Source organism: Perca flavescens, chromosome 4 (assembly GCF_004354835.1).
Source record: "Perca flavescens isolate YP-PL-M2 chromosome 4, PFLA_1.0, whole genome shotgun sequence".
Taxonomy (NCBI): Eukaryota; Metazoa; Chordata; class Actinopteri; order Perciformes; family Percidae; genus Perca; species Perca flavescens.
The window spans coordinates 18,054,506-18,126,594 of NC_041334.1; the positions used below are offsets into that span (position 1 = coordinate 18,054,506).

A 72,089-nucleotide genomic window follows, 5' to 3' on the forward strand; every position below is an offset into this window, starting at 1 on the left:
TCAGTCTTGATGTAGATGTATTCCCTTGTGCAACATCTGGCGGTCTCTAGGCAGTGTCTGCATTCCTCTATTCACTCCCTGCTCATAAGCTGGTGTAAAATTGCCCCTTTAAATCTTCTCCACCGTTGATTCTTCATTCAGTAAGGCAGCCGTTCCCTGATCGCAGTCAGAATCTTTCCTTATTTTGTGTAATATGCTAAACACAGCCAAATAAGTTCTCTCTGTCTGTTTCTTTTTACTGATGAATGTGGCAGAACGGCTCTGAATTCCCCAGCTCCCAACGCTATAATGTGTGCCAGTCTCCTGGATTATGAGACATATGGAGGACTCTTGTACACACACACAGTTACAGATACAGCATACACAGTGTATAAAAACACTGATGGGAGAAACCAATATAGATGAACACACTCGCACGCAGGCATACTGTTAATATTAACACAGGTTTTTATTAAAGCTTGCAGATTACAAATTTTACTAAACTGTGAGAATTTTAGATTTGGAAAAGCCTCTAAAAACCCTCCAACTCAGACTTAACAGTCATACTTTCATTTGAAGTTAATCCAAATCTTTGCGTGTTAAAGCTCTGAGGCTAGAGCAACATACTTTAAAAAGCATTTCCCATCTCACATCTTTCCACTGCCCCAAAGCAAAACTGTTCCTAAGGGCTAAATTTGAATATGAACATATTGCTTAATTTTAACAGTACGGCCGATTGAAAATAGAAAGGTTGAATGTAAAACAAACAATAATTTTACAGTAGTCCAAGAGCTGAATAATTGTACACAAGAACACTGCACCTACCTGCCTTGTTTGTTAGTGCATCATTGATAATACTGCAGTTGTTACAAAAATAAAAAACTAAGACTGTGTGATAAAAGAGAGGGACTGCAGTACAACATCACCCCCGGCCACATGGTATGATCTACAGCTGACATCTGGCCTGTGAACTGGATCATAAAGGTCACAGTTGTTGGTTAGGGTTATTGTCAAAGAATGTGTGTGTGTGTGTGCGTGCGTGTGTGTGTGTGTGTGTGTGTGTGTGTGTGTGTGTGTGTGTGTGTGTGTGTGTGTGTGTGTGTGTGTGTGTGTGTGTGTGTGTGTGTGTGTGTGTGTGTGTGTGTGTGTGTGTGTGTGTCGGATGTACCAGTTTCTGTGTGTGTGCAGTAAGTCTGGTTTTGATCAGTGCTGAAGGATTTAAAGCTCATAATACTTTATCCTGGCGTGGTACCAGTGACATACTTTTCACTAGTCTACCTCTTTGAACTCCACATTCTCTATGGGGTGGGGAAAAACAACATGTAACATCTTCTCCTTGTATTTTTCTGGATACAGCTTTAAAGTCTGCCTTAGCTGTTGTTTTTATGATGACAAATGCTGTTGCTGAACCATGTATAAACACATGAAATGTACTTTTCTCCTTTAAATTTCACATCACTGATAGGTACTAATTTTAGGTTTCAAAAGTGTTGTTAGCATATGCATGAATAATAGCATGATTAAATGGTACATTTTTGGTGAAATAGTTCAACATTTTGGCAAATATGCTTATTGATACTGCAGGGGGGAGATGCTAGCTTAATTTAGCATAAAGACTGAAAGCAGTGACGAACAAAGAAAAGGAATCTCCCTAAAGCTCACTAATTAAGTCATTGTATCTCATTTGTTTAATCCGTACAGAACCGTACTGTATAAACAACAAGTTGTTGCGCTGGTTGCCTGGCAACCTAACTGTGACAACAAGACTCCAGGAAGATACTGCAACCGGACAAGAAATCCAGCCAATGTTACTCGCTGCAAAACTACAACTTGCAACTTTTACACTTTGGATTTTGTAGCTTTAGAGGTGCTGGTAGGTGGACTTTTTTTTTTACCTTTGGAGAGAGGGAGGCTAGCTGTTTCTCTCTGCTTCCGGTCCTGACGATTAGTCTAGCTAACTATCACCTGGCTATAGCTTCATATTTAACAGACAGATATGCGAGTGATATAGATATCTCACTATGCCTGGGCAAGACAGTGAATAGACATATTTGCCAAAAATGTAGAATTATTACAAGATATACAACACCTTACTTATTTTTTATCATTGTAGAAACTGTTTTTGTAGTTTACATACAGTTTATAAAACAGTTGCTACTTACTTTCTCATTGTATAAAAGACAGTTAAAGACACCTGGATGTAATAGGAGCGATTGAATCACCTCAAGAGGCTGTGTCCCAGCAGCAGCCTTGTGCCCTGTCGAAGTGTCCTTGAGCCTGACACTGAACCCTTACTGCACCTGCTCAGTCATCACTCTGCATGGCAGCATCAGATTAAAATGTTAATGTGTATGTCAAGTGGAAGTATCAAATGCTTCAGGTTGTGGTAAATGAGGACTGTTGTGTTAAATGTTCCCAGCAATAACCTATTGCTACATAAAGAAGCCTGAATCAAACTTAAAACGATCATAACAAACATGAGTAAAGTTAAATAGAATTTGTTTTTCTAAAAGAACAATACCCATTTAGAAGTACGCATAATGAAAAGGTCGGTTTGAAAATCAGGTCTCTGAGAAAACAACAATTTTGTCAATATAGTCACCTATTTACACCAATAAATACAAACAGTTATATTCATTATGATTTGTGGCAACTTTCATCAAATGAAGAAGAAGATATTACCTTTATCAGTTAAGACTTTAGCTTGGAAAGCATGATTCGCTATGAGGCTGGGACTCATTCCTGCAGGACATATACAGGCTATTTTAGATTCCCACAGGGCATCTACAGTATGGGCTATGGAACACTGCACACACACACACACACACACACACACACACACACACACACACACACACACACACACACACACACACACACACACATATATATATACACACACACACACACACACACACACATACACATACACACACACAGAAAGCAAAACACCCACCCCGGATGTATCAGATTATACCATGCAGTACATTCAATTACATCTGGTGGCAGATGGTGTTAACAAAATCAAACACACATAATCTCGAAGATTGGATCCTTCAGTTAGATATTAACCCTGGTATCCAAAGACCTGACACAGGTCTAGACATATTAAGACAAGGAGCGGCCTATGAGGGCTCTAAAATGACTGACTCAGCAGTTTTGGGATTTGGGGGTAATCCAGAGCATTTATAATACATATACTGTAGTGAAACACAAATGAGGACAGAATATTGAGTGAATCACACATGGATTGGAAACAGCATCTCTCTCTCTCTCTCTCTCTCTCTCTCTCTCTCTCTCTCTCTCTCTCTCTCTATCTATCTATCTCCCTCTCTATTTAATCAACTAAGCTTTAACTAACTGATTTATTTTATTATGATAATCATGTGTTGATTTTACCAAATGTGATGCAGCTGTTGTGTTGTACATACGAATAGGTTGTGAATGTAATAGATTGATTAGTAATAATGGATCACATTAATGTATTTATTCAGCAGAGATTTTGTTGTGATCATATGCTACTCAGACTTGCCTAATGCCTAATACTACCTCTTATGTGCTTTACGGGGGAAATTATTTCTTTATTGGGCCTAACTTTCTCAGTTCAGACCTGTGATTTTATGGCATGTCAACCAATTACTAAGTTCTGGCTGTATTAACATTAATCAAACAGCTTGACAAAAAATTATACAGCTTGTAGTTTTCTCTTTTTATACACATGAACAAAGTGTAGGGTTATATTATCTAGGCCAGCACATGCATGAAAGTAGATAATAGCTAGGCAAATTAAAGAATCTGCTGGTCCGTTTACTAATGGTTGTTTTCGCACTTTTTTTAAATGATTAAAGTGGAGAACTTAAACAGACCTATTACCTTGTAGCCCACGGCATATGCAAATAAAAGACTCACCATCCCTTTGCCAGATGACCTTGCTGCCACTCTGTGGGAATGATGGCTCTCAGGTCCTTCAGGTTGTCTTTACTGTGCTATCCAACATTAGTCTCTCTCCAGAAATGTGGCTCCGCTCCGAATTCTGAAAAATAAAACAGACCCTGGAGTGAACTTCATTGTTTTTTCCAGTTTAAATGAATAAATTCCCCAGTTAGATTTCTAATGGGAGGGTTACGGGGGGAGGTGGAAACAAGGACAGAGAGTAAGAGGGGGAGGCAATTTGCTAATGGAACATAGAGAAAAATGGTGTGGACCTATCTCAGTAAAGGATGAAAGAAGAGGCGGAAAAAAAATAACCTTGGTCTGTCTGGAGAGAGCGAGAGTGAGCTATAGGGCACAAGGTAAAGTGGTTTTAAAAAACACCATCATTAACTGTCATCTTCATCTCAGGTGCAAGGCTAGAAATAGGGAGGGAGAAGAAGAGGTACTGTATTTGCCCAGGAGATCATTCAATAGCCTACAATCTTCATTTAATTACCTGCTTTACATCCCCAAACCACCTCCTCCCCAACTACCCTTCTTCTCCCTTACCTCGAGTGTTACATGCAGAAGTCCATGGAGACTGCGGTGCAGCTATTTAACTATGTATAATTAAAGTCTAACTTGAGTGTAATCAGACAAACTTTGCCCTGATGATGGCATTTTCAAAAAAGCTATCTACGGAAACCCATTTGGCCTGTAACTGTGCGTCCAGATTACAAGCCACAGGCTCTGTCAGCAAGATGAAGCTCCAGGATTTAGGCCTTTTAATTCACTGGAACATTATTTACAATCTCTCTCGACTGGCTGCAATGGAGGTCATTTGAACTGGGTAGATGTTTGGCTGACTGAAATACGAACACAAACATCATTTTAAGACCTCAGAACATTCATTCTGTGCAGCCAATGTTGCAAATATAACACACTGCAGTACTGTAACACATACTTGGTAGACTGATATTTTCAGATAATAGTAGTAGTAGTAGGTAGCTCTGTGTATTTTGGCCGTCTCTATATGTTTGCAGCTGCGACCTGGAATGCGACGACATTGAGATAGTGAGTTTTAGTTTGTATGATTGATTATCACGATATATTTATAGTATTAGTGTTACACAGCGTCATCCTTGAATTATGCATTATGCAATAACTTTAATAGTAGTCGCAGCATAAGGTTAATTAATAGTGGTCCTGACCAGTGCTGTAGTCGAGACCACCTAAACCAAGACCAAGTTATCACCAAGACCAGAGTGTACCGAGACCGAGACAAGACCAAGACTTTTTAGGGTTGGAGACCGAGTCAAGACCAAGACCAAGGCAAGGCGAAACCAAGACAAGACCAAGACCAGATTTATGTTAGACAGCCAGAGGTTCTTCTCCTGTCTCCCACATTCACTTTCTTGGGAGTGTGTGTGAAGGGAGCAGGGAGAGGGGGGTTTACGGTAACAAATTTCAAATTAGATATGTGGTTTTGACCGGTCTTGAGATAAAATCCAGAGTCCTCTTTATCTGAGACCGGGACAAAACCGAGTAAAAATGCGGTTGATTCCGAGACAAGACGGAGACCTTCAAAAAATTGTCTTATGATCGGTCTTGAGACTAAGACCGATCTCGACTACTATGACACTGGTCCTGCCTGCTGGTTGTAATAGTTTTGGAAATATATCTAGACATTATATAGCGGTTGCGGTTGCAGATTTTTATATCATAAAAGACTGGACCATTGGCCTTGGAGGAGGTCTGCACTCTCTGAGTGCCTTTCTAGTTCCCAATGTTTGTGTTTCTCCATTAAACGATTATTTAAGTTTAAGAGAGCTGTAAGGTTTCTGTGCAACAGAACCCAAAAGACTCAGAGCATGTACCACAAAGCAGTGACCCAGTAAGACTGCTGTTCACACCATCATTAAAGACTCCAGTACGCAACATAAAACGCCTGGATAACCACGTCTTTCTAATAGCCTGTCATGTTATCTGAGAATACAGGTTATGTTGATCAGGTGGATAAGTGGCCCTGGTCGATGAGAAACAACGTTCAATCTAACAGGCACCAACAGATCACATTAATTAATGTCGTGATCAAGTGAGTATTAGTGGAAATATGTAGTGTGTAGAGTATATGACAAAGGATATTTTTCCTGCTGTAACTGTTTTTTTTCATTTAAGACTAAAAGAGAAGAAAAGAAAAGCAATATTTAAATAAGAGAGGATAACATAGGAATAGGTATCATCTTTTCAAAGTCAATATACAAGTTAAGATAACGTGAACAATCAAAACTAAACTACTTATAAGTTACTTGGATCGCCCAAGAGTATCCTTTTTTCTTTTCTCTTAATGTTCTGGGCTCACATTCATGATAAAAAAAAACTAAAAATAATGCTTGATACACTAAATGTTTAAACTTGTAAGCGGGGCTTGCGTCGGACATGGAGTTTTAACATTCAAGCATGATGAAAAAGCAAACTGTAGTGAAAAACAAAAGGAAGCTTCTGGAGATTATTGCTGGATGGTTGCCGAGAGCCTTGAGGAGGCACTGAAGCTCTGAGTGTATCTTGATCAAACACAAACATAGTGCAGATTTCTCACTGGGCCTGCATGGATTCATTTTTTTTTTTTTTTAATGTTCTTGTACTTCCCCTCAATCTTTTTTTTCTCTCATTGCTTTTGCTGATTGCTATGATGCTGAAGTGCCTTTCATCATCTCAGAGCATTTTAAGGTATCATTTACCTGTCCCCACAGTGGCAATTTGCGATAGTTTTGTCCCCGACTTCAAACAAATGCCAAAGCTGTCACTACGTCAATGTGATATCTTCAAATAGTCTTTTATACTGATGGTGATATTTGTCTTTGATTCACTTGGTTGTCTTGTCATTTTAAAACACTTTACAATTCAGGAAATTACATACATTGAGCATAATTTGATCCTTAACCAAAAGCAATTATCAATATGTATTGATTTACCTTGTAGGGACTAGCTTTTTGTCCCTGATGGGAAGTGACTCCCCCCAATGCGACTGTGTGCAGAGATTTTAGTCCCCACCACGGGAATAATACTAATACACACACATACACACACACACACACATATACACACACACACACACACACACACACACACTAACAGCACATTGGTGTAGTGTCTTTCCCTCCCCACAATACGACTGTGTGCAGAGATTTTAGTCCCCACCACGGGAATAATACAAATACACACATACCACACACACACACACACACACACACACACACACACACACACACACACACACACACACACACACACACACACACACACTGTAACAGCACATTGGTGTAGTGTCTTTCCCTGTCCAGTTGTTTATCATCCACTGCTGAGCAGCCAAAATAAATTACCCGGTTGAATTGTCAAGTAAAAGAACCTCAACTACACTCAGAGCAAACCATTGTTAGCTAGATCCAATGAATAATAACATGTGCTTTGCTAAAAATACATTCACCAAGGAGTTAGAGGGGACAGGAAAAAGTATGTGTCTGTCTAGTCAAAGAAAGAGTTTTATTGCAGTTTTTCCTTAAATACATTTGAAAACAAGAAATTGCTCTATGTTCCACGGCGATATATGCGTATAGTGATTTCACATCCTCCGTAAAACCTTGCTTAAAAAATATGAGGCCCTTAGGTCTTTTGCATTCGTTGAATTAATCATGTAGGTGCCCCCCGAGGGCACGGGACATGGTCCTCTGTGAATCAGCCAATACAAATTCCATGCAGCCTCTCCACCTCCCAGTGTGTACATTCTTTGCTGCATACTGTGGCTCTGAGAGAGTTTTACAACAATTCCCAGGAGGAAGGAGTCTATTTATACAAGATCCAAAAACAGGGTAGTCATAACTCCCCCCCCCACGACAGCAGCTTTAGGTGACAATGCTGACACACCGCCACATGATAGTCCGATCTAATCTTTTAATCGCTTCGGTAACTTCATGTCTCCGGGTGAGTTGGAGCAAGCTAGCGGTGGGGTTGGGATAGTGTCTGCAGAGATATGATATGATCCTTGGACACATAACAAAAATACACACAAACTCACATGCAGACTGATACACACTGTCCCGCTCCACCCCACCCCCAGAGTACTATAGCGAAGCCTCGTGTATCTGTGGGTATTAACAGATCAGCGCAGAGCAGCAGCCACCCTGCTTTAAAGTCTTTTCCTGAGGTAGTGCTTCAGAAGCCTGCTGCAGAGGAGGATAAACGCGTAGCAATCCCTCAGGCCCAGCGCCTCCTCAACTCCACTCAGCTCTCTCTTCACTGCCCCCTCCTTCTCCTCCATTCCTCGCTTATCCCCACTTTCCTTACATCCCTCATTATTCCTATCCCCCTTCATTTCCTCAGCATCTCATGCTTTCTGTCCTACTATCTGTCCCCTACTTCCCTCTGGCCCTTCATATAATTCTCCTTTCTCTGCCTCCTTATCCTCCTCCCCTCCCATTTTGTGTCCATCCCTTTCTCCATCTTTCACCCTCATCTTGCTGTCTTTTTCCAGACTTCAGTTATGAATGAGCCTTGCAACCCATCTTTGCCAGTTAGAGAGTAAAGAACCGATGGTTACGCGTAGAAACCTTTGTTCTATGAACGAAGGCTGAGCTCTGTAATAGGACTCTTAAGCCTTGGCCACTCATCTTATTGTCTTTATGTCCCAAAAGGACATGCTCTCCTGATTCCTTGTCTCCCAAGTCTTAAGTGACTCATTGATCATCAGGGAAACTTGTTCATGGGCAATGTGCTTACAATGCTCACTCTATTACAAACTTAAACCTCATGAACATTTCCTCATTAGTTAAGTGACGCAAGTAGTGGCATTTTAATAATTAATGACAAATTAAGCATCCCTAGAGCTGTTGAACTTAGGTTGAATAACTAGTTCAAAGTTGTCTTTTAAAGATGTAAAACAAATCCAGTTAAGTACCTGGCAAGTGGTTGAATGAACCACCCATCTATCAAACTTTTCCCAAAACGAGTCTGGAGAGGTTCATTTTCATTTCTTTCAATGAAGAAATACTTTCCATTTCTAATATATCTGATGCTATTGCTGCATCAATATGCTAACCTCTTTAGGAGCTGTCATTATTGTTTTTAACAGTTGCCCAGCACACACACTTAAACCATGCCCGTCGCTGCCTGTAGCTCCACACAGGAAACTGATTGGCCGACCGATTCTGTTTCGGACACAAACACATTGCTTGTTAATGAGAAAATATTAAATATTATTTGATTTTACTAAATTCCTGAGGTGACTTTCTGATCGGGCTGTAAAGTTACTTTGAATGGAGCAATTGCTGTACATCAAGGGTTATTGAATTGAATAAAAATAGTAAACTATAAACTATAACAACAATGCTTTTATTATTGGTGTATGCAAATAATACATAAGTACCACCATGTATTGTGAATTGTCAGAAAAGGATGTGACTTGAAAAATGCATCAGATTTTCTCTTTGTAGAAATGTTGACTTTTTGGATTCAGGAAATTGATGGTTTCTACATTCTCATTGTCAGTCCCTGGGGGCATCCTGGAGACACTGAGAGACTACTGCAGTCAATATATCGCAGTGACACCCTGCAGACAGAATGAATTCATTACATATAGTTTAAAGAACTAAAAAAGAAAAGAATAGAATACAAAATAAAGATAAGCTACCTGAAGCAAGTATCCTTTTTTCCAGAATAAAAAAAAACCTATACTATATTCATCTCTTCATTATCAGTGTAAAATATTTGATAAGCTAAAAATGGGTGGGGATGTAACTTGCTAGTGGTAATCCTTGTTAAAGACTAGACAGAGAGAGATTGCTTAAATAAAGTGACACGCAGACATACAAGCAAACATCTTGCCATTCAAGTAGACAGAATGACAGATGAGCACGCAGACAGACTGATAGGTAGACCAGGGAGGGGTAAGTAGGCTGAATTCAAATTAAGCTGATCAGAGCTCACTGTGAGTTAATCTAGTTATGTGGATAAAGGACTTCCCTATGGCAAAAAACACAGCAAGTTATGACTCAATGAGTCAGTGTGTGTGTGTGTTTGTGTGTGTGTGTAAATGTGTCTGTTTCCCAGTTTGCACTATTTGTATGTGTGTATCCATATTTAAATATACACACAGACTCATCACCTCAAAAGCTTTCTTAACAACTAACAGTTGCAACTTTTATTCTATTCAGTTTTTTCCTTATATATGTGTGTGTGTGTGTGTGTGTGTGTGTGTGTGTGTGTGTGTGTGTATGTTTGTTGTATGAAGCTTCTGTTTTATAGTTTACTCATTCACACTTTCAAACAGAAGCCAACTTCAACGAGTTTCTCAAAAGGCCAACGATGTATTGATCTGTTAGGCGAAGCTATGCTAATGACAAACAAGCTGTCAAATCTGACAAGCCTGACAGAGCCTTCACTGAGGTATTTTGTTTCTAGCTTTAAGTCTGAACATTTTATGTGTGTGTGTGTGTGTGTGTGTGTGTGTGTGTGTGTGTGTGTGTGTGTGAGAGCATTACTTGTCTGTGACTTTTTGTGTGTTTATGTGAAAAATGTGAGAGTGACTTTCTGTTAGAAAAACACTACTGTATGTGTCGGAAAAGGGGGGGGTGCAAAAGTGAGTGTGGTTGGGTGAGTGGAATATTTGAAGAGCACATTGCGCTAAATGAATCAACACTGGAAGCTTTAGAGAATCACAAGGGTTCATAAGCACTGTCCTCTCATGTGTATACACCACTTCAAACAGCTGTTAGAAAGCAAAACAAACATCCAAGTCAAACAGCCACCTTTTCTTCATCTCTCGTCCAGCAATCTTTGCCGAAAGACATCGAGGGTAAATTAATGCAGGGATGGCTACCAACCACCAGAAATTCAGTCATACCAATGCATTAGATGGAAGTATGTCTCAAAGAAGAAAAAGACTGAGAAAAACTGAATACAAATTCAATCAGCTCTGTGTACACGGCCTGCATATCAAAGAGAATGAGGAAATGGGAGGGGCTACAGTAGAAGGCCAAGAGATTTAAGTTTGAAATAAGCTTCAACTTCAAACAGCTCCTGATTTTCATAAAATGCTTTCAACACACTGTTTAGCCAAAGTATGTATGCAATGAAAAAGCATTATTTACCACTGAGAAAAGAAATTGGAGACCTCTACAGTGAGTCAAAAAAGACAGAGATACAGAAGGGGCAAATTCACTTGCCTTTCTCGTTTGGCACAAGGCTTTCTTGTGCATAGCAGAGAAATAAAACATGGGCTGAGAAACATGACAGTATTCGGTGAAAGTGAGAGAATATGCCTTTAAGATAACATGATCAAGGGAAGGAAAAGGTTCTCTTAGCTGCTCTGGGTTATTCTTATCTGTGTATGGAGACAGACTGCAGTGAAGCCAGTGAGGCTGATGGGTTGATATTTGGGTCTAACAAAATAGGTAAGGGAGATGCAGCTACATAACAACTACAAAGATACTGTATGCTTGGGGTTTCACAGAATAGACGACTATTCAAATATTCAACATCAAAACTACTACTCGACGCAGCGCATTATGGTCTAACATTCGTTGTTCTGTGTGACTTAAGACGCTGCAGTGCAAAGCGGTAAAGCAGCAGACATTTTCTTGAATGCTAACCAGCAGTGCTAAATGAGGTTCATTAATGAGGACTGTAGTGACAGCGAGTAACCGTCAGATCATCAGGGACACACAGATGTTGGATATTTTCTATTTTTGCACTTTTATTATGACGTTTCATTGTGGTGAGTAGGCTAAGTTTGGGATTTCTGTATGCAGTGTGAAGGGCGTATTTTCTGTTTACACTTGCCATCTGAGGAAAATGTGTTAATAATCTGTGTCCTTCTGCTCATTCCGCTGTTTTTCAGCTATACTAAAGTACACTATTTGTTAATGCCCTGCGGTGTGCTACATTTTCACATATTCCAAGGCCAATGCATTCAGATATAGACAATAACTGGATGTTACAGCTGAGAGTTGAGGGAATGCTACATTGCTGCACTTTGTAAATTTCCCTGCCTCCTTATGCCTGACTTTTGACTTTCAGAGTATCAATGTTTTCCGTACAGAAGCTAAGTTCACCTCCACCAGGCTTAAGTTCACCTCCACCAGGCTTACGTTCACCTCCACCAGGCATCTGCTCCAAAACACCTTTGCATTTATTATTTCTTTTTTAAAGCACAAGTATTACCCTGTTGCTCCCACAGAAGACCTTATTAAGTTTCAGGCTGAAGATGCCTAAGAAAATGGCAGCCAGGATGAGAGAAACAGAAGAATGATAATCCTGTGTCTTCATCTGTAATGGTTATCTTCTTAACAAATGAAAGCTAAAACTTATTAAGAATTGTATTGATGTAGAATGACATATCTGATAGTCTCTCTCTCTCTCTCTCTCTCTCTCTCTCTCTCTCTCTCTCTACAGACTTTTTTTTTCTCTCAGGCTTTCTGCTGGGACAGTTCCCAACAGGCAATTGTCTAGAAAATGTGACTCTCAGCATGAGCACAAACAATCTTAATGTGCCATTGGTTTCCTTGTCTTGCCAGAGTACAGAATAGGTGTTCAAATCAAAAAGGAAAATAAATGAAGATGTATTCAAAATAGAAGCATTCATCCTCTCTGTATATTGAGGTATAACTGTTTGTTTAATAATTGTAGAATCAATAATGTATTTTAAAACCTTTGATGAAAAGTTAAGACAGAATTCCTTTTATGGTAGTTGCACGGATACAATATCATAAAGGTATACAGTCTGAAAGGTATACGATTGCACCTTAGCCCTCATTGGAATGTCACAATGGTTAGCTCCCCCTAATTAAACAATTATAAATCATGGGGAAGCATTTGCTCCACTTGTTCTATCGCTCAGGCGTCTATGACTGTACCTGTGTATCTGCCTGTGAGTAAACCTTTTACATTCTCCACCAACGTAAGATGATAAAAGCACTTCTCCTTTAAACATAATGGAATCTCACATTCAATGAACAACATTATATATGTAGAACAAAAGGAACTGAAATGTTGAGCCATCATTAGGAAGTTGATCTTTAAAAGACATATTGTGCATTCATTAAAAGAAATTATGAGTGACAAAGAACCCATTTTCTCCAGGACAAATAATTAACCACGCTTTTGCCCGTAATAATATTCCACACTTACGTTACGATGGGAAAATAAGATTGCTGAATTAAATTTTTTAAGTTAAACAATTGTGCAAAGCCATACTAAGCACAGCAGCATTTATACAAACCATGAAAATGAGTGATTACATCAAGATTTAAATTAGCAATTACATTAACCTCTCTGTATGAGAAAGATTTGGTCTGAAGAAATGTCACAACAAAACAGGATGATCTGTGTGGTGCATTTAAAGGTCCAGTGTGTGATGTGTTTAGTTGTTCATTATCAAAATCTGTGTTGCCCGTTCACAAACTTGTCCTTTTTCATGAATATTTATTATTTAGCTTCCCGGCCCCGGCAAGTTTGAAGAAGGAAACATGGAGGACCACACATATTCAAAATCCAAATTTCAGGAACAGGATTGTTCTTCTTCGCCCAGAAAAAGGATATTGAAAAGAGCAAGAGACGGGCTTTTTGAAGCGTGAAGGCTACTGTAGCTGTAATACCTACTTTGAACTGCGTGGTGCGAGAGAGTTGATTGCGATATATGATCTCCACGCTAGATGGGAGAAATTCCTACGCACTGGACCTTTAAATATGAGGCTAAATGACAGGAAACCAGAAAGAAGAGCTTTTAGCTCATGCTGAAGATAATGTGGATCCAAATGAAACAAACAAAGAAACAAACACCTCAAAGTGATGCTTTTATGAGAACTGTAGCTTTTTGGGAAATGACAGTCAGTGTAACGGCATAACAGTTCAGTTTGACAGAAGTATGGCTTGTTGATGTCAACAATTTTTTTGCTCTAGAGTTGTGAAATAATTTGACTGCCTGCGAGCATAACATCTCTCTCAACATGGTACAGCACTTTCATTCAACACAACCCATTTCCTTTTACTTTAAAATGTGTTATTTTTACACTTTAGACCTGTGCCTTGTTCTCCTTATGTAGCTAACTGAATTAGCTTGATTTGATTATTAAGAATTTAATAAATAAGAATTTTGTATTTTTCAATTCTTCAAAACTGGATTAAAATGTATCTGAAGCTGTTGTCAGAGCAACAAATTCAGATTTATTAATAATTGACTAAGATGTTTTAGGGTGAACCCCAAACGTCAAGTCATTTCTTAGAGGGATGGAAATATGCAGAGGGAAATAGGCAACAAAGAAAAGAAACAAAACAATCCTTTAAGAAAGAAAGAAATGAACTCAGTTCAAACTTTTGGTAACACTTTACTTGAAGGTATCTACATAAGAGTGACATGACACTGTCATGAACACATGACACAGTCATGACACATGAACCCTAACCCTAACTTGTCATGACAAAAACCAAATGACACTTACTAAAAGAAGCGTTATGTCATAAACGTTTATGACTTGTTAATAATGTTTATGACACGTTCATGACAGTGTCATGTCACTCTTATGTACATACCTTCAAGTAAAGTGTAACCAAACTCTCTGACTGTCAAAAGACTATTCTAATTTTATTTACTTATTTATCTATGATGATAGGGTTTTGTTATTTTAACTGTAAAAGATGATTTGTACCTCCATCTTCAGTACATGAGTAAATTTAAACAAGTTTATTAATTATAGGTAAATTAGGTAGTGTGCCAACCAATATTTGCAGATTATTAGAATTAAATCTGCTTCATCTTAACATAACTCACGGTCTAACTGCATTCACTCATAACAACTTATTATAAAACATCTATTGAAGTGTGGAAACAGTGGATGTAAAATGAGACTTGTGTCCATGAATCTAATGTCCCAGTGCATGCTGGGAGTTCTCCAAACACACACACCTCATGTAACTGCAATCACATGATCAGCCAGTCATACAGTATGAATGCTGTTCATGCTTTCAAAACAAAAAGATAGTCAGGATCAGCAAATGAATAACTGCTTTTAAAGGAACACGCCGACTTATTGGGACTTTATCTTATTCACAGTAACCCACAGAGTAAGACAAGTCGATACATACCCTTCTCATCTCAGTGCGTGCTGTAATGCTGTCTGACGGCTCCAGCGGCATCAGGCCAGCACAGAACCTGCAGGTGAATGGTTCCAGCAATCCTACTGCTCCGAATAAGTGACAAAATAACGCCAACATGTTCCTATTTCCATGTTGTGATTTATAGAGTCACAGTGTGTACAAAAAACAACGTAACATGAGACACAGCCGTCTTCTAACTGTAAACAAACCGGGAACTATATTCTCAGGCGGAAGAATATAGTACTATATAGGGCAGAGTGATATGCTCGCAGCAAGCCTGTCTTAGAATATAGTTCCTGGCTTGTTTACGGTTAGAAGATGGCTGTGTCTCATGTTACGTTGTTTTTTGTACACGCTGTGACTCTACAAATCACAACATGGAAATAGGAACATGTTGGCGTTATTTTGTCACTTTTGTCATAATTCGGAGCAGTAGGCTAGTTGGAACCAGTTTCCTGCAGTATCTGTGCTAGGCTAAGCTAATGCTGGAACCGTCAGACAGCGTTACAGCACGCATGGAGATGAGACGGGTATGTATCGACTTGTCTTGCTCTGGGGGATACGGTGAATAAGATAAATTCCCAATAAGTCGTTGGTTCCTTTAAAGAACCAAATGACTTGGATGAGAATAAACAGGATTATTTTAGCCTAATAACAGCATGTTAACTTGAATTATTTAAGCAACAGAAAGAAAGATGGTCTTGCCTGGTCTGTATTATTAGCTTTTATTACTGCCTCCCACATTCAGAGACAGGATGATTTTTTAGATAGTTAGGCACAATTTCTTGTCTGAAACTGAAAGTACTCTAGCACAAAACACACACAACCATTCAGTTATTTTTTTTTGCAACTGGTGCAGATTATTCACAACAATATACAGCATAGCAGCCATCATAGAAGGACATGTGTAAGGATTCATACACTGAATGAGTTTTTAAATAAGGTTAAAACATTACAGAAAAATGATGATATTCCTTTTCTTTACTTTTTAACCAATTTTGCACAGGACGAGTTTTTCTCATGTGACATTTGACTGAAAAGGGCATACCGGACAAGCCGTTTGATATAAGAAAAAAACTGTTGACATTTTGTACAACGTACTATTAGCATTACCTGCTTATAAAGCACAGCCTCCTTGGTGAAGGGCAAGTTGTGCGCACTGTTCAGTGTTGATGAGAAAACAACTATGGTTCAATTCAGGGGCTGATGGTCTGGAAAAAACTCACATCTTGAAAGCTTCTGTGAATGGCTGTCGAACAGAAGACGTGTGTCAGAAATGTGCTTCCAGTGATTGTCTGAGGACTTCCTCTTTATGCCTGTCTCCTTTTGTATTTGTCTCTCTGCCTCTGTATCTGTCTGTCTTCCTCAGCCTTCTGAAAATTGAAGTGTAGAAAGAATGGTCCACAAACTGCTTTACAAAAATGCTGGAATGACAATGGGGCTGTTAAAACAACTTGGCCATCCTAATGCTCATCCTATCGACGTTATTGATTTCCCATTCTGCTAGCAAACCTCATAGCCCTGTGGAGGGAAGAGGAATCTGCCCCTCCCCACGGTGATGGTCAGCAAAGTCAGTTTAAATAGATACATGGAGCAGCACTAACCCTGCCGCATACAGACACACACACACACACGCCCCATCCAGGACTGAAACAGCTCCATGTTGAAAAGCAGCAGTGACCAAAGTCTTCAAACTTCAAACTCCTCTCACATCAAACCCTGCCAGTCAGAGAGGAGAGAAGCTTTCAGACAGCACAGCAAGTATTGGCCTGTCTGCTCGGCCTCTTTTTTTACTTCACTTATTCTCCCATGGTAGCCATAGGCTCTGACCTTGTGTAATGCCCTCCAACTAACTGGCCTTTCAGACAAATCTTCCCACTGAATGAAAGAATGTCACTTGTTAGCGAGTACCATTAGCTCCAGCCCGCTTCTAAAGCTACCTGAGAGAGCATGTTGCCCCCTAATGCATACAGCGTTACACTGACAACTAAGAAAAAGAGAAAAATCACAATCAGTAGTCAGGTTTCCATCCAAATGTAACGCAAAGTTTAACGAAATTTTCAGAAAATCAGCAATAGAAAATGCAAAAAATGTATGCGTTTTTCCATCCACTTCTGTTAAGCAAATATTGGATTTTGGTTCATCAATATAAGCAATAGGTGGCGCTAATTCTCCAGTCAGGTGCCACAGCAGAGGAAGAGGGCGCAATGAGATGACGTAATTAACCAGTCAAACCTTAAACAAAGGAAAACATTGGATGCATATTAATGGAGAGCACACTGGACAATGGATATAGAGACTTTTGAACAACTAATATTACAGCTATGTGCTCTCGGAAGAGTTCCAGTAACAGCCCTGTGTTCTTCCATCCAGAGATGAGGAAGAGAGCTTGCAGTGGCCAGTGGCCTATGCTATGACGGTACGTCATCATTTATTCACTGAATCTGTTTCCATTGCACAGATTTACCTTTAATGGTTACACCAACTTTTCCACCTCCCCCAAATATAAAAACCTGTTTCTTTTTTTATTTGTGGCTTTTCCACAATTTCCAATCAAATTGATAATGTGCATAAAAACAGGTGGATTGAAACACACCTAGACACACAAAAATATTATTTACAGTACATGTAGTATTTTTTTATATTTATATAAACTATACATATTATTTATATATATTCTATATACAGTCTTAACTGTAAAACCTAGAAAAGGGGATGATTGGGAGGAAAATAAATGGGCTTGATTGAAGAATTTGCAGATTACAAGACAAGTGATATGTAGGCCTGATAAAAGGGAACAAACTAAAAACAGTGGCAAGGGCTTTTTCAAGTTTTCACACAATTTACAAGAGTGTCTACAAAAAGGCAAACAACAGCACACCAAAAATAAAAATAATAATAAAAGAAAGAACAAGAAAGCGTTGTTGCCATGTCTCGGGTGGATTTTGAGGCTGAGATTAAAAGGCAATTTTTATTATGAGCTCAAGCCCTATTTTTTTTCAGATTTGTTTGTTGCATTGGCGTTTAAATTAATATTGCACACCATGCCTAATGTTAGATATTAGTTTCATTGGCACTGCAATACAATTCATTGACTGCTTAGGTCTAATTTAATGCAGTGTACTGTAAAGAAAATTATGAATTATATCTGCTGCAAATAAGTAGATAAAACACTTTAAAAAGTTGTCAACAGGACGAGAAAAGATTAGCGTTAATGTTGTTGGTTCTTATCCCATGTTGTACCAGTTGGTCAAACTGCTTTAATTAGATTGAGTGATTATTAGAAAAACTCACAATTGATGGCATGAAAATATGATTTTGCTTTGGAAGGATATTGTTCCTTCTAAAATGAAAAAGCCAAATACAAACACCTCTGCTTACTGTTATCATTGCGTTCCATTACCACATTACTTTTGTCAGAACTGGCAGAAGGAAAAACTTAAAAGGACAATAAACAGCATGCTGAGCACAGTCCTGACTTATCAGAGCCTGCCAACATCTGAAAGTTGTCTCTAGTCAGACTTCACCAGACTGGAAGCAAAGCAGCAGAAAGGAGACGCAGATGCTGCTTAAGTGTCAAGGTGTCGACTCTGCAGGAAAATTCATCTCACCTTATTCATAAGGCTTTTATCCTCACAGTATGTTGAAGACAGACCTGGGACCCTTGTCTTTGACTTATTATTATTATACATATTTTTTAAATCTGAAACTAAAATTCTCCAGCCTTTCAATAGAAAAAAAAACAATGCTCTTAATGACCCTGCCTGAACCACTATTCATCGACCTGTCCAAATGGAACCATTGTTTGCCGGGAAAACTCCACAAATGGTTCCTGTGGCTGCCACACTGTGAAGAAAATGACAGATGTATTGTAAGAGGTCTTTCAAAATTCCCTGCCTGTTCGACCATGTACTAGCCGAGTGGTGCCCATTAATGCAAACGGTCTTGACTAGAGAATCTATAAAACAAGGGAGTCAAACATGTTCAGAGTGTTGAGAGTGCACTTGCGCACAGCAGACACACTGCAAGCATTCTGACTTTCTGAGAAAAGACAAATGGTAAATGGACTGCATTTATTTTCTAGTGTTAGCGACCACTCAAAGATCTCTACAATACAGCCACCATTCACCCCATTCACACACACGCATACATTGGTGGCCGAGGCTACCATACAAGTTGCCACCTGCTCATCAGATAAACATTCACGCACATTCACACAGCACAGCAATTTGGGGTTCAGTATCTTGACCAAGGACACCAAGACATGTACACTGCAGAGGCCAGGGATCAAACCAATGCTTTACCGCCTGAGACAAACATGCCCCTATGATGTAATAATGAAATAACATTCAATATAGGACAAATAGATGTAGGTTTTTGTCATTATCATTGACATTCTGAGTAAAGTCAGAATGTCAATGATCTATCAACACAGTCCATGTATGGAGGTTCTCAAACACCACCTTACAATTGGATTTAATTAATGGCAGATGTTGGCATTTTATTATCATTCACAGAATCATATTTAGAAATCTAAAGTTATCAAGTCTAAATTAAAAATATATACATATATTGTATGTTTGTGCACTGCTGTAGTAGAATGTTCCACTATTTTAAATTACATTTTCAAAACATTCAGTTTTTAGCATTCTTACAGCAGGTGATTCATCGCTACGATCTCTTGCTGCTTGGTAAGAGGTGGTTTGGTCTAACTCCTAATTTCCACCGGTTGCGGAACGGCTCCGCTGTGGAGCAGCTCCGTGCTCCGCCGTCCATCAATATCTACCAGGTCTGGATTTGTTGCGGAACGGCTGCGGCCATGACTGACAGCTGAAGTCACGAGGACCCACGAGATCTCTCAAATTCATGTAGAATAGAACCACAAAACCAACAACAGTTTGTTTCTATCCAGAGGAGTAGAGGGGAAACAACTCTGTGCTGTGTTTTCAAGGTGGAGTGCAGGGAAATATGATCCGCCGTGAGCACAGTGTATTTTATTTTGAAAATTAACCAGATGTTTTATTTTATTTCTATGCTTGACTTCCTGTCCCGCACTATCTGAATTGTGCTGAATTGCGTCTGGCAAAAATAGAACCTCTGCGTATCTGCTCCGGAGGGCTGTGGATCGCCGGAGCTGGGACGCAGTTGGAACGCAGCCGTTCTTTAGTCGGTCAGTGGAAAAGCACACATTGGCCCTCATTTATCAACCTAACGTAGAAACTAGCGCAAATATGAGCGCAGAAATCATCTTATGACAGGCTTCACATGTGATTCATGAAACGTTCATATCACACCAATCAGAGCGTAAGAATGGTCGTACATTGATAAATGCAGCGGCTGGAAACGATCGTCATTTAAATATCACGCCCCAATGTATTCTGGGTTTTGAGGCCTCGCCCTTACAATTTACGACGTGGTGAGACGTAATACGGCTTAGCAGCGGCACTTTTCAGAGGTGGAGATTGAAACCCTGATATCTCAGGTTCATTTGCACTAACGTGTGTACTTTTTGGCAGCCTGAAAACTGGTATTAAAGGCTGTAGAAAGAATGCGGAATGGAAAGAGATCAGTAATGCGCTCAACAGTGTTGCCGTAGTCAGGCATCGGGTCATCTGGCTCCATCACTACATTTATGGCACTGTGTTTTCCTGCGCGATGTTGTGCAAAACCCCACAGGCTAAAACAATGTTGCAGACCGGCGCATAGAGGTCTTCTAAAAGAGACAGATCTGCCATTGCTGATAAGTGATCAACTGATGACTTCTTTTTCTCCTGTTAAACTTTTTTATATACTGCACCGCAAGTCCAAACTAACTCGAAAACTTGCGTACACGAGTTCAGACCAGACGTGAGATTTTTCCGCAGCCTACGCTCACGTTCAAATTGATAAATGCCGAGCTTTGCGTAGGAATCGGCGTACGCCCGTCCTACGTCTGTTTTAGGTCGTACGCACGTTTCATAAATGAGGGCCATTGACTTTAATGGAAACCTATTGACTCCACCGCCGTTCTGGAGCCGGTGGAAATTGGCAGTAATAATTCTAAAAGTACACGGACTGTATGGGCCCTATCTTGCACCCGGTGCAGCGCAAAGCCCGTCGCAAGTGTCTTTGCTATTAAGACCAACGCAGTTGTCAATTTCCCGTCCAGCGCCCGCCTTGTTTAAATAGCAAATGCACCTGCCCCCATCTGTGCGCCCATGGGCGTGATGGTCTTACAGGGAGGTGTGTTCAGGTGAATTCTTGGCATATTGCTATCTTTAGGCAGCGGGAAGATATCGCGCCATTGACCAACAATTCATTGTTATTGTAACAGCAAATTAGTAAAATGCGTCTAGGCTCAGCACAGCACGCGCACACTATGCTTGTTACACACACAGGGGAGGGCATCAGCACACAAACATGCAAAAGAATAAAAATAAAAATATTACGGTGCAAATCCAGCATCATAATAGCAATGCGCCAAGGTACAAACGCTCCTGGCTTTTAAAGGGAATGGGAGATGACATGGTTTACTGCATGGTATGCTCAAAACACACCTATGAATTAATGAAGACACTAAGTACAACCCTTTTGAACTATGCACCCGGTGCACAGACCCTTTTTTCCGCCGTCAAACTAGCAAAAGTGGATTTGGACACGCGCTAAACGCACATGCGCTTTACGCCGTGCGCTTAGATCGTTAAAATAGGGCCCAAAATGTTTTTCTCCCCCTTCTCTCCCCTCTCTCTCTTTCACACAGAGAACACAGTGCACACTGGTAAACAGACTGTCACACATGCCCTCTTTCTCCCACATTTACAGACACACACACACACACACACACACACACACACACACACACACACACACAAAAAAAGGTTAAGGTCAAGATACTCAAGATCATAGTGGACCGAGCTCTGCAAACCCAAAGAAATGTTCAAAAATTTGCATGGGTAAAGTGTTAAAAAGGAAAGGTCATAGAACTTACTCCAGTTATATAATGCACTCAATTATTCACATGCCATTTTTCTCAAGGCTGCCAGAATTTCTTGAAGTGGAGAATTGGACTTCATGAAGAAGCCACTTGTGAGAAACTAAAGACAGAGGGGAGACGGGGACAAAACGTCAACCCAAAGATCACCAGGGTGTACCCATTCATTGTGCTGCATTGTTTGTTTTTTTTGCAGTGCAACACTGGAGAGAAAATTGCTGTGTCCCAGGAGAGGTAACCTGCTTATGTAGTGTGCTTCCCCTTTAACCTAGCTGTAAGCCATTCTCACCTGTCAGATCACTGCCTGGATGCATGCTTATGTGTGTGTGTGAATGTGCGTCTAGTTGAGTGTTTGCTCAAGTTCACGTGTGTGTGTGTGTGTGTGTGTGTGTGTGTGTGTCAGGGTTTGTGTGTGCATGTGGGATTTTCTTTTTCTTTCTTTTTTCAAGAGGAAAAGCATTTTTCTCAACCCTTGTCAACAGCCTAAAGCCATTCAAATTAAGCTTCAAGTTTTTATCTTCCTATGCTTTACTCTCTCTCTCTCTCTCTCTCTCTCTCTCTCTCTCTCTCTCTCTCTCTCTCTCTCTCTCTCTCTCTCTCTCACGCATACACACACACCACTCTCATAGTAGAGAGTTTAAGAGCACAATTTTGTCTATAGTTACTGCAGTGGTCTTGTGTTCAGCGAGTGCCCTCAGAAATGTTAGTCACTAAGCTGAGGTGTACTCCATATATTTGCTTGAGCATGGATGTGTGTGTGTGTTCTTACACCCAGCACAATGTTATTTACACTGTCTAGCTCTCAAACATTCAATCAGGGGCAGAAAATTGAATGTTCTTTATCTTCCACAGCCTAGCTCAGGTGCAGTTTATATTGGGAAACGCCACTAACCTTCCATCTCTTCTCTATTTATCTACCTTTCCTTTATCCTTCTGTCCTGCTGTTTAGCTCAGTGTAATCATAACTTTAATTTATATTTATAATATTGGGACATTACAGTGGGGGAAATAAGTATTTGACCCCTTGCTGATTTTGCAGGTTTGCCCACTTACAAAGAATGCAAAAATCTACAATTTTAATCATATGTACATTCTAACAGTGAAAGACAGAATCCCAAAGAAAATTCCAGAAAATCACATCATATGAATTTATTAAAATTGATAACCATCTGATGAGGAAAAACAAGTATTTGACCCCCTGGACAAACAGCATGTTAATATTTTGTAGAAAAGCCATTATTGGCCAGCACAGATGTCAAACGGTTTTTATAGTTGGTGACAAGGTTTGTGCACATTTCGGCAGGGATGTTGGCCCACTCCTCCCTGCAGACAGCCTCCAAATCATTCAGGTTCCGAAGTTGTCGCCTGGCAACTCGAATTTTAAGCTCCCTCCAAAGATTTTCAATCGGATTCAGGTCTGGAGACTGGCTAGGCCACTCCAGAACCTTGATGTGCTTCTTCTTCAGCCACTCTTTTGTTGCTTTGGCGGTGTGCTTAGGGTCGTTGTCGTGCTGAAACACCCATCCTCGACCCATCTTCAGCTCTCTCACTGAGGGAAGGAGATGTCGGTCCAGAATTCCACGATACATGGCCCCGTCCATCCTCCCCTCAATACGATGGAGTTGTCCCGTCCCCTTGGCTGAAAAGCACCCCCAAAGCATGATGTTGCCACCACCATGCTTGACGGCGGGGATGGTTTGGGTTGTACTCGGTGTTCTTTGCCCTCCAAACACGACGAGTTGAGTTGAGGCCAAAAAGTTCTATTTTGGTCTCATCTGACCACATCACCTTCTTCCAGGCCTCTTCTTAGTCGTCCAGGTGGTGAATGGCGAACTTCATGCGGGCCTGTACATGTTTCTTCTTGAGCAGGGGGACCTTGCGTGCGCTGCAGGATTTCAATCCATGACGGCGTAGTGTGTTACCAACCGTTTCTTTTGTAACTGTGGTCCCAGCTGCCTTCAGTTGATTCATCAGTTCCCCCCTTGTGGTTTTGGGATGATTCCTCACCGTTCGCATGATCAGGGACACCCCACGAGGCAAGATCTTGTGTGGAGGCCCAGACCGAGGGAGGTTGGCGGTGGTGTGGTGCTTCTTCCATTTCCTGATAACTGCACCGACAGTTGATCTTTTGTCTCCAAGTTGCTTTCCGATTCTCTTGTAGACCATCCCAGCCTTGTGCAGATCAACAATCTTGTCCCTGATGTCCGTAGAAAGCTCTTTGGTCTTGCCCATGGTGGTGATGTTGGATGCTGGTTGTTTGGGTGTTGACAGGTGTCTTTTATACAGGTAACGAGGTGAGGCAGGTGTATTTGATGTAGATAATTGGTTCGGATTGGGGCTGTGTCTTAAAGAAAGACTAACTGGCTTGTAGGAGCCAGAATACTTGCTGTTTGTCCAGGGGGTCAATACTTGTTTTTCCTCATCAGATGGTTATCAATTTTAATAAATTCATATGATGTGATTTTCTGGAATTTTCTTTGGGATTCGGTCTTTCCCTGTTAGAATGTACATATGATTACAATTGTAGATTTTTGCATTCTTTGTAAGTGGGCAAACCTGCAAAATCAGCAAGGGGTCAAATACTTATTTCCCCCACTGTATATATATATATATATATATATATATATATATATAAAAAAGTTTGGGGTCACTTAGAAATTTCCATTACAGACAGAATACCAGCTGAGATCAGTTGCATTGTTTTTTTAACCAGGGCAACAGTTTTCAGATTACATTATGTTCTTACATAATTGCAAAAGGATTCTCCAGTGTTTTCTCAGTTAGCCTTTTAAAATGATATCAGATTAGTAAACAGAATGTGCCTTTGGAACATTGGATGAATGGTTGCTGATGATGGGCAATGTAGATATTGCATTAAAGCTCAGCCACTTCTTTCTACAACAGTCGAGAACCCTTTTGCAATTATGTAAGCACATAATGTAATCTGAAAACTGTTGCTGTTGTTAAAAAAACAATGCAACTGATCTCAGCTGGTACTCTGTCTGTAATGGAGTGGAATGGAAATTTCTAAGTGACCCCAAACTTTTTACTGGTAGTGTATATATATAATAAAGTCCAATGAATAGATCAGGCATGATAAAAGGATGTTCAATATACAGGTATCGATAACATGTCTGAAATTCCAGCAACTCCAGTCCACATTGCTACACTCTCATTATGGGCTCTCCATCAGTCTCACTTGGCAGTGCTGTAGTGGTGAAATTTGGTATACTGGTCTGGTCCAGTGTTTTGCTTGACATCAAACCGGTTAGAATTTTTTTACACTGGCCCAAGCCTATCTGCAGCATTAGCAAAGTTTTATAATATTGAGCATTAGCAGCTGGGACACAATCTGTTATTTAAGGGCTTTTATTAATGTTCAATGCCAATGTCCTACCATGAATGTGCATGGTATCTACAGTATGATTAAGTAGCTAAAAACACTTGGTTAATGTTAGGGACAAACCGTGGTTAGGGTTAAAAAAGCCATCATTAAGTGTTGGTCTGAGATGAAATGTGATCTTCCGTTACTAGGATGAAACTCTGACAGGCTGAAGGCTCATTCACTACACCAACCTTCACACCTTTTTTCACTTTTCACTTGGCTGCCTAAAGGGCACACTGATTCCTGCGTTGGCAGGAAGCATTGGCGTTGGTCATAAATTGTGTGCTTCAGAATCTAAATGGACTGCTTAATTCCTGTTGGTAATGAGAAATGTATCCATTTTTGTGTTCAATATCAATATCTATATAGAACCTTCACACGTTTACTTATTTGAAAGTACAAGCAGTTACACAAAGAAGAATAAGGTAGATTTTCATTTCTTCTTCTTTCTTATTTTTTGGTGTTGGTAGCTTAAAATACCGACAGCATCACTAACACAGGTAGATGCATTGACAATGCATTGATTATTGTTCATGACTAATGAACAAATAGCATCAGATGGGATTGTGCCACTAAATCTAATGGAAAGAAACTGAGTAAATATCCAATAATTGCACTTGTGAGCAATCCTTTGCTGCAAAGATTTGCATAAAAACAAGCAAAGCTGTACCTACAATACTCACTAGATATACATAGACATAGCCTTTAAGAAAACCTGACAACTTGCATCGATAAACAAGATCACTGCATATTTGTTTTCCTAAGTAAAAACGCAATAATTTTGAGAATGAGAAACTCACAAACCTGTTCCAAATTACAGGGGGTAGGAAGGGGGACAGCGTTTTGTTTTGCCTAGTTCCTATTTTGAAAGCTAATTAGCTAAATGTATTCACACCATTCTCTTGAATGTGTCATGCATTTGGAAATAGTTTTTTTCAACCATTTTGATCATTATTTTTGTTCAAAGACTGGAACTAAATGTGTGTTCTTTTCACCTCGACTCTTTAGTGTCTTTATGCCGCTCAAAACCACCAGAGGACAACGTGCTGAAGGTCATACAGTTGTCAAAACAGACTATGTATTCAGAAACCAGTAAACACTGCAGCCTTTTTGTGGTCATTTGTCAAGAGTAATTGTGGAGACTAACATCAAACAGCAAAAACACTCTCAAGTTTATGCAAATTAACCACATGAGAATTAGGAAAGTGTTTATATTTTGAATCCAGCTAGATGCATAAATAAATTAACACAAGCGTGAACACACGGACACACACACACACACACACACACACACACACACACACACACACACACACACACACACACACACACACACACACACACACACACATACACACACACAAACGGTGTGTGTATGCACATTGTTTGAGACACATTGTGTATTTGAAGGAATGGAACACACTTTCATTGTCAGTCTGCCACTGTAAGCTGGATCATCATGTCATTTGGTGATTAGGCTTTTGTGGGCTAACTGTTTCAGAAGCAGAGGCCTTTACCCATGCACCCAGGGAACAGACCACACCACCCCTCCTCCCCTTCCCCTAGCCTTGCCTTGTCTTGCCAGTTAAAGTCTCTCCCGCCTGAGAGTGTTTAGAAAACAGTGTGCAGAAGTGTTGAAGATGCGTCATTTTCTCACAACAAGGGTTCCCATGATATCTCTCTGCTTTGAGTAGCTATTAATGCCCTTTCTTGCTCAGTGGTTTGTCAAATGCATTAATCAGCAATGGATGGAAAGCAGGAGAGGAGAGGAGAGGAGAGGAGAGGAGAGGAGAGGAGAGGATAAACATGTCCATATTCTTTTATGTTTTTATGACTGATAATCCTTGGCCAAATCAGATATTTGAGCACCTGGCTACCACCACTGTAATCCGTTATGCCTTGTTCTAAACACTGACCTCTCAACGACGACAAAATTGCTTGAAAATGACTTTCCCTGGTTCTATGTAAGACAATTTCTCCCTCATCATTATCTAAATCTGCTTGAAAAAGAGGCACACTCCTTTCAACTTTGATTGGTACACTGATTGCTTTTCATCTTCTTTTCTTTTTCTCTCAGCCTTTTGTGTTACAGTTGCGGCTGCATATCTGCATAGAGTATGAGAGCCTTTCAACACTTAGAAGAAAGTTTAAATTAAAGGCACTTTTCTTGGCTGTGCCTTGTCAAAACTCTTTAGACTGCTGCATGCATATTATTGCATATTTATTCGGAGCAACATAGCTAGTGACAAGCTCAATGAAGTGACACTTCGGATTTGATGAAACATTGAGTGCAGTAGCGCCGGCGGGATTCTATTTTATAGTATGCACAAGAACCACCAACCCGCTAGTAGGTAGGTTCCCAGGCGTGCATATACACAGTCTACTAAGCCAGCGAACGAGAGAGTGAATCATGTGTTTTTTTTGTACTAGCGTTACCGATAGAGGGATGGACTGGGACCAAAAATTGGACCTGGCATTTTGGCCCAGACTGGCCCATCACATAAGATCACAAATACCACCCATCCTTGCGCTCCCCTGAATATGTATACCAACTCCTACTCATTAAAACTACTAACGCCATGTAATGAGTAAGCAAGAATCAGTGAGAGTTGACACATTAAATACTTCAAAAAAGTAATAATATAATATAGTATATTTATATAGTAAATCATATATAAAATGGTATACTCCTCATGAATCATAAAATAAGCTATATATATATATATATATATATATATATAAATATATATTTTTATTTTCGTTTATCATTTCACGACTGAAGAGGCCCGTGCTTTAATTTGAAGAGGTCTATCATGAGTTTCTGTCTGCCAATGCAGATGGAAAAGCTACAATTCTCGTTAAGAAAGTTTGCATGATGTGCAACGTTTATCTAGGCTACTTTAAAGACACAAATGTAAAGTAAAAAGTACAAGCTTTAGGTTCGATAAACCTTAAGGTGGTGTTTTGCTTATTATTAAGATGTAGGCTACTTTGTTGAATGAAAGGTAGGCTAATATAGCCTAATAATAATAAAATGGTGAGAACATCATCAGTCAAGACTCAGATACCCGTGCACTTAGCCAAACTAATGCAATCATACACTATAGCATGCCTACTTCTTTTATTGCTGTAGTGTTATCATCAACAGTTTGTCCAGCACTTGTTTTTGGCTCAGTTTAAGTAAGGGGCAATTGTGTTTTAAGGGGAGTTCTGCTTACCGCAGGTTCTACCCTCACTCCCTCATCTCTGTCCATATCCTCCTGAGTCCTCCTCCACTATCATCAGCCACGGGAGCTGATGAAGGTCCTGCTGCTGCCGAAAACATGTCTGTCAATTTGACACAGTTGGCAGCGTCTGCCTGAAGGGTCTGTTTCTTTTTCTCACGCAGCTACTCTGCACCTCCTTTGCGTTTCTTCTCCATGATCTCTATCACTATTCTAGCCTGGCAGATGCACACCCAAAACTGCATGCAGGCAAAGAGGGTGCTGTTTAAAGATATGATGTCCTCATCATTGTCTTGGTTAACATTATCCTCACCTAGCACCACTTCACAGCTAGCTGCTGCTGCTGTAGCGGCATGTGCAACGCTTTTGACGTTGTTGTTCCTGTCTGTCTGTATCCCCAACAGTAGCCGTAAAAAAGTTTGTCATCTTTGGCAGCGTTGCCATTGGATAGATATAATAATAAAGTGTTTAGATGATATTAGAGATAATAATAAAGTGTTTATATAGATGATATTAGGTAATAATAAAGTGTTTATATAGATATTAAAGATATCATAAAGTGTTTATAGAGATGATATTAGGTAATAATAAAGTGTGTATATTGATTATATTAGGTAATAATAAAGTGTTTATATAGATGATATTAGAGATAATAATAGTGTTTATATAGATGATATTAGGTAATAATAAAGTGTTTATGTAGATATTAGAGATATAATAAAGTGTTTATATAGATGATATTAAGTAATAATAAAGTGTGTATATAGATTATATCAGGTAATAATAAAGTGTGTTTATAGATTATATTAGGTAATAATAAAGTGTTTATATAGATGATATTAGATATGAACCCTGGCCCTCCACCTCCATGTACAAGAGAAGAGAATTGTTCTCCAAATTGATTGTTTAAAATTGTTGAGTCACATATTAGCTTTCATCTACGCTGTAAATGTAGCGTAGAGTTTTCATGGATTGTCTCTGCATTAGTAATTAGACCTGCTAAAATATATGGGCATCTAGGGATTCCCATCCCACAACTATATCCCACCAATCCTCTCTCAGGAGGTTTTCAAAAAGGGGCAAACTCATGTCTGAAGACCTGCTTCTGTTGGTTCCCCTCTCCTGCCTGTAACTTTTTGCCACATCCTCAACGTTTTGTGGCCCATTATGACATCACTCCATTAAGTGACTGCTGCATGTACTGCTCTAAAGAAACACATACTATATAGAGAAATATATATATATAAATAGATGGATAGATGATTTTATTCTTTTGTATTATAATTTTTGTTCATTACTTGCACAGGAGATATTTGTAAGTACTTCTGTCTCTGCCAAACATCTATGTAATCTTCAAATCTTCAAGTGCCACAGATGTTGTATGGCATCCACTAAACCTCTTTAGATATTTGTAAATGCTACAGTGTGATACCTTTCAATGCAAGTTTATTTTATTTTTTACCAACTATGATTTTTCCTTTTGAAAACAAGAAAAGCAAGACAAAAAAGAAACAAAATCACTCCTATCATTGCACACTTGTGTCGTTCAGACTTTGCTGGTCCAGCTTTGACATGATGATCTAACTAACACTAATATTGTAACTGAAATATGTATGATCCTATGATGAGCGATCGATGATGTGCTGTCCTAAATGGACTAGCCCATATCTGTTGTAAAACCCTTTTTTGTACACCTGCTCATCAACTGACAGTGAAGTAGTGAATTTCATTTCTTTTCTGATTTGGTTTATTTTACCTAAATGGATACAGTGATACAGTGTGTTTTGTTTATAAATCACTAATAAAGTTTTCTTTCTTAAAACAAAGTGACAAAGTTTAAAATAAAAGTGGACTCAACTGTCCACAGTAGTGGGGCTTCCATAAATAGGAAATGGCACACTGTTGTACCCTTTGTTGTACCCTGGAGTTTTGTTCACATTGAATAGGAACCCTGTATTTGTACCCTGTATTTTTTTTTTCTTCATTTTGTATGGCCCTAGCTCTCTTGCACCTGCACTCTTGTACAACATAAATGTTATAATAAATGTCATATATGATTTTAAAATAAAGTTTATAATCTGCCATTTTTTTATGTGCCCCTCTGGTTAAACACTGGCCCCTCCTTGGCCCCCCTAGTAAAATTTGTCTAGAACCGCCACTGGTTGCCAAATACTTACCGGCGTCTTTTTTCTTTTTTCTTTTTTCTTTTATTTGAGCTGCTTGATTAACTTTGTTTCATTTTTTGTGTCAGACTCGTCTTGCTTCGTCTCGGTTTGTGTACTTCCCAGTTCTCTTGTCACTGTGTGTTTATCTTTCACGCCGCACACCATTACAGACTAGTCCATTTCAATGTGAAAGTAGGGGGTGTATGGAAAAACCTAGCCTATGTTATATTTTTGACTGAAGTGTTTTGGGCCAGCTCAGTGTCAATTGAAAAAACAATAGGCCGCCGATATAGGCCTACCACTTCTATGGGCCGGTTCATGGGCTGGACAAAAAAAAAAAAAAAAAAAAAAGTATCGGCAGTTGGCCCAAAAAGCACGTCGGCCCACCGGGAAAGTGCCCGGTATGCCAGATGGCCAGTCCGCCCTTGTACCGATATAAAACCACCAAAAAAAACTCTGATTAGCCTACTAAACGCATTTCAAATACCAGCCAACAGGCCGGGTTTACACAATCCTCATTGCAGCTCTCATACAGTAGCTCATTAAGTGTCATGCAGAAAGCCAAATATATCTTCACGCACACATTCTTACACAATATCCATACTTTCACACATGATCAAAAATATGTAGTCATATCTGTAGTGAATTTCAACAAAACTAAAATATCTAAATAAGCCACTGAGAGGCGAACGTGCAAAGTTTTGTCAGACATGTTTTCTGGGTAAAATAAACCAATGTCCAGCGCGCTGTACTTTGGATTTGGCATTAACTTGTTTATGAAAGCACTCAAAACAATGCTAAGAAACCCCCCCCCCCCTCTCGGCTCTACCAACCACACTGACCATGCATGTACCATGCATTCCTGTTTTGTCAGAGAGATGGGAGATGATGGACTGGCTTCCAAAATCCAGAACTCCCCACTGTAAAAAATCAATTTGAAAAGAATGTACGCACGGTGCATACCGGATTATAGCTGCTGGTGCTACTGATTGAGTGCCACTGGCTATCTTCCCAAAAACTGTTCCAGAAAATACATTTTCAAAAACCTTACACATTTGGCAAGACAGAACAGACAAATAAGGACAAGTTCCCCTGGTGAATCAAGTTCTTACTTACTGCCTCTGAAATAATGATTTCACAAGTGCTAAATTGTAAAGTACTAAATAATTATGAATATCACAGATAATATAGCGACCAAACACACAGCATCCACAGCACACCTGCTTGAATTACTACCATGTGCTTTGACTATTGATTGCAATGTCAAATTATGTGGAAACAAGCTAATGGTTATCTAATGAGCAAATCCAGGAAATTTGACTTAAATTAGCAATGATGCAAGATCAAAGAAAATGCTACACATTAATGAGGAGTTTTCAGAGAGAACAGGAGGGGCTCCCCATGGGATGTGTCGAGTTGAAGGAGATAAAGACGCAACCCACAAACTCAACATCTCTGGGTGTGGGTAATTACAAGGGACTTCAGGGGCTCTTTGTCTGTGGGAAATGAGTTGTGCGTCATGTACGAACCAAAACAGTCTCTGGATTCATTAGATTCCATATCTAAACAGGGAATAATAAAGCACTATTAATGTAGTTGTGCCATGGCCATGCTTTCACTGATTTTATACAATTACTCAAGGAAAACCAGACATGCACAAACAAGGCAGTAATGACCTGTTACACAAGTTATCAAGGGAAAATGTATCTAAAGGGGGTTTGCTAGTGAGGTTTTTTTTCAGCTCAGTAGCAACAAGAGCAGGGAATTAATTCAAAGAAGATGGCCTCTCTTATGATATACAGTTTGTTTTTCTTGCATGAAGCCATTGAACACTTTACTGTATATCATGCAGATATGTTTGCAATTGTGCACAAGCATGTTTATTAATATATACAGTAGGTTACACAGAATATTTGTGCAAGCAAGACTTGCAAGACTTGCTCTGACAGCACTGAAGGTGATTTTATCTCATACTAATGCTGGTGTATACAAGGCAATCAGTGCCTTGTTGGGTATTTAGCGCTTGGCTTCAATACAGTGTCACTTTCTGACTCAGGGGCTGAATGGAGCCTTACTACTAACTCTCCTGCATAGCAATGACAGAGAGGACACCAGTGAGGTCTCACTGATTTCCGTTACATAATTGTAACATCCACTCTGAAGGCTTACTGAGCCTCAATGTAGTCGCTGAAAACTCTTCCCCCAAACTAGACCTTTGCATACACATACAATATTTTAGCCTCCCATTTCATTTGCCTTGTACAGTACTATTTATAGACTACAGTTTTATCCCAGGTTTGACTGTGATTGAGATCTTTGATTCAGACAAAAAAGACAGAAGTTTAATTTAAATCCACACTAGTGCATGTGCAGACAAAATGAATGTACTGTGTCTGCACAGTGAACATTAAACATTTCAGAGTTTAGCAAAGCACAAATAGAAAATCAAAACATTCAATGGATTACTCTGTTGAAATTTAAAGTGAAAGTTTATGTAAAGTTTATCAGCACTTGACAGAAGTTGTTGTGCAACAGATCCACGAAGAAAAGCTTGTGTATGCCAATAAGGAAAAGCAGCATGAGGTTTTACGATTAGACTTATAGTGACATCAAAATATAAAATAAGAAGCAAAGAGCAGTGTGACGAAAGAAATAAAAAAAAAGAAAGAACCAGCATACCAAAGCACAGGAGAGGGGTTGTTATAGCAGCTACTGTGCTGACAGCTTTCAAGCAAGAGCCACTGGAGTAAGAAGAGAGGCCATTCCCTTTCTTCTTCTTCACCCCTCCTTCCCTTCCTTTCTGATCTGACCCTCACCATCACTCCCACTACTCCCCTCCACCCTCCCCACCTTTACCTGAGCCTCGCATTTCCCAAGGGGCATTAAACTCACTGCCGCTGTTTGATTTAGACAGGTCGGGTGTCAGTGTTCGCTACAAGCCCATGGTGAACCATGAATAATGGATCTGCCACAGGTCTGGGTCCCCATGGGACTCCCAGCTGCCCCCTCCCCTCACTCCTGCTGTGACTGGAATAGTCAATGTCCCATTAACAACCAATGATTCATAAAGGTTCTCACTGCCAGTGCACGGAAACAGGAAACGTGAAAGAGAGATTGCTGATGGGAGGCAGATAGTGGAGCCTGATATATGTTTATGTAATCTTTTGTTGATCCTGTCCCTCAAAGTTCAGCACTTTCCTGAACAAATGTGTGAGGGCTCTGCATTTAAAGTGCAATGTAAGTGGGTTTTATGATTCATGTTGAATCACAGTGTCATCTGCACAAATGTACAGTACAGTAGGTCATCCTAGATTAAAAAAAAACAAAAAACATCTATTAGAAGAAAAAGCAAGAGTGTGCTCTACAAATAGATGTTGATGTTGCCAATTGATGTGCAAATCATTGGACTATTACATCTTAGAAAATGTATGTAATTAACACTGTTAGTGCATGATGTAGTGTGGAGTATGTCATATCTCTGTGTACAATAGGAACAAAAAAACATATCCCCATGCTACTTGTGTTACAGCAGCAGCCATAATCAGCCAAGAGCATAAACTTAGATGAAGGTGAATGTGTTTTTGTGAATGTGTGATACAAACACATATTTGTAAGGCACTCATTATTAGATAATAAAAGATTTGATGTAGTTTATGTCACTCTGTTTAGGGTTAACAATAATTTAGAAACAGTGCTTTGAATTGAAAGGGTTTCGGAATGAGATTAGGTACTGTATGTCAAAGGGTTATTTATCATCAAGGGTTTTACTGCTGTTACACTGCAGTAAAATTAAATGAAATAAATAAAATGAACTAATATTTTTTGAGCAAAATCTAAAACAACAATGTAAGGATCCACAGTAGATTCCAGCACTCATATATAGTGTCATATAAGTCAGTTATACAGTATACAGTCAAATAAATGCACCACTAGGTTGACATCATACTGCACTAACACTTCCACTTGGACCCAACAGATTAACTTCAGAAGCAACATGATCAGTCTCGTCATGGACAGGGATATTTACTTTGGTGATTTTAAATCACCAAAGTGACTTCTACTAATCTGCTGCAACTATAGCAGTGTGCAGGTGACATTACATTGCACTTGCTCATTTAACCTTCCACTCCCTTACTCTCTTTTTCATCAGTCCACTTTTCTCCAGATCTGCCACCTCCACCTCTTACATGAACCAGTAGTTCTTCCATCACACTTCCTTTTCCCCATACTCCAACACTGAAGGATCAGAAATCCATATTTCTAATTTCCAGATAGTTAAGATGAATTTAACCATCTGTTGTGGTGAGCCGCTGTAGACCGTTTTAATATCTGTTAAATGTTTGTCTCTTTAGGGGCTTCAGTACAATCCAGTTTGTGCAGCCCAGAGTGTTAGGACAGAAGGCAAAATGTGTTCATGGGGATGCACGTTCCAACACACACACACACAAATGTTCACATTCACAAAGGAGCAGGTCACAGTGCCTACCTGAACTATCATCAGTACATTATTACCACTACAAACAAACACAAATAAGCCCAAGTTACTCTGGGTTTCTATCTTGCTAGTAATGGTGAGCATATTCAAAGGATGATGACAGGTGCATTTACAGTTGTCATTCAGACTGACAAACCAGTCCCTGTGGACTCTAAAACCTTTCAGCCATCACAAAGACTCAGACCACACACAGGGTTTCTTTGTTTTTGCATCAAACACTCTCACAAACACACACACACACACACACACACACACACACACACACACACACACACACACACACACACACACACACATACATACAGAGATGAGAATCCATTACTGAAACCTTATATTAAGCCTACAATGCCACATAATCCCCCAATAAGTATGCAGGTAAGAGGGCAAATACTCACATAGCTGGAATCTGTCTGTCAAATGGCAACCCCCACTAGTAACAGTGCAATGGAAGAGTTTGTGGGATAATGAGCATAAATGATGCTGCTTCACTCTAGAGTTTGGAGCTTGGGAACCAATTCAGACAAATATGCTTTTTGAAGTCTATGTAGCCCTAAATAGGTGGACAATACAATTTAGAATTTAGTTGATTTGAGAGGGGGGTATCACTTCCAGTTCACATAAGTTTTAAAACAAAGAGCATGGGTTTTTCTGTTAGGCCAAAGGCCCAGTGGACAACATTTCACTGAAAGGCATCTCATGTTTCCCAATTACCATTGTAAAGCTGGTACAGGAGGAGCCAACAACATACTTAAAAAAACACATACATGACACAAACATGCTAGCACAACATAGCAGGAACTGAGAGTCAAAACCAATTGCTCTGTTACAAATTACAATTGAATGTGTGCGGCCTGCTTTCAATTACGGTACTCACAGATGGGAAACAGCATTGTTTGACAGTCAAGTGCTTTTCTCCAATCATGATCAGATGAGCAATGAGCTTAGGAGCCTAGGAGGAGGAGATTCAGCAGGGATATGTGTTAACTCTGCTTTTATAAACACTTAACAAATGAAAACAGATTAGCTATTACAAAACCTATTTAACACACATACATGAAAAAGTGGGCTGGACAACTAATAGACTGATGGGCTGGTTTGTAATCTCACCTTTCTTCTCCTACCTCTTCAATGTCCTTATTGGCTGGAGAAGCAAACTGAGTGGCTCAGAAACTGACTGGCTAGGTTAAATCAGCTGCTGTAAGATTGTGGGGCATGCTAAACTACAAACTGTCATGAGAAATGATGGCCATACATGTTTTAGTGCCAAATGTTCTTATCAATACAAGCTAAAGGAGCTCTGAGCATAATTGCCCTGTTTATCAGTTCTATTACAGGCCTTCCAGAGGCATCAAGCGAGGGCAATAAATACACAGGTACTGTAGAGTTACAGTGCAATACCCCATCTCACTTGATATATCTCTAATAAACAGTGCATCCCTCACAAAAAAGAATTATGCTATCTATTTCAATGTCTTCTAGAGTACAATGTCTCACATACCAAAGCAATCACCACGAGAGCCTGATACACGCAGCTGCAAAAACCTAATTTATACCTCTTTTGAGGTGAGTTTCACGGTTATATTTAACATGCATGTGTTATAAATGACAAGTGTCAACCTACACTTTCAAGTAATAAAGTACATGATTAACTAAAGGGAAAATGATTCGTATAGCAAAAGAGCAATGTGAAATGAAATGTTTTTTAGGGAATTTTCTTTACTGGTAACAGATTAAATATTAGTAATTCTGTAGCCTACTCCATGCGATGTAACTGTGTAGTGGAAAGTCAACATTGCTTAATTCAAATAAAAAATTATAGCAAATAAGTTATATAAAGATGCTGATTCAATAATTAATTCAGCCTGTCATTGCTCCATGGTCATCATAGTGGCAAACTAAACATTTGGACTGAGACATTGACTTCTGAGGCTGCAACAACAACTTATCACAAACATTTTAAACAACTATATGGACAATTTCATATTTTTTTTAAGGTAAAACTGTCTTCATGAAAATATGTCTCCACCAATAATCCAAATATGGTTGCACCACAGGCAAGAAAAATGATTCATTGTAATGTGGAAACAAAAAAATTATCTCCAGAGAACACCCCCACTTAAATAACGTAACTATATAACGACCTGGCGTGAGACCGGGTTGGATAGGGATAGATAGGTAGATTGAGATATTTCTCAAAATCCATCGCACAACAAATATGTGGCTTCAAGTTCAGTTTGTATGGTTTAAACGTGTTTTTATCCTTAACATTGCCTCAAAAAAGATCTCTTATACCATTCTGCAATCATGTTAGCTTGCTAGTAGCAGAAGCTAACATAGTGTAACGAGCACCCCAGTGCTGCAGTGTTGAATAAGGAGGCAATGACTGGCTTGCAACTTCGGTGCATTTATTTAGGTAACACAGCTTAACTCAGGTCACTGTTGGCCGTGACCACGCCGTCCATTCAGTCGCTAACAACAGACCGAACCCCCGCCCAGGCTCTTCCTCAACCCCCCCAAAATCCCACAAAACTCGGGTTGTCTCGCGAGACAATCGCCACCCAAATAGGTCTGATATAACCACATTGACCTCTGCTGGTAACATTATTGCATAACACAAACATATAACATAAACATCTGCATAACTGATGAACTCATAATAACAGGGACACATTAACTCAGCTCATTACAATAGCTTATAGACAGCATACTGTATGGACACAAACAACCATAATACAACTTGCAATTATATTAAGGGCTAACTTAATTTACAACAGATAAACAAACCATGCTCTTTGCACATTATAAGTAGGCTATTGGTCAGAGCAGCAAACATACCCCAAATTACCTCTGCTAACTACTAGCTGTTACAGTTAGCTAACGTTATGGTAGTTAGTTTCATCAATCATATAAACATAGACAGCACTTATGTTTACACTAGTACATTAGATTAGAGAAGAACTTACTCTGCAGCAAACTGCTCTTTTATTCCTGTTGACACTGGTTGCTTTCTTTGATTTATCTTTGACTCAGCAGCACTGACAGCTGGTTGCTGACATGAGAGCTTAGGAATGAAGCTGTTTAAAAAAAAGTGAGGCTTGAAATAAAAAAAAAATAAAAAGATCGTCTTTTACTGTCTGTCTCTTAAAATGACAGTATGTTGCCGTGGTGAATGTGATTGATCAGCTAGCTAGCCTAATATTAGCTGCTGATTGTAACTAAGTTAGCAGAGCTTAGTTTGACAGACATTTTCTAACTGAGCAATGGTGTTTCATTTCTTATTCAACAATACAATAGGCTATTGCATTCTTTTACAATTCATATATAAACATAAATTATATGATGCTTTCTAAAATGTTAGCCACACAAAGCCCTGATTATTGTTAGCTGGGCGTGTGTACTAGGTGAGAACAGACAACTTGACTTCAAGTTTAAGCAGAGACATGGTAGGCTAAGGCTACTTCTCTGTCAGTACTGGGATGACAATAAAGTACATAAAGATTGTTATACCCCCTCATAATTATGGTTACATTAAAGTACAGGTAGGCCAACACATTTGTTTTAGTTTTTACAGAAACAAAGGTCTGAATCGATATCCATTATTTAAGTTGATATATAAAAGTACTGTGTGTGTTTGTATCTTTATAACAATATGCTCGTGCTTTTTTATTTAAGAAAAGAAGAAAACAGTCTATGAATGGTTTGACAATTGTAAACTGGCTACTCACAGTAGGTATAGGCTACTACTGAATCCTGCCAAGGTCTCTCTTTTCTGCTGCTATAAAGAAAAACATTGCAGATGGACCTATTTTGACATTGAGTGTCATTGTAGGAGTGAATTACGAGGTACAGAGAAAATAGCTTAGAAACTGAGAGCTTAGTGATTGAAAAGAGAGGAGATGATAAAGTGAAAAGGACCACTGCAGCGATTAATATCATTTGCCGGTAAATCCAGGTTTCGCTGGTTTTCCAATCATAGATGTAGCTCGGAGCAAAAACGGTGCTGCAACTGGGACGGCTTCACAATCCTCTAGCTCAGAAGTATTGTTTTGTCTCTTGGGTATTATCTTACAGTACAAAGCCCATTATGCCGCAGAAACAAAGATGAGACACAGGCCCTGAACTGTAGCAACTCTAGTGTGCTCGCAAACACACACACACACACACACACACACACACACACACACACACACACACACACACACACACACACACACACACACACACACACACACACATACATTGTGGTTTAATCTTTACAAAGATATGTATCATCAGTACAAATCCCAGCGTGTCCCCGGATTACTATTTGTGCATGCAGCTGTGCACCATTAAAAACAGATGTGACATCTTCATATCGTAAATTCTCTGAGACAGATAATGTGAGTACAGCAAAATCAGCAATGTGTAAACAATACATAAAAAATGCCCAAACACTTACACCACATAACCCACTGAAGCTTGTAATTTCTTGTGGATGTTCAGTGAATTAAGCCGGTACAGTCATCATCACTGGTGCTGTCGGAGGCATATGTGCTTGCTCATTTGGATGTGAGCGTGGTCTCCCATAATTTTGGTAAATGAGTACTCATGTTGCAATATAAATACATGCACTGTGCACAAAATTGCAGATCACACTGCTGTTCTGCAATTAAGATTAAACTAGTCGCAGGCACCACTTTGGTAAGATTGTCAGTTACTCACTTCTCTAATTTCCAGCCGACCACCATCCAGTTCAAGAGGCCTTTGAGAATATCACACACATATACACACACAAACACACACACACACACACACACACACACACACACAAACACTTCTTTAATGTATTAACTCTAGAGATTTTCAGATAACTAGTGTTTTCAAATCACATATGAATACAGTTGAAGTAGCATGCACTATGGAGTCCTAAAGACTACTGAGGCGGTGTTGTTCCCAGTAAGGGAGTATTCCTGCTTAAAATGACACAACCACGGCAACTGTTCAAAGATATTTCAAATCAGACTGCCATGAATCTTTATCTAAAAGTCCAACTTATCTATGTTTTAGAGTCTAGGCAACACTACTTCTCAGCTCAGCCTCAGCTCACTGGAGAGGGAACTTTCCAAACCATCTTGGCAGATCTGCTTTGTAACCTTACTAACTTTGTTGGCTGAGCCTCTGAGAGATTTAAGGTTTTTGTAGGATTGCAAATCTGGGAAGGGACATACTCTTGAGGGTGTCATGCAGTACATGATCCAATCTGATACTGAAATTGTTGTCTGTCTTTTCCCCCTTTCTGGTTTGCTTTTATAGCTTCTAACAATAGAGGTACTGACGCACTGTTTGGATGACCTTGAGGCTCACAATGTCTTTTCATTTTTCACCCGTTTTATAGTTGCACAGGAGTAGTCAACCTGCAAAGTTAGCTACCTTGATTACCCAACATCAACCCTCTTATATTCTTTATTGTGTTAATCATGGCTTGGATTCTTGTTCATAAATGTGTTTTCTCCTGTACTTGTGCTTTCCAGCTGCCCTTAATTATACTACTTATTCTTATATGCACGTTTTAGACAAGGTAAGGTAAGACAAAGTACAAAAAAGTGAAGAAATTGCTCGTGTGTATAACTCCCCAGAGCAGCTATAGTGTTGGTGTTTGAACTTCTCTAGTGTTATTTCTACATTAAAATGTGAAATGTTCTTTCAATTGAAAACTGGGTTCTTAGTATACTTTTTTCTAAAACTGCAGAAAGTCCCAAAGCAAGCACTAATAGGGAGATTAGGAATATATTAAACAGTCTAACAAACACACAAAAAAGCACACATTATCTCTCTCCATCTTCCAAAGTTACCCACTTCTTCTACTTCATTGCCTCTCTTCCTTCTTTATTTTTCCCTTGAACAATCCAGTTAGTTTACTGGTCCATTTTCCTATTTCATGCATGTCTTCTTGTACTTTCTCTACATATTGCACTCCTTCCTTTTTCTGCCTGGTAAAAACCTTCAACTCAATTATTTATTTATGTCCTTAATAAATAGTCAAATAACTATTTATAGAGAGAGCAGATGCCATTAGAATGGCTGAGGAGTGCCACTCTACAAATGCAGGTTTTAAAAGACAGGTGCTCTTTGGATCCAAGGACATAATGAGATAAAGAAGAGAGATGTTAGACTTAGCATTGTTATCAATAAGTCATAACCAAAGTGTGCCTGGTTACATTTTGTTTGTGAAGAGCTTATTTGCTTTTACCAAGTGCACATACAAAGTTCTTAAGACCTTGACATTTTTAGGTGGGAAAGTCGGAAAGGAGGAGGAAAACCTGCAGTGGTTAAATGGAAGAAGAAATGATGGGCCATGCTCTTTCACCAGGGCTTAAATTGGACAGTGGAATAAACCTTAATATGTCATCACTATGACTCAACATGGCACCTCAGTGGTCATTAAGCAGACAAATTATGGTTTAGGAGCAGAGCTGAGGCTGTTGGAAATGTTGCAGGTTGTTGCAAGAGACCAAAAGAACCAAGAGAAAGAAGCACAAGCATCCTCCATCCATCCATGTTCTAAACAGGTTATACTGGAGCCTATCCCAGCATGCATTGGGCTACCAGATAAAGACATGCATACCTACAGGGAACTTTACAGTTCCCTTCGTCTAACCTGGATGTCTTTGGCGTGTGGGAAGAAAATGGAGCACTAGTCGGGAACACGCACATATGGAGAGAACATATAAAATCCACCCAGACATAACTATGATTACACTTGTCTTGATGTAAGGCCACAATTCTAACCACTGAGTCACTGTGAACCACAGATACAGACAGAGGGAAAAAAGGGAGAATTGAAAAATAATTATGAAACAAGAGGAGACAAAGAGAGACTGAATGCACAAGAAAAGAACATAGATTGGACAAAGAATATAGGGCCAGACAGACAGTAGACATCACACAAACAAAAAGGCTGTGTAATCTGTGCTGTGTTGATATAGAACAGGTAACTATAGACACAAATTCCAAATTTAGGAGCTGAGCATTTTATCCTAAAACCCTTGACTGAATTAAGGCAAAACTAGTATACACAACATATCCAATTACAGTCACCTGAATGCACAAAATGCCAAACTATCCCGCATTACACATCAATTTCTATTAATTTCATTTCATTTTGGTGACATTTCAGCCAGCTCATGTAGCATTGATTTTTTTACATTGTCACTGCAGACACCAAACGTTCGCAGCACAATTAGAGCATTGACATACCATTGAATCAGTGATATTGGAGTTTTATACAAGTTTCTCATTGTCTGCTTCCAAGGGAGCATAAAGATTATGTCAAAGTTTCACAACTTCTTAACAATACAACTTGTTTTCACATTGGGTCTGGGGATATTACTGAATTCTGTTTAATTATGAGGTATTGTGGAGATCATGATTTTCCTATTAAAAAGAAAAATTAATTATAACTCAGCATTATCGGCTATTTGTCTGAGATGTTGTTCGATGAGTTTGTTGTCCAGCACAGACAGCTCAATTGATTCATGATCATAATCTGTGGTGTAGGGTGAAAACTCAAGCAGACTGACCTCAGTGCATGTTGGTATACCATCACGCAGTAAAGCCTGGACAGCTGCCATAGAGTAAAGGGCTCTATAAATTATCACTCATTTATTTTAAAATTAAGAGTCATAGAGTATTGATGACCTTGGAGATTTTTCTTGCTAAAGGTAGTAAAAAGTATTTTATCAAGAAAAGTTAGTTTAGAGTTCAAATTGGTCTGCCAATCCCTGCTAAAGTTCCTAAATGTATATCCAAGTAGGAAATGTTTTCACAAGGAAAGAAACTTTTTAACATTTCAGCACGGAGGCACGTATTTTACTCTAAATGTGTATCATGTATCTGTGTATGCATGCCCACGCACTTAACTGTGAGCATGTTGGTGTGTGTGTCTCAGGGATTTTTAGTGTGTGTGTGTGTGTGTGTGTGTGTGTGTGTGTGTAAGCATACTTTGCCCAGCAAAAGCTAATACCATTAGTAAGACTGTACGACTATCCCCAAGAGTGTGTTCCCAATACATAATTCAGCAAATGCATAAAAACTTAAAAGTTTGTATACTTATTGGTGTTTGTGTATATGTGGTAGTTGGTTGCAGATACTGTATATGCTTTAACTGAAGAAAGGGCAATGCAAGTGGGGCAGAAAAAGCAGTATGAAGACAACATCAAAGCCCACCTGAGAAAGTGACACTTTAACCTCAACCTCAACTGGGAGGAGGTGGCTCTCAACAGAAACCAATGGAGCAGGATGGTCTATGAAGATAAAGCACAGCAAGAAAAGGACCTACACAGTGCCACAGTTGAGAAGGGGCAGCAGAGAAAGGAGAGATCGACCACCATAAGTGCTCCTTTAACTACCACTACCATCAGCCGCATCTGTCCCCATTGCAACAGAAGTTGTGCATCCAGGATTGGCCTTTCCAGACACCTGGAGACCCACAAATGAACAAACCCACCAAAAGACTTCAGGTGATCACCAATTGTGATGCCAGTAAGAGGGAAAAGCATTAAGGAGTATTTTTCAAAAACATGTCATGCACTCATACCTAAACAATCATCCATCCCTTTCCCACAGAGGAAAATCCCACTGCACAATCAAACTTGTGATTTTTGCCTGACAGAGATTTGCTCCAACGTCTCAGTATCACTTTAACCACGATTATTTAAGTATGTCTTGTCCATTATGCCTCTGCAAGGTGCCAACAGCATCACATTGGAAAACAACTTAGTTCCACTCCCAAGGAGTCCCTAAAAGAGGCTGTAATAAGAGTTATTACTTTGCCCGGAAGAAGTGATATCCATGCAGATTACAAGCACATTTCTTATAGTGCCACTTACCACAAACCTGCTGTTCTCTGTCAACCCAGATACATAACTGTTATAGATTCTAACAGTGCAGTTAATACAATAGTGTATGTAATATTGTAACTCTATGAGTTCTAAATTATGCAAATACCAGTACTTATTATAATGTTACCAATACTATTTATCATCTCCCATTTTGAAAGCTGAAAAGCAGGAAGGGCAAAAGAGCTACAATTGCATTGTCTATAAAGCAGTTGACATGTTTTCTATATCATGACATTTATACAATTATACTTATTTCACTTTACATCAACATCATTTACTTGCATAACTTACTCATTATTCTTATTTAAATTGAAAACATATTATATACTGTACCCTCTGACCAACCAGACAGAGAAATATTACTATGCTAAGCAATGAGTTCCATGTTACACAATAAACATCATTATACTAGAACTATTTGTCAGCCACAAGTATCAGCCAGAGTAAGAGTGAGGGAGAAAGAGAAAGAGGAAAAGAAAGAGAAAGAGAAAGAGAAAGAGAGAGAAAGAGAGAGTGAGAGAGAGAGAGAGAGAGAAAGAGAGGAGGACAAGACAAAGAAAAGTGTCTGAAGCCTGTATTAGCCACTTGCAGGAGTCAACTGTCTGTTGCTGGGCTGCAATTCTGAATGAAAAGCTTTGGATTGAAATTTTGAATATACAAATTCTGTATTGATGTTTGTTCATTCATCCATTGTCCCAGGGGCGATTCTAGGATCAGACCTTTAGGGGGGCTCAGCCCCTAATGTGACACGGATACAGTGCCTTACAAAAGTGTTCACCCCCCCTGCTAAATCAATAATTTCATTAGCTGATAATCTCTGAGCTAGCTACTGAACAACAACGTCAGATAACGTTTTTTGATTCTATTAACACTATGATGGAACTAAACCTGAAACTTTATATGTTACAGTAATAACAACCAATTTGACACAGTGTTCTAGCTATTTTAGCTGCTTATATTTCAATTTGGGTTCTAATCTGCGCCATGAAATTACCAATTTCTTCTCTGGGGACTACCAAAGTTAAACTTTCCAACTGCACTCTTGCTCTCCCTCTGACAGATTAGATAGAGACTCAGCCAAAGGTGGGAGTCTGGCACAACCACCTCTGATTGGCCAAAACTATGTTTCTGTTGACTCTTTCCTTGACTGGGTTACAGCTGCATAGCATCGGCAACACAGGATATTAAACCTGTTTCAAGCCCTTTGAACCTGTAATTGTTTGTCATCGGTTACTAACAGACAAGTTCGCAAACTCTAACTTGAAGCACAAAAATGTATTTAAAAAAAAAAGTTTTTAGTATTATAATTTTTAGGGGGGCTGAGATAAAATGTAGGGGTCCTTGAGCCCCCTTAAAAAGGATCTAAAATTGCTCATGCATTGTCTTATCCATTTATTCCTACTCAGGGTCACAAGGTACTGGAGCTTGTCCCAACATAGATTGTACAGAAGGCTGGAAAATACCCATGACAAGTTGCCAGTTCACAGATGGACATGACATACATAGACACTCCCTTGCACTTAAATTCTGTAGTCTTTAATCAACCTTATATGCATGAATCTGAACTATGGCAGGTAACTGGGGCAGCTGGAGGACACCCAGGAGTATGGATTCCTTTTGCTCTGAGCACCAGTTCTAACTACTGAGCCACAATGCTGCACTTTTGTGTATACTTAATGAATTTCAAACATTGGGAAAAATCTGTCACAAAGGCAAAAATCTGGCATTTATGCCTGCCACTTTTTCTTCTCAAAGACAATTCAGCTTTAAATTTACTGAACCGAAATTAACTAATGAAGTAGGTTTATTTCAATAATGAAGTGTTTCATGGTGTAGTTAGCAAGCCAACTAGACTACAGAGAGCTATGTAATTCCTATTATGGGTGTACCTACGTCACTCTGTAGGTCTTTGAAACTGACAGCCCATCATAAATCCCATTTCAGGGACACTCATTGTCAATGAGCATCTTCAGTCTGTAAATATGTCACCTTATACTGGCAGTAGATAATCGGATATGAGACAAGAGCTAAAAAAACATGAATTTCCCCTGTCAAACCGAATGAAAGTCATATTTACTGGCATTACAGTCCCTGCAAGCAGAGGATACAATTGCATGTTGCATGCATAAATCTGAGAAATACAAACAAAACAATATGATAATAACTTATTCTTCTTCACATCACCTCTAATCCTTTGTTCATTTTAATCTCTTGCATACAAAAAAAATCCCCTATCTGTGTGCAAATGTGTGCGAACTTGTGTGCATGAATGTATTTTGAATTGTATGTGTGTGGTGAAACTCTGCGTTTGTGTGACTCAATACACATCAAATATTTCAGCCTAAAAATGTGGATGACTTTCCCTACCTTGGCAGCCTTTATCCCTCCAAAGGCGACACTGATGCAGAAATACACCACCGCATAAGCTCTGCCAGAAGGGTTATGCCAGACTCAGAGGAAGAGTCTTTGTGAACCGTGACATCCAGGTGAAGAACTACCTGTTTACAAAGCAGTTGTTCATCCCACTCCAGAGCAAGAGGCAAAAACTAAGACCAGCAGACCAGCTACAGAAGGCAGATTGACTACCTGGAATCCATCACCAGAGATGGAATCCTGCCTCCAGGAAATCATGCACATTGACGCAGGAACAAACAACAGCACACCAGGAGAACTGAACATTAAATACTTTTCTTTAACCATCAACTGTACCGTACAATATGTTATCCTTGCATTCAGAATGACACGTGTCCCAAATCAAATCTTAGTGTTCCGGGCTAAAAGGGTGCATATACCATTCTAATAATGAAAAACTAAAATCCTGATGCTATCCAGAGGCTGAATGTCATGTTTTTTTGTTTGTTTTTTTAATTATCTAAATATACTTTTTTCTCTTTTTTCTATTTCAGTGCAGTACAGTTGTTATGCAAAAACATGTTTTAATTAATATCCCAACATTTGCATTAGTCTGTCTAAAAGTACCTACTTCAATTCACTGCCCAACAGTCCTTTAATTGACTGTACATTTGAAAGCATGGCTTCAGATTTTGTTTGACCTCTCCATTCAGTAGTGCATCTTTGGCTTCAAATGGCTGAAGAGACCGATCCCATATCAACAGATTTTACGGCATCATAACAGGACAGATGGACTCAGCAGCTGTCTGAGTCTTGTTAGTGTCCATTTTTCTCCTCTTGTTGTTTAGTTCTTTGTTAGGCTGGAAATCAAAGTATCGTGCTACTTGTAACATTCAGGGGGGTTAGGGATAAGGTTAGTTCCTCAGTTCCTTTGGTATGAATAAACGATTATGATGATGAACTTTTGAGCTGCTTTCAAATGCAAATATAAAATCATCAAACACATCAAATACACACTAACACACCAAATGGTCATAAAATATATGGTGGGAATTTAGTGTTGACATGGTTATGTTTGAACTGTCTAAATGAACTGAAAAATAACAATAACACTGTTGATAATGATACCAATCTGATATCTGTACCCAAAATATGAAACCAGAGCAGCAGGTGATTAGCTTAGGTTAAATGACTTTGGTTTGGAGCTAGTCTAGCAAAAAAATCTGCCAGCACCTCTAGATTTATATTCCAACTACGCCATCCTACTTCATGGTACAAGTCCTTTCAAACCACTGTCAACCTTGTTGTTTTTTGTATGTCTGTTTGTGTGCAAATAAAAACAAATGACATATTTTTCCCCTGCTTCCATTTTTTCATGCTAGGCCAAGCTAAACTTCATGCCTGCTGGCTGAAGCTTCATATTTAGCGTACAGACATGAGAGTGGCATCTGCTCTCTGTAAGAAAGCAAACATAAGCTTATTTCCAGAAATGTCTGTTCAAATTCTTTTTAACTTGAATTATGATAAAATATGATGATGATGATGATGATGATGATGATGATGGTGATGATAATAATTTCAACAGCATAGTAGAACCCAGAAAATTGTTCTATCAAGCTTACTCCAACACTGTCTCACAGCAACATAACCTCTAACACTGCTGCAACAATAGCATACAAAAATGTATTTGTAGTTTCATGACAAGTAATAGCAGCAAAAAAAACTAGCTGAGTTTTCTCAGCAAAGCCACAGTTCTCTAAAATTGTTGGATCAAAGTGTTGCCTGTAACCCTCTCCTTGAAATTAGGTGCAAACAGGACTGGCAAATCTACCATGGAGCCTGTCCACAGCTCCAGCTCTCTATCTCCTCCTACCTAGCGATTCCATCACAGAGCTCAAGAGTTAATATGGTTGATGCAGTCCCTGCCCGGAGGGAGTAATGAAGTGACTAAGGGCTGACCGGCCCTGACCGGCGACAAGACAGTGAGCAGTCAGGAGTGTGACTGTGAGAGAGAGAGAGAGAGAGAGAGAGAGAGAGAGAGAGAGAGAGAGAGAGAGAGAAAGAGAAAGAGAAAGAGAGAAAGAGAGAGATAGTATACTAAGCTCTCTGTGAATAAACCAGGCACCTAAAAACAGGTCCAGATCAATTAGTTGGCCTAATCGGTCCCCTCTCTGTTAGCCATAAATACCCCTGGTTTACCCCTGTAACTGTCATTTTTACTGCCCATCTATAACTTTAATCTATCAATGTCTCAATCTCTCCTTTTCTCTTTCTCACTCTCTCTGCCCTTTTTCCGTGCTCTCTCTCTCTCTCTCTCCCTATGTCTGTCCGAGGCATCTCTCCTTTACACACCACATTTATGCCACAGCTTGGTAAACGGTAATCAATGTGTCACAACTGTAGACTGCTTCATCTAAACGATTTTTCAGGAGGGCTGTGTACGCTTGTGTGTGTGTTTGTGTGTGTGCGTGTGTGTGTGTGTGTGTGTGACACACAGAGAGAGACAGAGGGACAGAGCGAGAGATAGAACTTTTACTGTATGCACACACATCAGTATTAACAAAGTTTTGCATGTAAGTAAGATTCTGATTTTTGTGTATCAGTAATTTGTGTTGGTCTGTGTGTGTTGAAAATGTGTAAAAATGCCTGCCTGGAACTGGCACTGACTCTAGAAGCTCACAGTAATGCATTCACTTTTGGTACATAAATCACAATCAGCCCATTCTGCCATCTGGGTTACTGCTACATGGCCCTTGTAATGTACACCCTGGTTAGACCACCGGCTGAATAAATGAGTCCAGGATACAAAGCAGATACGTTTCTGGAATGGACAGTAAGGTAGCTAATGTATGCCTGTATATTTTTCTTGCACATTATATAGTATATTAGATTCTATATCACCTACCAGTTAAGAGATGTGTATTTTGTGTGTGCACGTATGTGTGTACGTGCATATCTGCCAATCAGCTGATCTCAAATTTGTTTTATAGAGCCTTGTAAAAAAAACAACATTGCCTCCTGTGGTTTTAGTCAAGATAGGTTTAGTAAATAAAGAAGAAATGACAGTAAAAGACCACAACCACCACACTCTGAGGCATTTGCACAATGACACAGCCATTTGTTTCAGCACGGCAGAAATCTAGAGAGCTTAACTCTTAAATTGTAAACGGTTCAGGGAGGTTTTGCATAAGAAAACCATCCTTAATTATCATTTAATTATGCCGTTTATGAGAATATGAATAAAAATCAAGATAAAAACAACAACATGCTTGGGGAGACTTAACTTAAAGCATGAATTCTGCCTTTCTTCTGCCTGAAGCTTTGCTGATTTCTACACCAACCAATTTTCTTTCTATATTTTAACCTGTAAAAATCAATTTTCCAAACACATGGTCAATAAAGGCCAGAGGTCCTGCCTCTTTGATGGATTCCTGTACAGATCAGCATCTAATTGGAAAATTAAAGTAATTGATTGGCTTTTGGGACTAGAAGCATTCCTCTTACTTTCCCAAACAACAATTATCTCAGGATAAATGATAAACTGAGGCATGCAGGCAGTCTCACAAACACAGTTCCCCATGTACACACATACAAGTGTGCCCACACACACACACACACACACACAGACCAAACGTACATGCCGCTACACACAAGTCAAGAACGCAGACATCCTGAAGGAGTAAAGCATTTTGAACCTCAGCGAAGGTCACTCAGTAATATCCAAGCTTAACGTATACTGTAACCCCACAGTCACAAATCATATTCTGAGATATGAAGCGCTGACAAGTCCTACTGTTGGAAATAGGTTGTGTTTCATCCAGATACCACAGAGATGAAGTGCCTCCCTCCCTACAAAACAAATATTAAGTTGGGAAGGAATGAGTTGGATCAATCTTGTACTTGTGATGTATGTATGGCAGTACAGTGTATTTAAGATTGCAGAAAGCTAAATCACAGCCCAAGGAAGCTTTTGTCTCTAATGAGCTACTATGTTTCTGTTTCTTAAGACTGACTGTCTTATGAGTTAAACAAACAACATTGGTGTACATTTAAATGTCATGTCTACAAATAATGTGGGTAGTTGGTTTATATAAATCCACTTAAAAAAGGCAACAAATCACAAGGAAATGGTGTGTCTTGAGAAGCAGAGAAGCAGAATTCAAAGACACAGTAACAGAAAAGCATGTTGCACAACATTTGGATCATGTCCAGCAAAATGTGTTAAATAAACAGGAAATAAACTGCTATTGATGCTAATTGGATTTGTGAATATCCATCAGATGCACGTGAAGATTAAAACTTATTAAAATACGAAATATAAATGACTTCACCTTAAAGATTTAATTAAAACAATTGATGGTGATATGTGCACATAAGTGATAAACATAATTAAAAAAGAGAAATGACCGACCGTTATTATTCTCTGTATCAAGACTTTAACGTTTTAATCTACAACATCTGTATTATCACAAAGCCGGATAATATGTTGCTTATTGATAAAAAATATATATATTTTGATGGTAGTTTGCTTGTTATTCTGCATTTAGTCATTCAACAGCATGGCTTTAGTGCACAGTGGCATACATCCAACTTCCCTAAATGCATCCTGTTGGCGCATCAAGTGGCTGCAGTCCTCGCAAAGGCATCACACTGTGCAGGAGGTTCGTGCAGTCAAAAAACATCCTTTCCATTTGGTCAGCAGTGTTGCTACAATTTGGCTGACCTGCATATTTACACATATATATACTATTAATTGCAGGTAGCTGCAAATTCTTAACACAGGAGTGTTTCAATTTCCACAGCCATGCCACATGAAATGCATACGCACACTACTGCCCAATCTTAACTCTGGAGATTTCTCAGATACGCTGCTATACAATAAATACATGCAATACAATTATCAATGTGCAGTCATATCGCAGCTTGTATAACCCGTCGGACACCATTTCCTACTTCAACCTGAAAATCGTTACAATTAGCCCGTATACTGTCAAAATCATTTAATAGGATCGGAATCGACCGGTCTCCGGCGCAGCGCTCATTACCGACTGCACTAACCCACCGTTAATTGTGTTACAAGTGGCAACAAGTTAGGCGGTGATGTTCAGCCTTGAAGTGAAGATTAAAAAGGTTCAATGAAATGCAAAAGCATTCTGCCACATACACGCACGCACGCACAAAAAAAAAAAAAAAAAAAAATCCAAATCACTGTGTATGCATTTGTGCAATTTCCCTCTATTGCAGTGCACACAAAACTCCTACAGTGCAATTTCGAAAGACAGTATGTAAGTCCGGTAGAGTTGTATGTTACGAGACCAAGCCGCGGCACTGTGAACTTTCCTATTAAATTCAAATACCCACTAAAGTCCTACCTTTGTTATCCGGCCGCGGAAACAAATATCTTTGCCTTGACAAGTTGCAATAGGATGCGGTGACGGCTATTCAACTTGCCGCTTCCTCCCGGAATGAGAAGTGTAGGATCCTCTGTGTGATAAAAATCAGAGGGATAGACGCTCTGTGCGCCCTTGTCTGCCACCGCGCTGCGCGTCTGGAGTCTCCGTTCCGAGAAGCGCAGGAAGAGGGACGGCCAAGCCGTTCTCGGCACGGAACGGCGCGGTGTGGAAAGCCCCTGGTGGTGATGGAGGGAACCTACAAATTAAGAGGTGGAAGAGAGAAAAGGAAAGAGAGGGAGAGAGGAAGTAGTAAGGCGATCAACGGAGCCACCATACAAAGTAATAGAGAAGCATTTTTATTTTAACCTTACTCTCTAAATACATGACTTCACCTTAAACTACACCCTTGTGATTTTGGCATAATTGTATGAGCATTGTGTATTTGTGAATTATTATAACCTATACAATTACAGTCAAACTAAAAATATTTGTTTGTCTATCCTGAAAGAAAACAAAAACAGAGTGCTGAAACACAAACTGAATCCATAACATTCAGAGCTAAAGGCATTTACGACTTGGGTAAATTGAGGTTGCCACAGTTCTCTGTCGACATTGTTTTCAAATATGAATGTGTTATTCACTTGCATTCCTCAACAACATAACTTTACTCCTCAGTCAAGTCTTTACATGAGTATAGATTGTAATTGTCTGTTTATTTTCTGTGCAGTGTTGTTCTCATCATTGCAAAGAGTTAGGGGCCAGCTGCAGTAGGGAATTTCATAGTTTTTTTAAGTGGTAGAAAACAACAGTAAGAGGAATAAAGAAATGCTTGAGCACAATGGACTATGATGAAGTCCGGAGGTGGTTTTCAGATTCAGATGTATTTTCTTTGAACAAGACAGAAATGTCAAGTATGCCCATTTCCCTGAAGTGTATGAATATGCACAGGACAAGGGACAAAGATGTGACAGAGAGAGAGAGAGAGAGAGAGAGAGAGAGAGAGAGAGAGAGAGAGAGCGAGAGCGAGAGCGAGAGAGAGAATGACACAAAGAGAAAAGGAGATATTTCTGCTGCAGATTACCCACCATCACAACTAGCTGGAGTCTCTCAGAGGCTCAGTCAGCAAGGTTAGGAAGGTTAGGAAGCTGATGTACCAACAAGGATTTTAAAAGCCGAGGCTGTTCACAGAGAGGTGCTGAACAGAGGAAGAGAGACTCAGAGAAATAGGAGGAGGAGGCGGGGTGGGATGGAGTGGGGGTGAGTCAGAGGGTGAGAGAAAAAGCGAGAAAGCAATAGGTTATATTTATTCTCATGTTAATCCCAAGTAAGGAATTCATGACTGGCTGGTTGCAGAACATGATGTGAAAAAAATGTATGGAATTTTGTTGCATTTGGGAACCGACATAATGTCCAATGTGTTGCTATTGGATGGTCAGTATTATCTTATGACCACTCTTTCTTGTTAATGTATTTTTTCTGTGTTTGACATGTGCTTGATTTTAAATTGATTTTCTTGATACGGTACAATCGATTATTTTTTTGGTGATGCTCTGTCTCTGATGGTCCTGCAATTTAAGCATAGTGGATTTGGCAATATTTGGATTTCTGCCTCAAGTTGGTTTGAAGACATATAAGTGTTGATTTGATCTTTTCTGGCTAATAATACTGCTAATTGGCATTTGAGCTGATATCATTTTCTACATTTCCCTTCAGAGTTACAGTTCTTTTCTATTAGGTGTTCAAATTAATTTGTCAACTTTAAGATTTGTTTTCATACATTTAGCCATAGCTGAAACACTTGGTTTGTTTGAAAATCAAATTGTCCCGCAATTTGAAATTCAGTGAAAGGACAAAATTGAATTAAGTTGTAATATTTAAGCAAAAGGTTTTGTCTTGTAATCATCTTTTTTCTTGAAGTTCAACCTTTGCATTATGCTTCAGTATACTTGCTGTCCCTGGTCATTTCACATAGCCAGCTCCCGGGATGGAAGTGCTGACTAAGGACATGCCTCTTGAATATTAAATTTTTCCACAGCAGCGAGGTGTTGAAACACTGCCCGTGCCTATCGCTCAAGCCCGTAATGGGAACCGGAGACCAGCAGCTACAAACATAAATATCTGTGGATATAGTACTGTAAGACACAACCAGCAGAAGATCAATACAGAACTGTGAGAGAGAAAGAGAGAGAGAGAGAGGTGAAGGACCATTGGTAAAAGGTCCAGAGGTGGTACGGTTAGTGTTACCTGGATTCTTCACCAGAACAATACTCTATCTCCCATGTGGAAATGATTTTAAAGGAAGGTACTATTCAAAGGTTCCTGAAGCAATCTATTTTTTTCTCCCATTAAAGAGATGTTTCTGCCACACTTGCTCCTGTGGATTATAGCCATCTGCTCTTATGATTCTATCCATGCTCACACTTCCAATATTGCTTTTGCCCAGTTCTAAAAGCCAATAGCTTACTAGGTCACAGCCACTTCAGAGAGACCCAATTGCTTTATATTTTCTGTATTTGGGGAAAACAACTGGTTTAAAACTCCTCTTGTTCATAGCCCTACAATATAAATCAACTTGGCATGATTACATGTACAGCACAGAGCAGCTACTTGCAACATTCTAACTGTCAGATTGTGTTACAATGGCAGGATCAGTTGGTTTAAAATGCTGTGAGCTGCTGTTTATGGCCATTGCCCCGTACTATTGCCGTGTGCTACTCCTTCAATTTTAAAATGGAAGCCTGCAAGAGCTACTTCAAAAATGATTTCAAATCAGCACCATGGATAGCTCCTCATTTCCAAACAGTAGACTGTGGGAGAGAGCTGCGTCATAGCTGATTTGGGATCAGCAACATAGACAACTTCTCATTTTCAAATGGCAGACTGTGGTTAAAAGCTGATTTAAAATCAACAGCATGGGAAAGTGATTTTCAAATGGAAAACTTGGGTGCCGTAGGTAGGATTGTGAAGATCCAGGACTGGCCAAAAAATGTGGACATCAACAACTTCTCAGTCCTTCCACCCTTTCCGCTAAAGCCCAAAACGGTCTCCTAAGCCCCTCCCCCACAAGGGAGAACGAATGCGTGTGTATGAGCAGTAATTGACACGCAGTTAGACCCCCCCACCTCCCTCCCAACCCAAGCCCTGATTGGTGCATCTGAACAGGGAGCGGTGGATTTTTGCAAATCACACTACAAGCTGTAGGTGGTGCCAGAGGAGCCAGATTTTGTATTTTTATTACCTGCTTCACTTAGTTCTACTCGAACACAGGGTCAGTTTCAGCAAATATGACAAAGTTAGTTTTATAAGGCTTACCTACTGCACCTTTAAGGCTGATCCCAAATCAGCCCCATGGGCTACTCCTTATTTTCAAATGTAAGCCTGTAGGAGATAACTGCTTCAAAGCTGATCCCAAATCAGCACCATGGACAACTCCTCATTCCCATACCACAGAGAGCGGGTGAAAGCTGCTTCAAAGCTGATCCCATATCAGCACTACGGACAGCATGAGTTATGCGTGCAACCCTTTTTCACCAAACAGCATTTATTCTCCAAGGATGACATAGTAAGCCATCCAAAGAGTTGCATTAGACAATAGTGACTTCTTTATCCTCTCTAGTGCACTCCCTATGGGTGGCCACAGCTCTAGTTGAAGAAGCCACAAAGCACTGTTTAAAAATTGACATTGTAAATCTCAAATTCTCTTTATTTAAAAATGACACAAGCAAGCTGAGTAAATAATACATGTTAGTTGGGCAGATGTTGCAAGCCCATGTGCCATACAAAAAAAAAGCAATCAACAGAAAGACAAATCACTTTATTTATATACAGTGTTTACAATATACTGCATAATCAAGGCAAGCAAAATATGCACAAGCAATTTACACAAGTAAAAAAACAAGCCAGTGGCACCAGCGAAGGCGTAACTTTAAGGATATGATGCAGACACGTATTAGATGGTAAATTCATCCAAGAAACTGACATAGGTTTAATTGGAAAAAAATGAAAAACACAAAAATAGAATGCAGTAAAGAGACTAAGGATTATAAGCATGTTACAACAAACCCTTAAACAAAGCATGCCAAGATTCAGAAATTTAATTTAATTTATTTAACCTTTATTTATACAGGTAATCTCATTGAGACACAGGGTCTTATTATCAAGAGAGACCTGACAATACACATAAGTTACTGACACACAAACAGATTACAATAGTATACACAATATGTATTACAATATTTAGCGCCAAGTAGACTTAAATTACTTGAAACACTAAAGTACTATAAACAAATGAGCAATATTGTTTCCAACAGCACAACACTACACACCAACTCCATCACGTTTAAAAAAATAATTTAATATAGATTTGTCCATGCTGTGTGTCAAATTAGGAGGGCTTTGACTCATTGAAGGTTCACTCTAGCCATCGCAGGGCCATTTCAATTCAATTTAATTCAATCCAATAAACTTTATTTATCCCTGCGGGGAAGGTTTCATGGTGGATAAAAATACATTAAAACAACACACACACACACACACACACACACACACACACACACACACACACACAATGAATATAAAGACTTAGCATTTCACAAAACACTCAAAAGCAACAGAACTGTAATCAACAATGACCTACTTATGAGCTAAAACATAATTTCCAATTAATAATTTCCAATCAAGTCTTAAGACTGTACAAGCATAGTTAGCAGTGAACTCCAAGATTCTGAGGTTGATATGATCGGGGAGGTTCAGTTACCAGTAGCAACAAAGGCAGTTTAGCCCTAGAAGACAAATAGAAACAGAGCTCTCTTTACTAGTAAATACCTCAGATATCACAATAGATTAAAATATGACACTGAAACTCAGACTAAGTGGAATCAAAGCTTCAGTGCAGCTCTTCTCTCTAGCTATACCCTCTATCTGATTTCATCACATCTTTCTATAGTTGTACTGGAGGATTTTCTTAGCTATGTCAAAGTGAGCTGGAGGTCTAAGTTAAAATCAACACACCTGTCAGTCAGACATACCCTTCTCAGTTTTGAGAGATCAGAGAGGCACAACTGGAGGCCCAAATCAATAGTGCATCATTCGTGTTTTACTGTGTGGATTTCATGCCACTGTTTTCTACTTGCAATCACTCTCGCCGATGCATTACACATGGTGGTTCAGTGTATGGCAGTTCTAGGTTAAAGGAACCTGTCAGTACTTTTCCTATTGGAGTCTACGAAGGGAAACAACTTATCCTTTACAGTGGTTTGATTTGCTTCTGGATTGCTCTATGCCTCATTAACCTGTTTTTGTTGCAATTTCTAGAAATCTATTTAGGATTTCCTCTATTTCTCAATACTTCTCAATACTTTCAGAAAAGGTCAACCTCAGATTTGCAAACAAACCACATCCACTGTTAATAATTTTATTATAATAAAAACAAGTTTATACTTTTGTATTGTATGTCTGTCACAGTTATGGTCTATATGAAATACTCACAAGGAAAGGAAAAGTATGCACATTGGATGAACACTTTTAACAATGAGTCTGGTCTCATATTGACGCTGCTTGGTAGCATGCCATCACTAGTGATAGCACAAGCTTAACCTTGTATCTCGATCTCGATGCAGATTTGATCCCTGTTCAGTGAGGTGGAAAGCAAACCAGTTTTCGTTCGTAGTCCTGTTGGCCTGCGTGCCTCCTCTAGCCCCCACCGTAAGGGTTGAACAATGTACAATAGTAATTGGTGACTTCATTACCTGCAATCTTAGAGGCTGTCTGGGTGAGGGTGTTGGCATCACATAGTAAGAAAAACCAGGAACGCACTACCACTAGTTTTAGCAACATCTTAATCCATATCGGCACTGATAATAGGATAAAGCAGTCAGAGATCAAATAAGAAAGCCTAGCCAGGATGATTGCCAGAAAGATGAGTTGGCATTGATGAATTGTCTGTGGACCCTTGGCCTCAATGTGTAATGATAAGATGTACAGTAGGCTTACTTCACTGATCCCCTGGCTGGCTCGTTATTATAGTCAGCAGGGTTTTGGTTTTGTTGATAACCCGTCTTCTTTCAAAAATAATCACAATTGCATCCCCACACTGTTGCATGTGCAGGCCACCAGCTGCACCATCTGCTAACACAAGGTGTCTTTTTTCCAATTAATATGTCATATACTGGGTATATATATGGGTATACTACAGAGTGACATATTACTGAAAGCTGTGGTCCCAACAAGACCATCAAATTTGGTTTTAAGAATAGATGCCCATGTACAAAAGACTGAAAAGTGCATATATTATGCTTTTTGCCTTTTTCCCTTTCCTTTATTGTGTTATATATCTTTTTTTGTGCATGTTATAGGTTTACAAAGTGAAAAATCCCAAAGTCCACCCCTAAGGGACTTACCATCTTCCAGAGAAAACACTGTTCACAAACGTCCAGCCTTTACTTCTTACTTCTTTACTAATTTGCAACAAGTTATAATGCTCACCTAGCTGCTATCATGGCACTCCCTCATACTGTGCTTCTGACTGGCTTGTGGTGCTGACCTAGCTACTGCGCATGTGCGACTCCCAACAAAAATGGAATAGAAGTGTGATGCCTCACTCTGTAGCTAAAACAGAGAGCTCAACACACAGGGTGAAAAGAGGAGCTGCAGAAATGTGCAGTACAACAAAAATATGGTGTTTTTTGAAAATTAAACCATGTAAACCTACTGATATAACCTCTAAATACAATTATGAACCTGAAAATCTCTCTCCCCTTTCATGTCAAAGCTGTCCTATCAAATAAAGACCTAAAATAATCTTTAAAAAACATCTCCATCAACTATGAATTGCTGTGTCCAGGTATCAGACTCTACCTTGTGATACTCTATATAGACCAGCTGCCCCTTATTCCCATTTTTTTTAAGAATTTAGAAAATGTATCTCAGCCCTTGTTACTTAATCTGATTAGATTTTAAATATTGTCAATTTCAATAATCACTTGATTTACTCACTGCGGTGGTAACACCCATGACTTTACTCAATTACGCAGGATAGTAGTGATCTGCGGTCTCTACTATCACATTGGTGTCAGACCACCTTCTTATTAAATTTGAATTTGAATACTAGCCTGTCCTATGTACCGTATTTACTGCTCACCACATTGGTCTGTTAACTTTAACTGCACTTGGGTAGCAATTGCCTGTAGTCCTGGTTCCTTTCACTGCAGCAACATGCCCAGTGACTTTATGAAGAAACAATTTGCACATCCAACAATGCTTCTGTGCAGGTGAGTTGGAAAATATCACAAACTTGGAAAAAAGGAAAATCCCGAACTATGCTCTCGCTTTTAGCCAGTGTTGCCACAGTTCCTTTGAAAAAGTAACTTAATTTGAAAAAGTAACTTAGTTACTTTACAGATTACTTGATTTTAAAAGTAACAAAGTTAGATTACAAGTTACTTTATTAGTTACATTCAGCAACAGCCGACAACACCCCCACAGCCTCAACATAAAAATGACAACCGGTTTACTGTGAGGCAGCTCGGCATTGCCAGTAGTAGGGATCTGGTTTATTATGGCACGAAATAGTGCGAGTCAACCGTGTTTAAGGGAAGCATTTCCTCTACAACATACTGCCAGACCGAATTCTTCAACTCTCCCCCACTTACTGGTTTTGCACCGAAGTCCAGCTTTTGTTGTTTGGGTGGTGGGGGACCTCCTTCTCTCTGCTTCGCACCACCTGCTGGAACTTGCTCTGTAAGTTTGACTGCAGTGCTGCGACTCCAAATTTTTCTTCAAATTTGACGTAGTGTTTTTGTAGCTAGATAGCACTTTGTCGCCACCAGCACAGACTGTACAACGGACCTTTATATTGCCGTTTTTAGCTGACACAAACTCAAAATAGTGACTGTATTTCCAGCTAGAAAACGCGCATCTCTCTCGTTCCTCCATTGTTGTTTACGTTTGTGTCGCTGCATGGTACACGTGAACTGTCCTCATGCTGAAAACGTGACTTGTTGCATACGTGACTTCACTCCCCAAGATGCAAGAAAAAAGCAAATATATATATTTTTACTAAAGAAAATGACAAAAATAGTAACGCACAGTGACTTGGATAAGTAACTTTAATCTGATTACTGGTTTGGAAATAGTAACGCGTTAGATTACTCGTTACTGAAAAAAGTGGTCAGATAAGAGTAACGTGTTACAAGTAACGTGTTACCTGGCATCACTGCTTGTAGCATCACCATTTATTAAAGAAAACTAATGTTTCTGTCCCTCTGGACCTTCAACAAGAGTATCTTGAAAATACTCTTGAAAGCAGTGACTTAAACAAAAGCCCTTTCTAGTCTCCTAGATTCAGTTGCACATCTTTGTACCAAAACAAGACAATCTAAGAGGTCTACACCCTAGTTTACTGAAGAAACACATGCTCTTAAGCAGGCCTGCAGGAGATTGGAACGCAAATGCCTCTCATGGCGCAAATGTGTGTTGATTTATAACCATGCTCCGTCTGCGGCTAATGCAGCATATTTTTCTCCCTTAATGAGTAACAATAAACACAATCCTAGCTTTCTTTCGGACACTGTAGCCAAACTTTCTCAAAAGACAGCTGTTAGCTCATCACACTTTACGGCTCATGATTTTTTATGTTAAATCCTAGATAGTCTCTGTTCTTACACATTTCTAAACCAACTACCTGCCTCCTCCTGCCACCACCAGCTAGACAATCTCTGGCCATTTCTGGGACCTACAATGCTGATTATTGTTAATTTATCACTTACGACTGGCACTGCTTACTACTAGCTTCATGACGGCTGTGGTTAAACCTGTACTTAAAAAAAACATACCTCCTCCTTCAGGGTCTCTGAATAATTATCAACCAGTCTCTAAGCTTCGAGTCTTTTCAAAAGTACTATAAGGGTTGTGTCTCACTGACTTCAGTCCACATATATAACAGTAATCTTTTTGAAACTTTAATTCTCCAGTGTCTGTCACTCCACTCAAACTGCACTAAGAAAAGTGGTGAATAATTTCCCAGGGCATCACTGGCCCTCGCGTGGTTAGAATCTTACATATCTAAAAGAACAGACTGTTTTCTTAAGAAAGAATACATCAAAACTTTCTGATGTGAAAAATATAGTATCTCAGGGCTCTTTTCTTGGCCCTCTTCTTTTCTCGCTTTCCATTTCATCAGTTGGCCAAATTTTACACAGCCATGGAATTAATTCCGACTGCTACATTGATGATTCTCAGCAGGATGTGCCTATAAAGGTGCAAGATTATTCCAAAATTATAAATTTAGAGGCCTAATCATCTGCTGTGAAAAAAAACTGGAAGTCACATAAAACTGAGACCCTGGTCATTGGTCCTAATCGAAATAAACCACCCTGCTGACATCAGAAAGTCAGACCCTTTTGAGGCCTTTGAAGCCAAAATTAAAAATCATCTTTTCGCCTTAACTTTCAGTTATTCTTGAATTACTCTAGGCCTGTAACCATTATCCTTCCCGAGGGTCTCAATTAATCTATTCCGGCTAGTATTTACAGTCCACGTTTGTCCTGCTGGTGAGAAAACTTTATGAAAACCTCTGCATCTCTCTGCCCTCTGTTTGTTTGTGTCCTACAAGCACAGCTGTGTGCCTCTCTATCTCTCCCTAGATTCCCCTCCTTGTCCTCTCTTTTCACTCAGGCTTCTCTGTGCTGGACCATCAGTCTGTCCTGGGAGAGGGATCCCTTCTCTGTTGCTCTTCCTGATGTTTCTTTAATGTTTACCCTATCAAGGGTCTAAGGATAGATGGTGTTGTATGCTGTACAGATTGTAAAAGTCCCCTAAGGCAAATTTGTAATTTGTAATATTGGGCTCTGTAGATATTGACTATATAAATTGACTTGAAGTGAGTGTTCAAATGAATAAGTTTGATATAAACAATGGCAACCAAGGAAAGCCTGTACATCACAAAAACAGTGGTCACAGGTATAATTTACAATCACTTAAGTCCTTTTGAAAATCATGAAATAAACAGAGGCTTAGTTTTATTTACAGCCCACAGACTACAGACAGAGCTAAACACACATCCAAGATTAAAAAGTATGCATCATCAGTATTTAATGTTATAGTAATGATGAAAATATTTCCACTATATGCACAAAGCAGTGACAATTTAATTGGACTACACATATACCACATGAAGATTTCTCACTGAATGTGGCTTTTGACTGACTTTCACATATCAGAACATCTTTGCCAATATATATCAATGAAACATTTTTGTCCACAAAATCAACACAACAATTTATAAGGCAACACTGTCACAGCGTTTTATTTCTGAGGCTGCAGGCAGGCCCAGTTATCTCACCGATTTGACAGACATCTGAAGTATATCAGCTCCTATCTCTCCGTTCATCTTCCGCAGCATGTGGGTAGAAAAGACTTTCAGATATCACTGACACTCCATCGTAGCACACAGCTAGATCACAGTCCCCCAGCAGGGGTTGTAGAGTACCACAGATTGATAATCTGTGCTGATTTGATCCTATATTCTTGCAGGCCATGGGATCTCCTTCAAAGAAAGCCTGCCAGTTAAAACTGTCACCGACAACAACAGCGAAGCAAAAACATCCCAGTTTGTAACAACGCTTTGAAGTCCAATGAGAGAAAATAAAGTTGAGACCAATCAACAAGTCGCAAAGCCAATGGGAATATGAGAAGTGAAATCTGATTCTGGTCATCAGATTTAATGTTAGTTTACCATACATTGTGGAGCAGCAACCAGACCGACTCAATGCTAAGCAGTCCAGGAGATCTAAAAATAGTCTGTCATATTTACTACATTAATCTTTCTCTATGCCCCTCGGAGACATTATATTGGGGGGTAAAATCTAGTTATTTCCCCAAAGAGGGTTTCTTTAGTCGTATAATATTACCAAGGCATTGCATTACATCGTGTTTGTGCGTGCGAGGGAGAGGGCTTGTTCGTAATGCAGAGGCAAATATTGCATTCCAGTCTATTTCACTGAGATCTTAAGAATGTGTGAGGAGGAAATATCAGCATTTTGTGTTCATAACACAGTTCTAGAGCCACAACTCACAAAAAGAGAAAGTCCAATATCCCACAATATGTAGGCTATATTAAGCCTGTGCATACTGTTAGTTATTTTTTATATGATGGCAAAATATGCCATTCAGAAGGTAAATCCATACAGAATTCCAGTTGTTCCTGATGCGAATATTGCCATTTCTTAGCAACTTGGGAGTGCTCTTTACAAATTTGTGAACACATCATTCAATAGCAATGGCTTAAGGCTGTGTGGCTGATTTTGAAAGATGTGTTTTTATTAAGATAACTGTACTGTTGAATATAAATCAAGGCACATCGACTCAACCTGAGAAGCCATAGTAAGCTCAAGTTTTATTTTCCTTTGAGAAAGTATTCATATATTTAGTTTTTTAATTGTTTCTTTCTCAACAATGATCAATGTAGATTGATATTACATTATTTTAAATGGAATTAAATCATTGTACCAATGTAGGAATGCAATTATACATTTTACACAATGTTAGTTGTTTCAGGCAACATTTGTATACAAAGGAACTTTTAGTGAACAAAATACACACATAAATAAATAGATAAATACACACCTTTTGCCACTGACTCCAGCTCAGCCTCTGTTTTAATGTCTTGATCTGTAAAGCCTTCAACATGGCCAATCATTACTTTTACTTGATTATCTTGAAAAACTATAGGTGATATCTAGTTAATAAATCACAGTGGTTCTTAATAAAGGTTGTTCATGTCTCCACACAGTATGGCATCCTTCAAGGCTCTACAGTTTCAGTAGTGTTCTGTATCTGCTAATGCTTGGTAACCCAATCAAATTTTCATTTAGTTTTTTCCCCCACTTCTGATGACACTCTACTGTATGTTGCGGTCATCCTAATTATTGCTCAGCGCTCTCCATCTTTGAGTCCTGTTTTATAGTTTTTAAAAGCTAGACACACATTACATTGATCCTGCTAACAATGTCTTCCCTTGTTTCCAAGATATTAATACTTCCCCTGTTGCATGGGTATCAGGGTCTTGAATTTGTCTCCCCATGTCTGCCATATTACATGCTGATGCCTCCCTCTCATTAGGCACTTGGGTCTTCTCTGTGCTGTTCTTCAATCTGTGGGTTGTTTGGAAACTTGGGAACCCTCCATCTTTCAAGCAATCCTGCTCACTACTCATCCAAAGTTCCTGACATCCATCACAGCCGATTACAGTACATTTCTCAAACCATGTCAAGTAATCCCTATAACAATCTACCTGCCACTTTTGACTTGAAATGATATATACAGCTGATATTTGACTTGTTTCATTGAACTTCATTTATTTGATTTATTTCTCTGTACCTACTTGTATGACTTATTCTAATGGAATTCTTAATTTGAAGCTACCTAACAATCCCTAAGATTCCCCACAACGCAGTCAGAAAATGGACAACCACAAGCAAGTTCATGCATTTTAACACCAATCATCTTTCTTTAATAAATTGTTCAACCATAGCTGGTTGATGGTGTGGTCTTTGCTAGGGATATTTGCCTTTATTACCTCTAATCAGTATCGGACAAATTATAGTCCTGTTGCTGGATTGTAATTTGTATATATTGTGTAGCTACACTTTTTGTGACAATATAGCTCCTGTTGCACCATTAGCTTCTTAAGGGGGTTTTGAGCGTTGGCAGAGTCTGAAACTGTTTCTGACACTGTAAGACCCATTGTCACATATATGTCTGAGCTGTAAAAATAAACCTGACTTACACTGAAACAAGCATGCAAGTCTTTTAACTCGACTCACTGAGTATGTTTACATGCACACCAATATTCCACTATTATTCCAGGTCACGTAAACAGCATATTCCAGTTGGATATTCCGAAAAAGGCCTTTTTCCGAATATAGCATTTTCCGATTAAGACGTGGGATATTACGGTATTATTCAAGTTTTAGAGGAATTCTTTGGACATGTATACTGCACATTCGGAATATGCGTCTCAATCTGGGTTTTAACCACAGTTTACGGCCTCTTGCCTGTTTACAGCTTATGATCAGCTCTGTGCATTGCTATGGTTGCTGTAAACAAACCAGCCAGCCAACAGTTTGCAGGGCTGTAGACCGGATAAGGTGAAACACAGCTACTCTTAAACATTATCGACTTGGATATCCACAGGTTTTTGGATATTCGTACACATCGCTATGACGACCGTTTCAAGAAGCTGGTTGAAGGAATGAAAGAGGGAGGCTGTGTTTGAATGGTCCAAGAAGTCGTATTTTGCTTGGCTACATGTAAACAGGAATGTTGGTGGAATATTCACTTTCATTAGCCATGTAAACAGTTTAGTCAGAATATCGTCTTTTTCGGAATAAGGGCAAAACCCGGAATATTATGTACATGTAAACGTAGTCAAAGTCTCATTACGTAACAACGTACAGCCAATTTAGATGTCTGAATTTGGCTACAAATCTGTATTGTTTAATAACTGTGAACTATTATATCATTCTGATATCCTTTGGTAACTGCTGTGTGTGTGTGTGTGTGTGTGTGTGTGTGTGTGTGTGTGTGTGTGTGTGTGTGTGTGTGTGTGTGTGTGTGTGTGTTTTCAAATCTAAATGTGCTGGAGAGAAGATGAGGCTGTCATATTGTGTCATGTGGCTTGTGTCTAATGATGTGAGCATGTGAAGGGAAGCGAAGGGAGCAGTTGACCTTTATCTTCACCATGTTAGTTTATTAAATGTAGGTCCTTTTCACACCTGAAAGTCTGAACCAAGGTCCGGACAAAGGTTCATGTTTTTGTTACATTGTATACATTTGATCCGGTAAGTTTTGGTTTCACATTGCCGTTATGCAAGTGCACTAAAGAACTTATGTAACATAACTACGTCATATCTCTGAATCCTTGTAATTGATTGGTTTGTAGACAGGCTTACCCATCCTCTCGTATCCGCTCTCTGTTGTCGGAATTTTTGTGAGTTTTTTTCAACTGACTCCTGCTCACCCATGTGGCTCTTTCTGCTCTTAAGGCATCCACTGTCACTCTCTTGCCTAACGCCACGTACATAATAAGCACTGAGATATTCCTTAAAGGAGCTTCGCTTCCCTTATAACACTACGATAGCCTGCCAAAACTTCCTGTATTTGGTCCAAAAGTCCAAACCATCCAAAAAATGCTTTCACACTAGAAACAAACCAGACCAAGGTTTAGTTAGATCTGGACCCAGACCACCTCTTTTCGTTACATACGGCTATTTGTATTTATTCTGAAGGTAGTTTGTAGATCTCTTTGGAAACCTATTGCCCGCCATCATATTTGTTCTTGCGCCGACACTGGCTATACAGTAGTATAATACTAAGGTAATGTCTCATCCAATCAAAATCCATGGCTGGAATAAAATATAGTTCATATAATTTCATATATACAAATTTGGCCAATTAATTATTGTGCCAGCTAAAGCAAAAATGTCCCTCTGAGACAGGTTTTGAACAGAGAACAGCTAAATGTGTTATGACAGCTAATTACCTTTATCAGGGTAGTACCCTGAAGTCATAATTTCAGTTTTTAATTGACCAATAAATAAATGGGTATAGGTGTGCCTGATTTGTGGATGGATTGCTGTATTATGTTTATAATATGATGTGTGTTAAAAGAAAATTCACCCATTACCTCTAGCTTCAGTAGGAAAAAACTGCTTCTGCCAATGCTGCATGTACTCTGTGTTACAGCAGTTGAGCCGTTTGATTTGACACAAGGTCATGGAGAGCTCTGATTGACATGCACGACTACTGCCTTTGCCACGGACGGGTCTGTCTTGGCAGCACCTCCCTCTCTACGCACCTCAGACGGCGATCAGTCATTCACGAGTTCGCTGCCACGCGACAGCCTGACATGAGCGGGCAACCTGATAGATAGACTGGAGGAGAGATGGAGAGACTTTTTAAAATGTACGCTACAGCCACGCCGCACAGGATGTTCCTCAGAGAGATGGACATAACAAATCCAGAGAAGAGAAAGAAATTAGAGCATAAATAAAAGGGTTTTTACACATGTTGCTGCTATTTTAATTGAGGAAATCTGAAATCTGCTTTTATGTATTTTTGCTAAAATAGTCTTCTGCCACTACCCCAATACAATGGAGCTACTGGACTATGGCGTTATATATGTGCTTCATTCCTGAGCAAGGAACTGTATGTTTTGAGCACAGAGAACTATATTTTGCAAGCACATTACATTACATTTTGAACAGAAATTAACACTCGCAAAAAATTATTTCGTCTGAGCAAACAAAAACATATTCCGTGCTCAATAAATGTATTTGCAGGTTTGCTTTTATCCATATTAACATGCAATAATAACCTCTCTCACGCAGTTTACTCATGTGCCCTCTCAAAAACTCTCTTTGTGTACAGGTAGACACTGCAGCACTCTGGTCATGTCTCCCTCGCTCTCAACCTCTGCACTCTGTGCGCTCTCAACTCTGACACACTTGCTCAAATTTTTCACAGCGTTACAAGTGTGCCACAAAACCAACCAATCGGAGAATTAAACGTCAATTCTGATTGGCTGTTTGTCTCCAATTAGATTGCAAGTAGCAGGAAACACAAATCTAGTAGAAACTCTTTTCTGCCAAACCTCCCAAAAAACAGCCCGATAATCGGCCAGAGCCTATAATCGCCCAGGGCCGATAATCGGTCTCTCCCTTTTCTATATACAAGCATAATATACGTATTTTAATGACCTTAAGTTCTTTATTTTTTCAGTCAACTTTTCAGTCAACACCTGTTGGTCTGCATACTGGTACAGCATATAGTGGAGCTGTTTGACTAATGTTACTGGATTAAAACACATTTTGGTCAGTATTTTGTATTATTGCCTTATATCACAGAAATGTGTTAATATTTGTGTGTACTATAATGCCATTGTTTTGTTTGACTCATATCTCCTTGTGTGACTAACGTTAGTTTGACTCATCCTTCACAAGCCATCTAGCTTACTTAGCACACAGCAGCAGAGCATAACATATGGTCAATGCAGTCGACCTGTCATCTGAACAGGCCTCGCAGCATTATAGCTAAGTTAGGTCTCGCAATGCGAGACTGAACAACAGTAGGCTTACTTACATGTCACACTATAGCCACATGTAAGTAGCTTTTAATACTTTGGTTACATTAACGTGTTTTATTAAACTTTATTCTGTTGATATATTAGCTTGCAAAGGAGCTATCCATTGTTAACGCTAATTTATCTAAAAAAGCAGAAACGTTAGCTAACTACTGCCAAGATATGGTTTTACTGGAGACCAGAGAAGTGTTGTAAGACTTCTGAAGTGTTGTCATACGTTTGCACTGTGCATGGTAACATTAGTACAGTATATCCTTATTTATTTATAAATGCATTTAAAATGAAACCATATCTGGGCAGTAACATTAGTAAGCTACTGCTTTTTGACATAAATTAGCCAACGTTAGCGTTAGCAACGGATAGCTACTTTGCAAGCCAATAATAGATAGCCCCGGCAAACAAAATTATAATATAATAAAACATGATAACTATGTAACCAGTATTACAAACTTCTTACAAGTGGCTGTATTGTGATATTTTAGGTGTGTTTGGATGACATGTTGGATGCATTGACTTTATCCATGCTGGGCTAAGTTTAGATTGCTTGTGAAGGATGACATTAGTCACACAAGGAAATATGTTATTGTAATTCAAACACAACGGTATTATGATTAACACAACTATTTAGGCATGTCTGTAATATAAAATCCTGTAGATCAGTGCTTTCCAACCTTTCTGATCTAAGGTTCCCCCACAGCCCTGTCATATTAACTCACATACCCCGCCCTATCAATTCCCAATGTGTTCGCACTATTCATTATAGCCTATTAAATTGAATATTCTTACATTTTCATGCAATTGAACTGTAAACATTTAGGTTGGTTTGGTCAGAAATTCTACTAGCTAGGCCTACTACTTGAAGTGTGGCTTAATGTTTCAACAGTCGTCCATTACTTTTAGCTCATCATTTGAACCGTTTAGTCAGTAGGCCTACTTTTAGCAATTTATTTCTACCATTCATTACTTCGCTATATGTTTTAATATCAGTGTTGAGCTGTTTTAGCTGATATATTGTTTTAAATAAATCATAATTTCAATTATTAATTTGATTAGTTAAGCTGCTCCACAATCTTTCCAAGTACCCCTGACAACTGCAGAAATACCCCTTGCTGGGGAATCACTGCAGGTGTTGATTCAAAGCTGTGAAAAATGTTCAAGAGTTGAGCGTGCACACAGTGAAGAGGTTGAGAGCGAGGGAGACATGACCAGAGTGCTGCAGCGTCTACCTACGTGCAGAGAAGGCTTTTTGAGAGGGCACATGACTAAACTGCGTGAGAGGGGTTATTATCGCACGTTAATATGGATAATAGCAAACATACAAATACATTTATTAAGCACGGAATAGGTTTTTGTTTGCTGAAACGGAATTATTTTTTGCGAGTGATAATTTTTGTTCAAAATGTAATGTAATGTGCATGCAAAATATCGTTCTCTATGCTCAAAACACAGTTACTCGCTCAGCAATGACGCACATACTGTATAATGCCATAGTCCAGTACATGGAATTTGTTTTGGTACTCAAAAGGTACAAAAAATTATAAATTAAAAGATTTAAATTATATTTTTAGTCATTGTTTCTCTTCCTTATGATTTGTCCTTTCAGAAACAAACCTGGTTACTAAAAGTAATCCACAGACCTTGCTGTGAACAGTCTCCTTGGTAACTATTCTTTTCCAAAGCATGGCTGTTACCTTGTTAATGGTGAGGTCTATTGAAAGGGAGGTGCGTGGATTAGATTGCATAACAGGAACACTGTTCTCTCTGCTGAGAAGTTTAAAACTTTTTTTTTTTTTAATTGTTTGATGCTTTGAGTACCACAAACCAAACAACATTTTAATGGTGGAAGATTCGGTGGGGGGTAATGTCAAAACCATCAAAACACTGAAACTGTTTAAATATTAGTAGGATTCCAGTTTTTGTTTGTTAGTTCCACCCTCCTAACAAGTTTACGGCATAAAGATGAATTCATAAGATGCACAACAGCAATTTAGTTCTACAGACAAGAGCAATAACATTAAATACATTCCTCCTCAACATAACCATTGTATATGCAGTACATCAGCATCAAATATTTTGCATGCTATAGGATTTTCTACCTTTGAGCCTTTATATGGTATTAAGGCCCTTAAGGCACTGGCCACCTCTTATCTCTAATAGTGAAATGTGGCATAAAAAGTCATTATAAAAACTGAGCCATTACTCCTTTTTTTTCCAAGGGTTTAGAACATTTGCATGAAATCACATATATGAGAGAGAAAATGATGGCAAGGCAGTTTTCACATTTCACTTCCAACGAGTCATGCTGCAGTATTATATGGCAATTACAGACATGGTTCACCTCTATTGGCTTAGCCATAAACTGTAATTCCCATATAGTAGTGATTAATTTGATTTTCTGAAGCTTTAAGGGGAGCTTGGCTCCATAACATATTTGATTTTTATGGGGTAAGTAAAAAAAAAGTCAACTTCAGAAGCAGCAAAACAATATAATTACTGGTACCAGTAGACATGTTCTTTTCCATAATCAGTTTGTCATTTGTAAATCATGTCTAGCACAACAAACTTGGAAGTGAACAAATAGAAATACTTATAACAATATATGATTCAAATATAAAGGCATGTGAGCAGATGACAACACTGCAGGTTGGTGTGAATGCACAGTAGCCAAAAACTAAGTGTGCTATTAAAGTTGTTTGTGGTGCCATTACAGGCCTGTCTCTAAAACTGGCATGTTATGACATTAATGTTGATGGTGGGGATTCAGAATCTGCTGACTGCATAGGATCTGAGGCCGATCGATACAGGCTCCATGTATGTAAATGCAGTCATTAAATCTTTTTTCCAGTTAAGTGTCTTTTAGGAAATATGCAATAGGGAATAGCTATAGTGAAAGACATGAGACACAAATAATTCTAATGAGTAAGGAAGCAAGAAAGTGTCCCTTTTGGTTTTAGGGGACAGTAGGTGTCATTCTTTGATCTAAACATAAGGAATATTTTTGCAAGACTCTGCAGAGGTGATTAAGTGAAGTTAGGCACTTGAAAGCATCTGCTGCTGTTGAATGCAAATTTGCTGTTGTCACACTATCCACAGTATCAGCAAGAGCATGGCGTTGCATTCTTATTAACTAAGTCCTCATCTGTATGATGAAAATAGAGACAGAACACATGAGCACATTTAATCAGAAAGCCCTGTCGTATCCCTGAAGCCTAAACATTAGTTACCTATGCAGCTTGCATACAGTAGTAATATTCCCACTCTGTTAATGTGTTTGACCTCAGGTACAGTACTTTCTGCTCTGTGTTTCATAGTCTGATAGTCAGTGTTTGAAGTTTGAAAAAGCCAGGACAATTGCAGAAGTGGAAATGTTGACTGCATTACTAACCATGACCTCAATTACTTTGCCTATTGATGATATAAGAGACATTAGATAGATTATTCTACTTCCATTAAGCAAGTTGTTTTGGTCTCTGTGACTGTTTCCATTTTACTTCTTATGCATGTGCAGCAATCCACATCAGATTCAAAAAGCAAGGCTTGTGATAGTCTATATTTTGCTTATTGTCACAATTGTCCAATAAAATAGCCAAAGCTAACAATGATTGGAACCCACTAACAAGTATCAGTGTCTCTATAGCCAAAGCCTGATGTAGCTATGGTCTGTGCCATACACCTCCATTTATGTCCAGTAAATATTAAATAAACATAAATAAGCCACACTGTTGCACTAAGTGACTTGTTCCTTCATTAGATTTATCCACAGCAGAAAACAGTCCCCAACAAATGTCTTTGAGTAACATTTTCTAAAACTACAATGTCCAGCCGCTTTAGAAAAATTATGTAGCCTATTCTTAATAATTCAGCTAGATATTTATGACCAATTTTAAAGATTTAGGATTTCAGAAGGCTGAGAAGGGTAGAGAGAAGTCACATAGAAGTAGTAGAATTAACCGGTGTTGGTTTTGTTTTTTTAAAATATGTAATAATAAGAGCTGTCAAAATGAAGGCGATAACAACGAGTTAATGCAAATTCCTTTTAAAGCCACAAA

The 72,089-nt window shown here is 39.1% G+C and overlaps 1 long non-coding RNA gene across 1 annotated transcript; it reads right to left on the bottom strand.

The window, feature by feature from the left end:
- Positions 1-494: 494 nt before the first annotated feature.
- On the bottom strand, positions 495-38,338 carry LOC114554456 (uncharacterized). The gene is made up of 6 exons (XR_003692419.1): positions 38,242-38,338; positions 36,153-36,227; positions 3,889-4,012; positions 2,662-2,721; positions 2,202-2,295; positions 495-950 (listed from the first exon to the last, which is right to left on the bottom strand). It is a non-coding gene; the product is annotated as an uncharacterized LOC114554456 (long non-coding RNA).
- Between the last annotated feature and the right edge of the window lie 33,751 nt (positions 38,339-72,089).